This window comes from Mirounga angustirostris, unplaced genomic scaffold (assembly GCF_029215605.1).
Source record: "Mirounga angustirostris isolate CCGP_5_RB_7025 unplaced genomic scaffold, mMirAng1.0.hap1 SCAF_6, whole genome shotgun sequence".
Taxonomy (NCBI): Eukaryota; Metazoa; Chordata; class Mammalia; order Carnivora; family Phocidae; genus Mirounga; species Mirounga angustirostris.
The window spans coordinates 68,399,434-68,469,075 of NW_026991714.1; the positions used below are offsets into that span (position 1 = coordinate 68,399,434).

At 59.4% G+C, this 69,642-nt stretch overlaps 1 protein-coding gene across 1 annotated transcript; it reads left to right on the forward strand.

Annotated features, from left to right (window-relative positions):
• Window positions 1-259: 259 nt before the first annotated feature.
• Window positions 260-42,907, forward strand: LOC123845428 (calpain-8-like). Its single transcript, XM_045876188.2, is given in 24 exon segments — window positions 260-565; window positions 8,286-8,355; window positions 14,442-14,560; window positions 15,239-15,372; window positions 16,060-16,228; window positions 17,060-17,149; window positions 19,564-19,649; window positions 21,540-21,614; window positions 22,185-22,321; window positions 22,324-22,344; window positions 24,539-24,600; window positions 24,603-24,719; window positions 27,570-27,581; window positions 30,051-30,259; window positions 31,360-31,396; window positions 34,567-34,635; window positions 36,483-36,540; window positions 37,869-37,933; window positions 40,591-40,659; window positions 40,999-41,077; window positions 41,298-41,333; window positions 41,336-41,413; window positions 42,148-42,206; window positions 42,884-42,907. Coding segments are annotated over 24 exon segments (2,118 nt in total). The 5' UTR covers window positions 260-322.
• Window positions 42,908-69,642: the final 26,735 nt, after the last annotated feature.

A 69,642-nucleotide genomic window follows, 5' to 3' on the forward strand; every position in this document is an offset into this window, starting at 1 on the left:
GGCAGATACCCACCTCAAGTGGCAGGGCCGGTCTTCCCACCTCGGCCACCAACCACCGGGGCCAAAAGCAGGCCTTGCCTGGGGTGGGGATGGCTGCGATCCCAACAGATTTCTTAGGGAGAGGCCCGGCGAGGTTCCCAGCCTCCTAATTGTTTGCTGAAGGAGAAGGTGGGTGAGATTCATTAGCACCTTGGTACATACTTACAGCGGTGACTCACTTCCCTGATAAAGGTTTACAGCCGCCTGCCCTCCCGGTGGCAGGTGTCGCTCGGACAGTCCAGCGCGGCTCTGCCCTCCCGTCGCCATCTCCCCTGCGGAGCCCATGGCCATGTCAGCCCCGGCGGCCAGAGTAGCCCGGCAGCGGGCGGCAGCCGAAGGTCTTGGCTCCCACCAGAAAGCCGTGAAGTACTTGGGCCAGGACTTCGAGAGCCTGAGGCGGCAATGCTTGGACTCAGGGGTCCTCTTTAAGGACCCAGAGTTCCCCGCATGCCCGTCCGCCCTGGGCTACAAGGATCTGGGACCACACTCCCCCCAAACCCAAGGCATCGTCTGGAAACGGCCCAGGGTAAGTAGCCCGGCCCGTGGCTGAGTGTCACACAGGACGGAGGGCCTTCATGTCTGCTGAAGGAGACATGCTGAGGGAGAAATCATTCCTCCGGATCCTAAGTTCCTCGGTCCCATATTTCAGAACCCCCTCCCCCGCCCTCCTTTAAACCCTTTTCAGAGGCAGTGAGGGATAGAGGGAAGAGCACCCCTGGGCTTTGGAAGTGGACAACTTAGGTTCGAACCCCAGCTGGGCCTTCCTTGCATAGCTGATCTCTGTGAGCCTCAGCTTTCTCATCTGTGAAATGGTGCCCAAGGGCAGGGGGTGGGAACCGTCCTCCCCAAACCTCGGCCCATGGCCTCCTGCTCCATGCCCCTGTCACATGATCTGAGCTGCGGGATCCGAGCCCCTCTGCAGGGTGGGTGTGAGACCAAGAGAATCAAGGGCTCTGTCCTGTGTCCGGCGCACAAAACGGGTCACAAGGGACCACATTCAGTGGCCCCTGGCCAGGCCCCCTTCTGTCTTCTCAACCACGATGGGAAAACCAAGCCGTGGGACCTGTGTTCTCGCTGGTGGTGGCGGAGGGAGCGTGAGGAGAGAAGGGCTCTTCGGCTGTGGTCAGGACCACCGGCCAGCTCCGGTTACCTCTGCCCGGTCGCTGTTCTTCCTGTCCGGTCTGCACACAGTTCCCACGGCCGGAGGGACCCCCCCGCCCTGCTCCCTGCAGCCCGCCACGGCCCACCTTCCCATACCCCCGAAACCTGTGCGGCTTGTCCAGGGTGTAGGCAAAATCCGGGCCAGGAATCTGTTTCATATTCTCATTTCAAGAGGTGATTCCACGGACAGGTATGTTTCGTGCCGGGGGCTGGCTGCGCCCTGGTGGGGACGGTGGTCAGGGAGTCGCGAGGAGCAACTGTGGTCTCGGCACTGATGGAGACGGTGGGGAGACAGGCGCGTGAATCAAGCACGGACACCCCGGGAAGAAAGACAGAAGTGCTCCACGGGACCAGCCACGAGCTACGGGACCCCGGGGTGTCAGGAGGGTGGGCTCTAGTGGACCTGGAGGACCCCAAGGAGCCTGGGGTGGGGGAGACGGGGTTGAGGGGTCCCGCCTGGCCCTAATGAGTTCACTTGCTCCGTTGCGCCCTCCCTCCCCACTCTGTCTCTCTTCTCCTTCCTTCCTTTCCTCTTTCTAATTGTGGTAAAACACACGTAACGTTAAGACTTGCCATCGTAACTGGTGTTAAGTGGGCATCAAGAACATGGACACTGCTGTAGCCATCCCACCACCACCTCCAGAGCATTGCTCATCTTGCAAAATGGAGCCTCCGTCCTCACTCAACGCCGGCCCCTGCCCCTCGCTCCCTAGCTCCTGGGGCCACCGCTTGACTTTCCGTCTCCGTGAGTGTGGCCGCTCCAGGGAGTCCCACAGTATTTATCTCACTCATCACGATGCCCTCCAGGTTCATCCACGGGGTAGCGGGTGCCCGATGTCCTTCCTTTCTAAGGCTGAAGATGATTCTGTTGTATGCGTACCCCACGTGCTTCGTAATCCATTCGTTAATCGAGGGACATTTGGGTTGCTTCCACCTTTTGGTTCTTACAGATCATGCTTTTATGAATACGCTGTTCAAATATCTCTTTGAGACCATGCATTCAATTCTTTGGGATGTATACTCAGAAGTGGAGTCACTAGATCACTTGGTGATTCTGTTTTTGGTATTTTTTAAAGAAACAAAGTGTACTTTTTTTAGTTTCTTTTTAAAGAAAGTTTTTATTTAAGTTCCAGTTATCATACGGTGTTATACGGGTTTCAGGTGTACTGTGTAGTGATTCGCCACCCAGTGCTCGTCACAACAGGTGCACCCCTTCATCCCCATCACCTGTTTCCGCATCCCCCACCCCCTCCCCTCTGGTGACCAGCAGTGTGTTCTCTTGGTTGGCCTCTCTCTCTTTTTTCCCTTTGCTTGTTTGTTGCGTTTCTTAAATTCCACGTATGAGTGAAATCATAACGCTATTGGTCTTTCTCTGATCGACTTATGTCACTTACCATTATACTCTCTAGCCCCATCCGAGTCATTGCAATGGCAAGATTTCTTTCTTTTTCATAGCTGAGTAATATTCTGTTGTATGTGATACACATACCACATCTTTATCTATTCATCAATACATGGACCCTTGGCTGCTTCCATATCTTGGCTATTGTAGATAATGCTATGGATAAAACATCAGGGTGCATGTATTTCTTGAATTAGGATTTTTGTATTCTTTGGGTAAATACCCAGCAGTGCTTTTACTGGATTGTAGGGTAGCTCTATTTTTAACTTTTTGAGGAGCCTCCATACTGTTGTCCAGAGTGGCTGCACCAGTTTGCATTCCCACCAGCCGTGCACGAGGGTTCCTTTTTCTCGTCCACGTCCTCGCCAACACCTGTTGTTTCCCAATTTGCTAATTTTAGCCATTCTGACCTGTGTGAGGTAGTGTCTTATCGTGGTTTTGATTTGCGTTTCCCTGCTGATCAGTGATGTTGAGCATCTTTTCATGCGTCTGTTGGCCATCTGGATGTCTTCTTTGGGCAACTGTCTGTTTGAGTCATTTGCTTGTGTTTAAACTGGGTTCTTGGCTCTTCTGTTTCACTGGCTGAATTTCAGGGAGACACCTGACTATGTCGGTCTCAGGGGCTTCACACCAGTGGCTCTGATGACCCTGCTTCCCGCAAAGGCGTTGACTTTTACCTGCCTTTAGGGGAAAGCAGATGGGATTGGCTGAACATCCATGTATAGATGCATTCGCCCTCTTGATGATAGATGAAGCTTGCTACTTAGATCTGTTTTCCGAAATCATAAAATTTGGCATTTTGCCGCTTCCAGGTGTTTTTGCCTATTTTTGGCCTATTTTTTTTAAAGATTAAAAAAAACTTGTTTGAGAGAGAGGGAGTGCCAGCACAAGTAGGGGGAGTGGGGGAGAGAAGCAGGCCTCCCGTGGAGCAGGGAGCCCGATGCAAGGCTCCATCCCAGGACCCCGGGACCATGACCTGAGCTGAAGGCAGGTGCTTAACCGGCTGAGCCACCCAGGTGCCCCTATTTTTAAGCTGCTGAACGGAAGGTCTGCTTGGGCTCTTGTTCTAAAGGTTGAAGACAGGCTTGCCCAGATTGAAGATCTCAGGGTCAAGTTTGGGTTCTCATGACTCTACGGTGATTTTCCCCGTAGCATTGGGCAAGAGCGGCAGTGCTTCAGCAGACGCCATGGAGGCGTGCGAGACCAGGGAACCTCTCCGCAGAGCCCCCATGTGCTCTCCTTCCTCCCTTCCCCGACCCGCCGCGTCCCTGCCCAGCCTGGGCCTGTGGTGCGAGGGCTGCCCGGCGTGCGTGGGCCCGAGTGCGGCCCGGTGGATGAGACTCTTCTTTGTGCGTTTCTGTCAGTGAGCAGTTTGTTGATCTTCAGGAGAAATGCAGAGCCGTGAGCGAGGTGAGGTCAGCTGCACCGTAAGGACCCAGGAAGTGGCCAGTCCAGGTTAAGGGAGATGTGGAGGGTGTGACTGCTGGGAGATTAGGGTTCAGATAAGGGGACAGGCCCCCCTCCGGGGCTGCCACCCTTCCTCCAGCAGCTGCCTCTGGACTATGAATTGGGGGTTTTCAGTTCAGCCGTATTTGTGTGCAGGTCATGTGCAGACGTGGGTGCAGAGGCTCCGAGGAGCTCTCTCTAGTCGGAGGGAGACAGCAGGAGGGCTGTTGGGCAGCCCGTGGCTGTGAGTCCGGGTTCGGTCGTCAGGTGATTGGGATTCTGGTCCCTTCGGTGCCGTTCACTGGCCCTGTGGCGGGGGTGAGTTCCTGACCTCCCCAGGACTCCGTTCCCCCCCCCGTAAAAGGGCAATAATGACGTTACTTACCTCGCGGGGTTTAGCACGGTGCCTGGCACGTCACTGAGCTTAGGACTCTCTGTTATTCATGTCAGAGGGTGAAGCTCACACACGACGAAATGCAGGGGAGCTCAGGGGAGGAGGCACTTGAACCTGACCGTGGTATCGAGGACGGTTAACTACGCGGACATGCGGACATTCGAGCAGGGCCGGAAGGAGCAGGGCAGGAGGGCCCAGGCGGGCCGTGAGCGCGCGTCCAGGGCAAGCACGGCCTGAGGAAGGCGGTAGTCCCTGGTGATGAGAGAGCCAGCACCAGGGAGACCGAGCTGAGGCGGGAAGCTCCAACGGGGCCGGGCCCTGGAGGGGCAGGCTGCCGGGCTGTGACGTGGCTGTAACATCCTGGCGATGGTGACCACGGTGGCAGCAGCACGGGGCGTCCCGCAGCGCTGGGCCAGAGCTTCCGGATCGGCCCCGGGGAGTGCGGCCACTGCCTGCCGGACTCCCCGCGGTGCCCGGGGCTCCCCGTGCCCTGCGTCAGGGGCTGATTCCGGCCCGAGTAATTTGTGTCTGTGGCGTGGCAGTGAACGCGGTTACTGAGAAGACACGAGCTTGTTCCGAAGGACGAAGGGTGGGGCGTGGGAGGCCGCCTCCCCACACCGCTCTGCCTGCCACTTTACCCCGCCTCTGCCACCCGAGGGTCGTGGCGACGGGAGGACTCTGCGATGGCTTGCATGGCCTGTGAGCCGCCGCGCTTCCCCTCTGCCTGTAGACCACCCCACGCCCTTCTGCCATAAGCCGCGAAATCGCCGCGGGCCTGTGAGAACTGCTCCGTCTCCCACACTGGGTGCAAGATGTTAGCAGGACATGCGGACCCATTAGATCTGAGTCGCTGCGGCCGACACCCCGTGAGCTGTGTGGCCCGTGAGGTTGGCTTGTGCGGGTCGGGGGAGCCATCGGGGTCGTCATACTCCGTGGCTGGTGGTTGAAGCCGGGTTTGGGCAATGCCCCAGGAGGGCATCATGGTGTTGCCACAGGAAGGGGGATCGTTCAGAGCGTTGAGGACCCTGGCGGCGGAGGGCTCCCTGACTCAGATGGGCGAGCAGAGCAGAGCAAGGAGAAGATGACGGAGGAGGAGTATGTAGAAACGTGAGGACAAGGTCAAGGGCGAGGAGGGATTCAGAAGCTGAGGGAAGAGAGCTCCAGGAGGGGCGAGGGGGAGGGAGCAGTCAGCACCTGGGGCAACGGCGCCCCTTCTGTGGTTACTGGCCAAGGGGAAAGCCAGATTTCAGGATGAGCGGGTGGTGGGAGGGGACGATATTTTAAGAGGGTTTTTAAGGAGCAAGATTCTGTGAGACCCCGTTCGGTGCCTTCTCTTCCCTTCCTTCTCAACGAAGCAGCATCTTCTTTTTTATTTTATTTTATTTTATTTTATTTTATTTTATTTATTTATTTGACAGAGAGAGACACAGCGAGAGAGGGAACACAAGCAGGGGGAGTGGGAGAGGGAGAAGCAGGCTTCCTGCCGAGCAGGGAGCCCGATGCGGGGCTCAATCCCAGGACCCTGGGATCATGACCTGAGCCGAAGGCAGACGCTTAACGACTGAACCACCCAGGCGCCCCCAAAGCAGCATCTTCTTTTTCAAATGAAATTTAATGTGATTTTTTTGTCCCTCCTTTTTTTAAAAAAAGATTTTATTTGTTTATTTGACCCAGAGAGAGAGAGAGAGGGAGAGAGAGACTGAGCACAAGCAGGGGGAGGGGCAGAGGGAGAGGGAGAAGCAGACTCCCCACTGAGCAGAGAGCCTGATGCGGGACTCGATTCCAGGATCCCGGGATCATGACCTGAGCCGAAGGCAGACGCTTCACCAACCGAGCCACCCAGGCATCCTGTCCATCCCTTTTTAATTATTAATTTTCCAAATCTCTCCACCTTCCGAATTTGCAGCTTTGAGAACACCTAGCTTGGCTGATGCCAGGTCTCTGTCTAAATTTGGGAGATCGCAGAAGCAGGAAACAAATAAGATGGAAGGTCGGCCCCCCAGAGGGCTGGTGAAGAGCTAGCAGAATTTACGAGGAAATTCTAAGGCTCGCTCTGCTAGGAAAGAATGTACAAGACATTTGTGATAAAAACAGGTGTACGTGTCGTGTGCTTTTATGTGGACAGTTTCTGGAAGAATACATAGGAAATGTGAACAGCGAGGAATCTGAATGCAAGAGATTTCTGTTTTATGGCATTATTTACTTAGACTTTTTAAAAACTTATGCGCATATATTACTTTTTCAACAAAACACAAGTGAATGAATTTTTTTAATCTTTGGAAGAAAGGAAAGCCAGCCCAAAGGCACTGTTTCTGCCTACTTAGGCAGGAGCTGGTGACCTTGTGCAGGGAGGGCTGTGGGGCTGCCACCGCAGGACCCGGTTCCCGGCGCCAGCCCGGCCGTCTGCTTCCCTGTGTGTTCTGATGCACCTGCAGTCAGTCACGCCCAGGGGCCCCTTTGCCTCTGACCGTCTGCCTGGCTAGCCAGACCCCCTGTCCTTCTGCTCCTAGACCCTGCCTTTCTAACGGATGGGCGGGCGTTCTCTTCCATCCAGAGAGACTTCCAGACGCACCCTGTCCCGGGCATTTCTCACGTTCCCCCTTCGCGCACAAGCCCGCACCCGTTCTTATGCGCTCAGCTTTTCTCCGACTTTTCCGTGAAGCTCAGTCCGGGTTTCCCACGCAGGCTGGATGCACCTCAAGTGTGAGGACCGTCCCCTTCTTCCCTTCCCCACGTTGCCCTCGTGCCTGCCCGCCCTGTGCAGTGGTGTGTGCGTGCACGGGGTGGGCGCCCAGCAATCCTGCTGGCTAAACGGGGAAGACAGTGCCTCGCTGGGCCCCAGTGGCGCCCCAGGGCCGGTGCCACCCTGACGGGAGGGAGTGGAGGGAACATGGGTCAGCTGCGTGAACACACCCGACACCTCAGCGTCTCCGTCAGCTCCTGGGGCCATCTGCACGTCTTCGGGCAGTTAATGAGAGTGCACAGCATTTAGTTAGCGTGTGGAACATTGATCTAATCCTCTCTGTGCAAATAGGGGTGTTGTCTGAGAGTGAGGTCATATTGCAGCACATTAGCGCCTCGGCTTCTGCCCTTCTCCCACCACCGTTCACACCCACCTCCGCGCAGCACAGACGCTGGTGGATGGCGGGGAGGCAGGCTGCGGCTGCTGCCCTGCACCCCTGCCCTGCACCCCTGCCCTGCACCCCTGCCCTGCATCCCTGCCCTGCACCCCTGTCCTGCACCCCCGCTCTGCATCCCCGCCCTGCACTCCTGCCCTGCACCCCTGCCCTGCATCTCTGCCCTGCACCCTGTCCTGCACGCCCTGCACCCCTGCCCTGCATCCCCCCTGCACCCCCACCCTGCACCCCTGCCCTGCATCACCGCCCTGCATCCTTGCCCTGCATCTCTGCCCTGCACCCCTGCCCTGCACCCCTGTCCTGAACGCCCTGCACCCCTGTCCTGCACGCCCTGCACCCCTGTCCTGCACCCCTGCCTTGCATGCCCTGCACCCCTGCCCTGGATCCCCGCCCTGCATCCCTGCTCTGCACCCCTGCCCTGCACCCCCTGCACCCCCGCCCTGCACGCCTGCCCTGTAGCCCTGCCCTGCATGCCCTGCACCCCCGCCCTGCACCTCCGCCCTGCACCCCCGCCCTGCACCCCTGCCCTGCACACCCCGCCGCGTCCTCCTTCGCTGGGCTGCAGAGTCCTCAGCAGCAGTGCGAGGGGCGTGCAGTAGGTGGCCTGGCCTCCTCCCGGCTCCGCTCTGACCCTGGAGCTCCCTGACCCTGGCTACCACCAGTGCTGGCCATCTTGTGACTCATGCTTTGTCCTACTTGCTTTCAGGAATTGTGTCCCAGCCCCCAGTTTATCGTGGGCGGAGCCACACGCACAGACATCTGTCAGGGGAGTCTAGGTGAGTAACCGACTATTTGGGGCGAGGGCGGCTATGTGTGTAACGAGTAAAGGGACTTGACATCACATCTGCGATGTTTTGTGTGGGTCTGTGCTCCTCGCATGGGTCTGTGATGCTAGAACTGTGGCTCCTTTGGGGAGATCTCTGCAGGCCACCAAACCCCTTCCACACAGGAGTAACGGGCCAGGATTGTAGGCACACGTGGACAGCGGGCTGTGTGGTGCTTTGACAGTCGTTGCCTGTAAGTGGGCACAATTCGCCGGATGGAGTGGCCATGTCCACATGACTGTGGGCTGTCCCAGCAGATGCTTTAAAATGAGTGAGAAAACAAGAACCCCATCTTCCAGCCGAGCTCTCTTTCAGAGCCGGGCACCCCCTCCCGGGACAGCGGCAAAACCAGACTTGGAGACGCAGGTACCTGGGAAACAGTCTTACCTGTGAAGATCAGCAAAGCAAACAGAAGATCCGCATCCACACAGACCCGAAACCCCTTTCCTTTCAGGAAGGTGCCCTCCTTCCTTTTCCTTCTCTTCAGCCTGCTGGAACCCTTTATGAATCTGAAATTCACGGCATTTAATTTCAAATGCTTCCCATGTCCTGGCCTTAAGGAGTGTAGCTAGCCGACACGCCCTCAGCCAGAGCTCGTGGAGTGGGAGTGCAGAGCCGCAGGAATGGTCCAGGCGTCCCTCACGGGCGTGCACCCACTGCCCAGAGCCGCGGCCTCTGTGCCCCAAGCCCTTGTGCCATTCGAGCCGTTTGCGGTGGCTCAGGGTGGGGGGAGTGGGGGCAGTGTCCTGCCCCTTCTCCTTCTGCCTTTTTACTTGGAGCTCAGTGTTTAACCTAATTAGCACGTGTCTCTGGAAACAGAGCTCTGAATGTACGCCTTTAACAGCTTCTCGTTACAGATGTTTTAACTTCAGAAAAGCTATTTAGTAAGTGCCTTTTAATTGTTGGCTTGAGTAGAGGTTCCCTTGAATAGTTTTGAGCAAGTAGAGAAGTGGGCTTCCGGAGGAGGCCTGGGCGTTGCCGTGGCGAGTGCGTGCAGCCTGCTGGGCACAAATGGACCCAACCGCTCTCTGAATCCAGCTCGTGGGAAGGAAGTGGGGCCGCCAGCAGGTGCCCCGAGGTGTGCCCAGCGCGCGGTGGCTTTGCGTGAACGGAGCAGAAGGGGGCTGAGGGCCTGGAGCGAGGCTCAGCAGGTGGAAAGGTGGCTGCCCCTGGGTGCGGGGGTCCGAGCCAAAGCAGCCGAGAGCCAGCCGGGCCGCCCCACGCGGTGGGCGGAGGCTCCCCATCAGAGAGCGGTGCCAGGTGCCGCTCGGGGAGCGGGCGCACCGCCAACAACATGTGTTCAGAACTTTAGAGTCTGACACCACCCAGTGGGGTCTACTCTGGGTTTAAAACATTTTTATTACTCTTGCTTACAGTTATTTTATTACTATTTTGAATACACGGGTTAAAACCCTCGGAAGTTGTGCCGTGACGAGTCCGCTTCCCGCCTCTCTCCTCCCGTGCTCGCTGCCCTGTGACCGTTTTCTGCTCTTCCAGCAAATTCAAGCAAATCCAAATTCTTGTTTTTTTCGATGCTTTCTTGCATTGGAGGTAGCAGACCGTGGACGCTGCTGGGCACCTGTTTGTTCTTATTCCTCTTACAAAGACGTGTCTCTGTGTCTCGTGGGTGGGGCCTGGGCAGAGGGCAGAGGGGCGTCCGAGGGATGGAGGCTGGCCACCGGGGAGGCCGGGGCTGTGGTGCAGGGCCCTGGGAACCCAGGCCAGCTGCTGTCTCCAGGGTCAGAAATGTCTAGCTCTGCCTCTGCAGGGGTGCCGGCAGGGGTGAGGGCTGGCGCTGGCATGGTTTGGAGGGAAGGAAGAGTGGTATAACTATGGGGCTCGAGGGCCTGTAGGAGGTCAGGAGGTTACCCTGGCATGGAGCGGGCGGAGGCCGGGGGTGCTGCTGAACATCCCACAACGCTCGCAACAGCCCAGCATCATGCGGCTTGAGCATCAGCAGGTTTGAGAGATCCTGTTGTAGCTGGACCCACTCACGTCCCAGGGGCCCGAGGGCTAAGGCAGTAAGAAGCTCTAGGTCCAAATCTGGTTCTGGTCTTACCGGCTGTTTTCTCTCCTGCTTGGCGCAATTGACTGCACAACGGCTAAGCCCTGAGATCCTCTCACTAGTCGTCAAGATACGAGTTTCCCAATCCCTCCGACACTTTCATACGGACGAGGTTTCCTTCACTTGGCACTGTAGGCCGGGGTCCGTGAGACGTCTGTGGCCCAACAGCCGCCTCCTCAGCGTAGCCAGCTAGCTGGGGGTGTCGACAAAGCCAGAGGACCCACAAGTGAGTGTGTTTTAACCGCGGCCAGAGGCAGGATGAACCGGGAGGCTGGAAGGCGTGCTGTGGGGGTGGGGAGTAGCGGGGGAGGCCCCTGGGATGGCTTGGTGTGATGTCAGAGCTGAACGGCGCCTGCTTGTGAACTCTGAGCCGGCAGAGGAGGCCTCCTCCACCATCAAATGCCGAAGGTGGATTTTTACAAACAAGCCCATGTGAGCAGGCCAGCATCTGCGTCAGGGTCAGACGTGAGGTCAGTCGGCACAGCCTTGCTTGCTCCCCTGGTTTGTTCTCTGCCTGCCGCCGACTCCCGCTGACTGCGAGGGGGAGGGAAACGCAAGCCAGCCGATCACAGGTGTTTCCACCTGTCTCCGAAAGGTTCCCATCTCTTTTGGATAAACGTTCCGCATCCAATCGCCTTTTTTGGGTGGTTTCTTGCTTCTTTAAGGCCGGCCCATCTCCAGCTTCCCCACGACGGCGCCCAGATGTGAGGAAGGCCAGAAAACCCCTGGGTGACCCCAGAGGGTGTCCTGGATCCCACTCAGTTCTGACGCACTGTCTGCCCAGACAGGGTGAGAGCCCCACAGGCTAGGGGCTCAGCCCCACGAGATTGTCCCCTCACACCTCAGACCTCAGGCTCCTGTTCCCATTGTCACCTGGGCTTCTGACCCATCAGCTGTAGATGGAGGGCCCCCAGAGCTCAGAGCATGGGTTCCTATAAGAGATACAGCTCAGGAACTGCCAGATGGAGGAGAGGCATGGGGTGAGGTCTGGGGAAGGGGCTTCCCTTCGGGGTGCTGATCTCCCTAAATCTGCACACGTGCACCAGGCTGGAAGCCTCTGGGTATTTATGGAGGCTTCATGACAGAGGCCTGATAGACGAAATCACTGGTTCTGGTGATAGGCTCCCAGGTCAGGGGGTGGGGGTGGCTCTGAAAGCTCCAGCCCACTCATCCTGGGGTTGGTTCCCCTGGCAACCAGTTGGGTCACCTAGGGGCTTTCCAAAGCCACCTCGTTAACATAACAAAAGAACTGTGCTTTCTCCCACTGCGTAGAAAGCAACCTAGGGTTTCAGGAGCTCTGAGCCCAGAAACAGGTCTAAGACCCAGCCTGCATTTGTTATTATAAATCACAGCGTCCCGGGCTGGCTGGTGCTGGTGCCGGAGCTGTCCCCGGGGTCCTGGCTGGCCCCCAGGGGGGTGCGACTGTGCAGGGTCAGGCCCATTCTCCCCCCCGGGGGGCGCTCCCAGGTCCTACCCTGAAGCCACCACAGCTCCGGGTGGGATGGACCTGCCCGGTTCTCCCTGTCCCGGGTGGCTGCCATCTCCCCTCCTCTCTGCCTCCAGGCCCTGTGCCGCCACCCTCTTTGCTGCTGCCAGTCATCCTGCTCCCGGGGTCCCCGAGAATGCCCTCTGCTTTGGCTTCATCTTCACCCTATCTGCGGCTTTACTGTTCTTCCTGCTCCTGCCACTCATCAGCCTCACGAAGGGACTACTGCAGGAGTCCCAGCACCTGACCTCTTCTCTGTCCCTGCTCCCCTCCCCTGTCCTTCTGCCGGTGGCCCAGGGGCAACTCTACTTCTCCTTGCTGTTTGGGAAGTGCCCATAAGCTGGAGCCTGAGCTCTTGCTACCTATGGTTTATAATAACATTAGGTGTTCAGACCTAAAGGGAATTTCTGATTTAGCCCTTTCTATTCTAACAAAGCCTGACTCAGGATGACTGTCTCTTGGTGGACTTAAAACCAGAGTCCCTCATTGTTAGGGTTGGGGTCTGTTTACTGGAAGCCCCGAGGCTTATGGGTGGAGGGGGTGGAGGGCTCTAGGGGATCATTATTTAAGTGGAATTAAAAAATCACTTTTTTGTTTTAATAACTATTAAACCCATTGTATGTATAACCTGAGTAAGGAGTAGAAAAAACAAAGCTCAGGTGGTTCCCCGACTTCCCCTGAGGTCAGTGACCCAGGACCCCCCCATTCTAGCTCCGTGGTTAGCCCAAACTCTAACCCATGGCCAGATCTTGCTGGAAGGTGGCCGCAAGGAGGGACTTGTCCATCAAAATTTTTCCCAGGTTTTCCACCCACCTTATTCTTGGCTGCTTCTGGAAATTAAAACTATGGTCTAAGGTCAAAGCCGCGTCCCAACGGAGAAGAACCCAGCGAACGTGCCACAGGCTTCCAGGCAGGTCCCCAGACAAGTTCCTGAAATGTTCTGAGCAGAATAGATGTCCATCCTCCCAAGAGGACTCTTTGAAGGGGCACTGCTGACTTGGATGTATTCCTGTCCCGATAATCCTCACACACCTGACACAGCCCCTGGCAGGAATCCAAACCCCTGCGTAGCCGCTGCCCCTGCTCGGAGCCCTGCACTTGCCGCGGGTGCCAGGAGGACCTGCGAGATGTCACGAGTGAGGCAGATGAAAAGAAAATTAAGCTCCTCCAGCTGGGCAGCTCCGTTTGATGTCAGCAACTGGGGGTTGCGTAGTTTCCGTGCCTTGAATTGTAATGTGTGAGGAGTGCTCTAGGTGGGCTGATGGAGGCACTGAGCCAGGAGCACGAATGTCAGAGGGGCCACGAGGACGCGTGTGTCACGAGGGACTGTGGGGCGGTCACCCTGTCAGCTCCCCTGGGACCTGTGCTGGGAGCCTCCCTCATCATCTCCCCCATCCCCAGATGCTGGCGGGGGTGGGAACCGTCAGGCCTAGTGCATGTCTTCTTGGGCCCCCTGTCCCCACAGACCAGGGAGACTCAGGAGCAAACAGGCAGGGGTCACTGGGGGCTTGCCTAAGAACAAACTGTAATCCATCGAGTCATTCAGACACTTGCTGTTCATCAAGTGTTTATTGGGCCCCTACTGTGTGTCAGCCGCCTGCTGGGGATGCCAGGAATCCACAACCTGGCTGGCTGGAGGGCCCCAGGGAAGGTGCTGGGGGGCCCTGGGAGGGCACTGGAACCCTGGGAGGTCACTGGGGCCTCAGGAGGTTGCTGGGGTTCTGAGAGGGCTCTGGAACCCTGAGGAGGGCATTGGGGCCCAGGGAGGGCACTGGAACCCCAGGAGGTCACTGGAGTGCCCCAGGAAGTCACTGGGGCCCTGAGAGGGTGCTGGGGGCCCCTGGAGGGCGCTGGGGGGCTCCGGGAGGGCACTGGAACTGTGGGAGGTCACGGGGCCCCGGGAGGGAGGCGGGGTCGCCGCAGCTCCACCGAGTAGCTGACGTGCAAGCAGGTGCTGTGACCCGAGGTGGCTTGTGATCGGTGCGCAGAGCTTAGATTCGGTCTTCAGGAAACAGAAACAGAGTGACTCGTGGCCGGAGAGAAGGGGAGGGGAGAGGCCACAGGTGGCAGGGCCATGAGGACTTGTCAGGGGAGGGAACAAAGCAGCCCCCGGCGGGAAAGGCCAGGGCAGGCGCATCTGAGTTTTCCTGGAGGGCAGGTTCTTGGTGGGCGCAACGGAGGAAAGCTGGACACGTGGGTGGGATCTGTATCGTCCTCTGTCCTTGCATCCTCCACCCCAGCCATCGATGGTTAGAGGTGAAACGGTCAGTGTCCGGGGACGAAGGGGGGAGCAGGGAACTTCCTGTCCGGAGGACAAGACTTGGAGTGAAGCAGCGGGAGACGCCGTGACCTTCAGACACGGGAGGACATGGTGCATCTGATGCAGGAGGGCAGGGGTGACACAGGCTGGGCTGAGCGGGACGCTGAGGTCAGACAGGGCAGGGACGTGCGCCCGCCTGACCAGTGTGTCCCTGTGACCCGGTGCAGGTGACTGCTGGCTGCTGGCCGCCCTGGCCTCCCTGACCCTGAATGGAGAGCTGTTTCGCCGCGTGGTCCCGGGGGGCCAGGATTTCCAGCAGAACTATGCGGGGATCTTCCGTTTTCAGGTACTGTGCTCATGGCCCTGGACACCATGGGTGACCCTGCGGCTACATGGGGTTCAGGATGCAGTCAAAAATCTGTGTGTCATTTTGGATTCCCCCAAATCTTCACCCCTGATGGCCAGCAGTTGACCTGAAGCCTTCCCGAGAATACAGTCGACCCACACACGTTTCGTATGTCAAGTGTATTATATACTGTGTTCTTAGCATAGAGTAAGTCAGAGAAAAGAAAATGTCGGTAAGAAATCATAAGGAAGAGGACACACGTTTCAGGACTGTGCTCTACTTATCAACCAGCCCTTGCTGTTCAGAACGTGTCGTTCGGGGGTTCTTCCCATGCCCTTGGGTCCCACCCCACATCCCCAAACCAGAGACCCAGCAGCCCTCGTCCAGCGGTCCCCGCAGGGGAGCCGGATGCTCCCCTGGTCTGAGAACTGCTGCTCCCACGCACCCTGCCCTCCCCGGCCCTGCGGCCTTGACGAGGAAAGGGGTCCCGAGGCGTGGGACCCACGCGGGCGCGTCTGCTCCTCACTGACACGCCAGACGCCACGTGTCCTGTGTTCTCTGGCCTCTCCTGTGAGCGTGAACGGAAGATGCAGAGCCTGCTCTCGGGGGGCTCGGAGCTCATCCCTTGGCACAGGGTGCTGTCTGAGGGGCCTCTGCCCCGTGTCCCCTGCCCCGCAGTTCTGGCAGTACGGCGAGTGGGTGGAGGTGGTCGTGGACGACAGGCTGCCCACCAAGGATGGGGAGCTACTCTTCCTGCACTCGGAGACGGGCAGCGAGTTCTGGGGAGCGCTGCTGGAGAAGGCCTATGCCAAGTGAGTACGCAGTTCGGGGCTGGGAGACCCCTGTGTCTCCGGAGGACCGCACCCACCCCGCCCCGAACTCGGGGTGCTGTGCTGAGTCCTCCCCAGCACCTGGACGCTGGGGCCAGGAGCTCTCGGCTCAGCGCTGCCCCCATGAGGGTGTGGATTAGGGGGGGCAAGATCTGCAGAGTCTTGGTGCCTCCACCTTCTCCTTCAAACTCCAAGGTCAGTTCCTAGGTCAAGGTGAATTTATTAAAGAATGATGAAGAGGAAGGGACAGGTGCACTTTGATGCCAGTCCTCACCCCCCTTCCTGCTGGCGTTCCATGTGGGAACCTTCTTTGTGGGTTCTCCTGTTGCATGTCACTTACCCTGTCCTGCAACCCCATTCCTTTCCAGCCCTCTTCCCAGAGCAAGCCCCTGGGGCTCTCTCCCCCAACCCCTGCCCAGGCTCCCAACCCCCAGGAACCCAGGGTTGGTGCTGGGAAAGCTGCACTTTGCTTCTTAAAAGGCGGGGGGGCGGGGGGTGGTGGTGGTGTGGCTTGGTGGGAGGTGGCCCGAGATTCGTTCCTGCAAACTGCGGCCAGGGCTCCCTGCTGACCCAACACAAAATTGTCTTCCGGTCCACTCTGCATCCTAGCGCCAGCCCACGCGGGCCCCTCACTTGTGGATGATGCACCTTTTCTTTCTTTCCCCACAGGCTCAACGGTTCCTATGAGACTCTCACTGGAGGGTCCATGGTGGAGGGATTTGAGGATCTCACTGGTGGCATCTCTGAGTTTTATGATCTGAAGAATCCCCCAGCCCACCTGTTTCAGATCATCCGGAAGGCCCTCCGTGCGGGGTCCCTGCTGGCCTGCTCCATTGATGTGAGTCTCTCTGCTCCCCCCTGAGTGGGGGGGAAGGGGCCAGAGCAGCGTCCGGGGCTGAACGGGCAAGTCTGGGGATGTACTGGTCCCAGACCTTATTAGTGGCTAGGAACTGGGGTGCACCGTGGGAGCCCCGGTCTGTAGTACTAGGGAATGGCCCTGAGAACAGAGCCCTGATCCCTGGATCCCGCATCCTACCTTCGCTGCTTCCCCTTTCGTGGGGCTTTAGGAAACAGATACACGAGGGGCATACTTGATGGACTTTGAGATCCCTGAGGAGAAGGGGAGTGGGTCTGGAATGAGGGTGTGTGCGCTGCCTGGGGGGCTGGCTGTCTGGGCCCTGGGGCGCGTGGACCCTGGAGCTGGTCTGTTGTCCCTGCCCCTGTCTGTCCCTGACCTGGTGACCTCGGACACGTGAACCGCACGTCTCTGCCAAATCTCAGCCCAAGTGTGCGTTTGATGGGGAGACGATACGGGGCCCAGAGGGGGGCCTGTGGAAGAGGAAGGGGGGAGACACTGGAGCAGCAGATTGGCCCAGAGCCGGCATCCTGGATAACTGGTCTTCTTCAGGCGGCATGGGGTCACTCGGGGAGAGCAGGTGACCTCCCAATTTCTGGTGGCATTTAAAGCCTGTAAGCCGTGCTCCGGTCTCCGGAGCCACATGGCGCCGGCCTGGAGCTGCAGGCCTGCTCAGAGGTCACCGCCTGCTCCCCGAGGTCACCAGCGCAGCTGCATCCCAGTGCCGCCCGGCGCCGGCCCCGATTGGGTCAGGGTCAGGGTCAGGGTCAGGGTCAAGGTCGGCCACCATCCGCGGACTTCCTTCCCAATCAGGTCTCCAGTGCAGCTGAAGCAGGAGCAGAGGTGACCACCTGCCAGAAGCTGGTGAAGAGCCACGCCTACTCTGTCACTGGGGCCCAAGAGGTAAAAGCTGGCCGGGGAGGTGAGGGGAGCAGGTGGTGATGCTGCACGTGTCCAGGTCGCCAGGGAGAGCCTCCCCCCACCGAGGTCCCTCTCTGGCTGCCCGGACGCTACCCGTGCATGGGCCGCTCTTGCTCACGGGCCCTTTGGACTCTTCCCCACTCGGGGATGGATCACGTGGCTGGTGTGAGCGACAGCTCCATGGGCTCTAGCGACAGGCAGATGAGATGTGGCTGGAGGCGGGAGGACGGTTTTGGAGAAAGTTGCAGAGATGATCCGTTAGATTCCATAGGCGGTCTAAGAAGTGTGTGTGCACAGGCGCAGTGCTTGAGACCAGTGGGACCCCGAAGGGGGTGAAGGCAGTGGTGTCGGCTCCCTCAGGATGGGGCACAGCGGCGGGAAGGAGCGGCCCTTTTCCTTCCTCGCCAACCCAAGCAGAAAGCATGGGCTGCAGTTTTCACTGTGTTTATTTACTATATTCTGCCCACTTGGAAAAAGTGTTGGCAGTGGCTCACAGTGAAGAGCGCAGACACAACCAAACCACGAAGCTGAAATAACCAGACAATCCAGGCGAAAGGCATGGCTGCCCTTGAGAAATGAACTTTGCTCTGAGCTTCCCGATGGCCAAGGCAAAAGGGAAATGCGATGAGATCTCAAGTTTTTGTTGTGTATCAAAACTGCACGGGTGCTTGTGTTTTGAAAACACACTCTTTAGTAAAGTCGTTCCCAAGTAGAGATTGAGCATGCGTGTGTAAGCGTGGGCCAGGGCATGATGGAGGACACAAAGGGAAGTAGGACACAGAAGACATAATGTTCATTGTGTCTGTGTGTGTGTGCAAAACGCTAGCGTGGGGGCTCTGGTGAGTGTTCAGCAAGCGGCCAGGGAAGGCAGTAAGTATGGGTTTGGTTCTAAGTATGGGCTCTGCAGACACACTGCCTGGGGGCCCATCCTCCGTCCACCACGTTCTGACCTAGGGTGATGTAATGCCCTGAGTCTAGGATTTCTGAGCTGTAAGAAAGATGGTAACAGCACCCAGCTCCTAGGACCGCCCTGAGGTCTCGATGTGGTGACAGTGTGTTTGAAAGGCTTAGCGCCATGCCTCATCCAGAGCGCATCCTCGCTGAAAGCTGACCACTGTGCTCTGCGCATTTACTGTCCTTTGGTCTGGTGGATTAAGAGTCAGTCTTAGTCAACTACAAAATCGAAATGCAAGTTAAAGCCGACACAAACTTGTTTGTGAGCCAGATGCATGGTTTATTCAACCAAATTGTGGAAAATAGAGCAGTTGGCCATGTCTGGAAAACATGCATTAAAACAGGAGTGTGGTTGTTTGGGGACATTTGGAAAGTGCGAGTCCTCAGGGGGCAGATACGGGCGGGGGTGCAGATGTGGGTGGGGGGCAGGCGTGGGGCAGACACAGGGCAGATGCAGGTGAGGGCAGACGCGGGTGGGGGCAGGCGTGGGCAGACGAGGGGTGGATGTGGGTCGGGGGCCGGCAGGGGGCACACATGGGCGTGGGGCAGGCGTGGGGCAGGCATGGGGCAGATGCGGGGGGAGGCAGACACAGGGCAGACGGGGGGCGGATGCGGGTGGGGGCAGATGTGGGGGGGGCACGCGGGGAGCAGATACGGGCGGGGGGCAGCCGGGAGGGCAGACTTGGGCGCCGGGTGGACTCTGGGCTGATGCGGGGCAGACGTGGGTGGGGGGGCGGGCGTGGGGCAGACGCGGGGTGGATGTGGGGCGGGCGCGGGGGCAGACGCGGGCGTTGGGTGGACGCGGGGCAGACGCAGGTGGGGGCAGACGCGGGCGGGGGGCAGGCGTGGGCAGACGCGGGGTGGATGCGGGTGGGGGGCAGGTAGGGGGCAGATGTGGGCGGGGGACAGGCGTGGGGCAGGCGTGGGGCGGATGCGGGTGGGGGGCAGACACAGGGCAGACGCAGGGCAGATGCGGGGCGGATGCGGGTGGGGGCAGATGTGGGCGGGGGGCACGTGGGGAGCAGATGCGGGTGCGGGGTGCACCCGGAGTGGGCGCGGGGCAGACGTGGGGCAGATGCGGGCGGGGGGCAGCCGGGAGGGCAGACTTGGGCGCGGGGTGGACGCCGGGCTGATGTGGGGCAGACGTGGGTGGGGGGGCGGGCGTGGGGCAGATGCAGGGCAGACGTGGCCGGGGGCGGGCACGGGGTGGACGTGGGGCGGATGCGGGGCGGGCGCGGGGCAGATGCGGGTGGGGGCAGTTGCGGGTGGGGGGCAGGCGGGGGGGCAGACGTGGGCGTGGGGCGGACACGGGGCAGATGCGGGTGGGGGCAGACGCGGGCGGGAGGCAGGCGCGAGGTGGACGCGGGGTGGACGCGGGGCAGTCACAAGCTCGGGGCAGCGGAGCCCAGTGGCTCAGGGGCTTCCGCGTGTGGACCTTGCAGGTGGATTTCCGGGGCCGTTCTGAGAAGCTGATCAGACTCCGGAACCCGTGGGGCGAAGTGGAGTGGACGGGGGCCTGGAGTGACGAGTAGGTTCTTTCTCCCTGTCCCCGTGTCCCCCTGCGGAAAGGCGTCACGCAAAACACGGTCCTGCGGAGACCCGTGGCGCGTGAGCGTGGCTGCGCTTTCCGAGGAAGTCGGCTGTCGAGGAAGGGGAACCGTGTGGGTCCCGCTGAGAAAGGCAGAGCTCGCGCTCTGGATTCTTGGCCTCCGGGCGTATGCTTGGCGTTGGCAGGTTTGGCCACTCCGTCTCTGGAAGGTTTGCCTGTTTCCCACCTGCCACACCGGGGTGATCGGACGCCTCCCACCGCACAGACCCTGGTCTCTGACAAACACCAAGCCCCCCAGCGCCCAGCTTAGGATCCGACTCCAGGGGCCGGCTGGCGGTAGACAGCGGTGGGTGGACGGGCGTGGCGCCCTGGCTCAGGACCCGACGCTTGCTCTCCCAACAAGGTCATGAAGGGCCAGCCAGGGTCTCGTCCCACAGGCCTCCCGCCTGGGAAATGGGAATATAACCGTCTCAATAGGTCCCTAACCTCGCGGGAGCCGCCCCGCACTGCCCATGCTCCTCGATGGCGCAAGGGCCCTGGGAGGGGGCTTCATCACGTGCAGCCATGTTGCCCACCACTGCCCACCACCGCGCACTTCCCTTCAGGTGTGCGCCACGGAGAGACGTGGTTCCCTAGGGCCACAGAGGCTGATTCCGTTGTCCAAGTTGGAGCAAAACCTAAAACCTGCGTTCTGGCAACTGCCCAGAAAGGGGGTCCCGGCCGAACAAAATTGACACTCTAAGTTTTGGCCGTTTCAGCTGACAGCTGGTTAGCAAGCTGCCCAGAGGGCTTCTGTGACCCCATCTCCTTCCCTGACAAGCTCCTCCCACCCCCCACGTCTCTGGGAGGCTGGGGCAGGTGTGAGGGGGGCAGTGGTGGGGGCGGGAGAGGACCGGGGCCATTTCTGTAGCAGCTGGTCAGGCAGGAGGACCCTGCGTCTCTGAGCCACACCCCAAAGTCAGCCCAACATCCAGTTAAATTAAATGATTTAGATTTTTTTTTAGGTTCAAAAACCAATTGGGAGATTTAGGTCAGATCCAGAATTCTCCAGCTTGTCCCTATGCTTTGTTTATAACAAGCACGTTCTGAGATTTGGGTTTGATGGATGAATGTTTCCATGAGTTGAAGGGGTCCTGGGTGCCCTCCTGTGTGACCCCTTGGTCCTGCGCGGCCGGGGTTTCACACGGGGAGGGGAGGGCTTGCGGGTTGCTGAAGGCATCCAGAGAAGGGACTTCTTGCTCCTGCTCAGTTCCTAGATGCTGCACACGTATTTCAGGAGACCTAGCTTGGTAAAGGTCAGGCGGCTGGAGATGACATTTGAATGAAGTATTTGGGCATGGCCACGGAAAGGCCACAGCACGAGGCCTCTTGGGTGACACGACTTCAGGGAAATTGCTGCCCCACTGGGCCTGATGGCCTTTGCTGGTGGCTTGGGAAGTGGACGGTGTGCGTGTGCCCAGAGAGGGTCCGACTCCCCCAAGATCCTCACCTGACCAATGAGCCAGAACGACGACCTGCCCATGGACGTGGGGGTGCACGCCCGGCAGGCACTGTCATGCCTCCTCTCTTGGACCCACCATCCTGTCCTTGGGGCCCGGGAGTCTCAGCTAGAAATGGAAGCCTCCCTGGGAGTGAAATTAGGGCCACGTCCCAGCAGCACAACTGGGGTTCATGTCATCGGTCCACGTCCCTCCCGGGCGTGTGTCCCACCCATCTGTCCCTCCCCGCCCACTGGGGTCTGGCTCGTGTCCATCTCGTTCCTCAGGGGGACGTCTAGCTGCGGGAAACAGCGTGTGTTGCAGCAAGCCTTTCACGAATGACTACCTTTGCTTCGCTTTTTAAAGATTCTAATTTTGCGATTTCCCCCAGTGCCCCAGAGTGGAATGACATAGATTCCAGGCAGAAGGCGGAGCTGGACAAGAAAGCGGAGGACGGCGAGTTCTGGTGAGCCCTGTCGGCGGGAGCCATCCTTTGAGGTGGCCAGGGGCAGCGTGTCCCCAGGGGTTCAGGAACTCGATGTGGCTCCCTCTGGGGGCGTCCTTCTTCTCCCCCGTTACCCTCGTGTGGTCCGACCTCGGGGCCTGCATGTGTTCACGTCCCCGCCTCCATCCACTGAGGCAGAGCACCACTCCTATCTCGCCAAGCTGGGCTTAGCCCCGAGACAGGGTGACTTCCTTTGCAGGGGGGCTAGGACTGATGACAGGGACGCCCCTTGAGCGTGACATGGACTAGGGCCATCTCTGCTGGGCAGAGTTCAATTGGAGGACACCTCTGCAGGCTCCAAGGTGCCCGACCCCGGAGGCAGTGCCTGTTTACTGTTCCGTCCCTCCGCCGTGCAGGGGGGCTCTCTTATAAAATGGAGATGCCAACAGTAGCCAGGGACTGGGACAGTGACCCCGCGGATGTGGACAGGGTCAGAGCTGGCCCCTTGCTCCGTGCTGGGCCCAGTAGGCACACCCTCCTTTCTCCTGGAGCCTGCCCTGTGGACCCAGAACCCTGGTCTTCTGCCCCCAGGATGTCATTTTTGGATTTCTTGGGGCAGTTCTCTCGGCTGGAGATCTGCAATTTGTTCCTGGACTCCCTGAGCAGCGAGGAGCTGCACAAATGGGACCTGGTCCTGTTCAACGGCCGCTGGACTCAGGGCTCCACCGCCGGGGCTGCTCCAACTTCCCAGGTGAGGCAGAGGGAGGGCTGCGGGGCCCCAAGTCCCTCTGGCCCGTCCTCCCTGAGCTGGGCAATGCCTCGGCCTGTTCGCTGGCTCCTGGCGTCCCTCGGGGGCCACACTTCTCCCTGGGCTTGGAGGCCAGGGCGGCAGGGTGGACAGTGGCTCAGGGAACATCGTTCTGTAGCTTCTGTGTGTCCAGTGCATTCACGCTTCCCCCATCTGCCTTGCCCTTCAAGGACGCGCTTCCTTGTACTCACTGTGCTCCTTTCTTGGGCTTCTCCCAGCCCCTGGTGGACACGTGTCCCCCCCAGCCCCGGACGCTCTGCTGCTTCGGTAGCCGGCACTGTGCTAAGCCTGTGCGCCCAAGCCGTGGGGGTGGGGGTGGGGGGCCTGAGCCAGGGCTCCGGGATGGCCACTCCCCGCTGCCACGGGAGCCACACCCTGGTGAGGATGGTCTGTGCAACCCCAGCCTCTGCACTGACCCGGGGCCCTCGTCTCCCTGGGTGGGGAACCCTCCCCAGTTCACCGGACGGACGTCACTGATGCATTGGCACAGCCTCCTCTTAGGTCGAATCAGCAGCAGGAGGAAGACCCTGAAAAACCGACCCCACTTCCCTAAGGAGAAATGAAGGAGAGCAGAGCCCGCTCCCTCCACCCCCAGCTCCCCAGCCACCTGCCCAGACGCAGCTCATTGCAGGGCTGCGCTCAGCATCATCATAAAATCCCACGTGCACGCAGGCTGGGTCTCGACCACTGTGTCTTCCTTCGTCCCGTCCAGCCCGAGCCCCATGCCTCCACCGAGCTCTGCTGCTTGACCCTCAGGACGTAGCGTTGATGCCCCCGTGCGAGGCACCGCGTGAACCAGGGCTGCCCTGTAAATGGGGGGCTTTATTTTTATGGCTCATTCTCTTCTCCAGCTCTGTTAAGGAGTAAACAAAAAATGAAGAGATTGCCGTAATGTTGCATTTGGGAGACATTAAAATATGCTCGCCATTAGCGAGTGCTTGGAAGGCGGGTAGGAAATTGGCATGGATCCCTTTGAGAGCGCGGAGCGGTCGGGGCGCCGGAGGTATCTGCACAGAATCTCCGTGGTGACCCCATCGGCGTGGCCAACTGGCTGTCGGGAGCGGCCTGACTGTGCGGTTGTGCCTGCCCTTTGGGAACGGTGTCCGTATGCAGGGGTGCGGTTGCAGAGCTGCCTGTCTCCCGGGAAGCTGTAGAGATTTGGCCTTAAAAGCCTCGCACTCGTGCCCCAAATAAACAATGTGGATGTGGAGATTCTGGGGAGGTGGGATTGAATAAGTAACATTCTCGTTAACAGCCGGTGGTTCTTGGTCACTGTGCACGCCTTGTTATCTCACTGCGCTTTACCTCATTTAGGGGATGTGAGGACACCCCGGCCTGTCCTCCCCCCGGGCCCTGCTGAGGCCCTAGCGTGTGGATGCCCGATGGGCCCGGCGTCTTCAGTGACGCTCGGCCGCCCGAGTGTCCTAGAGCCCTGTTGGGCCCTCCGACGACCCTTTGAGCTCTCTGTGCTTCGGCTTGTAGAGTTGCTGTTTCAGAGTTTTCAAAGTCCTCTTTGGAGGGAAGCAGTCTTTCGGAATGCCCGCAGGTGTATGCTTTTTGGCTGCCCATTGTTCTCCCTCATGCACGGCCCACGACGTCCTCCTGGGGGCCGGTGTCTCAGCACTGCAGCCATCTGGCTGAGGGGCACAGGGTCAGCCCCCAGGGCAGGGGACAGACGCTTGCCTGATGGGCTGTGTCTCTGGCTGTGACTCCCTCACAGCCTGAGATTGCCCTCCCCGAGGGGGGCTCGTCTTACGGGCCAGGAGCTGAGAACTGGGGACGTGAACCGTTTCCCCTGGAAGACTTGGGGGTCACTTGTGAGCGTCCCAGGGCAGCCCTGGGGCCATCAGACCTCGAGTATTCCCAGTCGAGTGTGTCTGGGCCCCTGGTTGATCAGATGGACCCGTGCAAAGTTTCCAGATGGCGCGGGATGCCGCGGGATGAGTCTGTGGGTGCGTGGAAGGGGTGGGGGGGAGGAGGGGATGCCCACCACCCTGCAAGGGAGACTTGCCGAGGCCCGCTTATCACCAGCTGCGCATTCTCTGGGGTGACCAAGGCTCTTCCCCTGTATTATTCCCACCTCGTCACCCCCCTCGGGGAAACCACGGTCTCCCAGCAACCTCCCGGCGACCTCCAGCCACTTACTGGACCAATCCCCAGTTCAAAATCCATCTGGAGGAGAGGGATGACAGCCAGGAGGGGGGGGGGGCGTCGGTGAACCCTGCTGCATGGTGCTGCTGGGTCTGATGCAGAAGAACCGTTGGCGCAGAAAGAGAATAGGACAGGGCATGCTCAGCATTGGCTACGCTGCCTACAAGGTACCTGGAGCTGGGTCACCCATTCCCACACTGGATGTCTTTGGTTGGACTGTGTTGGCCGGGAATCGGCGTGCATCTTTGCTATCACTTGAATGGTCCTCATCAAGCACTCTTCTTGCACCCGTGAATGCCTCTCCCAGTGGCTTTCCCGGGACTTGAATTCCACCATTAGAGATTCATTTCTACCATTTATATCTCTGCTGTTAACAACATTCAGATGCGAAATCCCTTAAACTTTGCTTGTCCTCAAGGGCTCAGGGTTACTGTACTCTTTAGACTTTCCAAGTATAGGCTCCTCAGGGGACAGGAGTCAAGAACGGGGGCCCGAGGAATTTGAAAAGGGGAAGGGAGGCCGGATATGGGAGTCAGAGATTCATTCTCCTTTCCTCCCATGCTGGGCGATCTTGAGACTCTTCTTGGGACACACAGGCAGGTATGGCTGGGGTGAGGAGCCACACGGCCACCTTCAGTCCGGGTGCCCCTGGCTTGGGGACCGCAGCTCCGTCCCAGGCTGTGGTGCGTGCAGGTAACGCTCTGTGGCCTCACGAATGTGGTAAAGCAAGCCCTTTGGGGCCTGACAAGCCCAGCCAGGAACAAATCACAATTCACTTTTTATACGGACAAAGGCTCCTTATAACAAATTCCAGAGGGATTCGTGGCAGTTGTTTTTATGTAATTTTGTGAAGAATTAATTTCTTGAGAAAAATACAATTTTAATTGGGAAGAACAAGAGCGGATGGAGACCCAACATCTCGGTATAAATTAATGCATGAAAAAGAAGTGTTGTGATAAGAAACCAGTTGCCAAGCCCATACCATGTCCGGGCCCTTCCCTTCGCCTCTCTTGGAACTTACAGCTTTAGAGTTCAGGCTGTGGTACGTGCGTCTCTCATCATGGAAGAATGCATGCTGAAACATAATCCCGGCTTGATGGCGGGAGAAAGGGATTTCAAATAACCTCAGTTCTCCCCGAGCTTGGCCCTTCCACCCCACCTAGAGCGTGGTAGCATCAGACCAGACCCTGCTCGCGGGGACCAAGCCCAGGAAGGCGCTCTGCATGCTTTTGTGAGCATCCACCTAGGGTAATAGGGGGCACCTGGAGTCATAGGGGGCACCTGGGGTCGTAGGGGGGCACCTGGGGTCATGGGGGGCACCTGGGTCATAGGTGGGCACCAGGGGTCATAGGGGGCACCTGAGTCATAGGGAGGCACCTGGGGTCATAAGGGCCACCTGGGGTGATAGGGGGATCTGGGGTCGTAGGGAGAACCTGGGGTCATAGGGGAGCACCAGGTCATAGGGGGCACCTGGGGTCATAGGGGGCACCTGGGGTGATAGGGGGGCACCTGGGTCATAGGGGGGCACCTGGGGTGATAGGGGGCATCTGGGGTCATATGGAGAACCTGGGGTCATAGGGGAGCACCAGGTCATAGGGGGGCACCTGGGGTCATAGCCTGGGATCATAGGGGTCACCTGGGGTCATAGGGAGAACCTGGGGCATAGGGGGCACCTGGGGTCATAGGGGGCACCTTGAGTCATAGGGGGCACCTGGGTTTATAGGAAGCACCTGGTTGTAGGGGGGCACCTGGGGTCATAGGGAGCACCTGGGGTTGTGGGGGGCACCTGGAGTCATAGGGGGCACCTGGGGTTGTGGGGGCACCTAGGGTCAGGGGGGCACCTGGGGTTTGTAGGAAGCACCTGGTTGTAGGGGGGCACCTGGGGTTGTAGGGGGCATTTGGGGTCATAGGAGCACCTGGGGTCATAGGGGGGCACCTTGAGTCATAGGGGGCACCTGGGTTCGTAGGGGGGCACCTGGGGTCATAGGAAGCATCTGGGGTTGTAGGGGGGCACCTGGGGTCATGGGGGGCACCTGGGTTTGTAGGAAGCACCTGGTTGTAGGGGGGCACCTGGGGTCATAGGAAGCACCTGGGGTCGTAGGGGGGCACCTGGGGTTGTGGGGGCACCTGGGGTCATGGGGGGGCACTTGGGTTTGTAGGAAGCACCTGGTTGTAGGGGGCACCTGGGGTTGTAGGGGGGCACCTGGGGTTGTGGGGGCGCTTGGGGTCATGGGGGGCACCTGGGTTTGTAGGAAGCACCTGGTTGTAGGGGGGCACCTGGGGTCGTAGGGGGACACCTGGGGTCATGGAGGGCACCTGGGTTTGTAGGAAGCACCTGGTTGTAGGGGGGCACCTGGGGTCATAGGGAGCACCTGGGGTCGTAGGGGGCACCTGGAGTCATAGGGGGCACCTGGGGTCGTGGGGAGCACCTGGGTTTATAGAAAGCACCTGGTTGTAGGGGGGCACCTGAGGTTGCGGGGGGCACCTGGGGTCGTAGGCAGCACCTAGGGTTGTAGGGGGCACAGTTCCATGACCCCCTAACTGACTTCTAAGGCTCTGGATGTCCGCAGTCTGGAGAGCTGGGTCGGTTGAAAGCCTGTCACCAACTGGGGAGCAGCCTTGATGCCCCGGAGGCTGAGGAGGCCCACGTGTCTGTCCCACTCCCTGGCCCCCATCATCTTCCTGCTGTGACGACCGGCTCAGGCCTGTTCCCCAGGCTCAGGGTCCTGCATTTCTTTCCACGGGCCTCGCCACTCTGGGTTTGGGTGCAGGCATGCAGGTCTGTGAGATATTAGCTCTCATCAAGCCCCCCAGGAATGTGGGGTCCTCGCCGATCACACAACTGGAAAATAAAGTAAAAAACCAGCCCCTTTCCCCCTTTAGACTTCTAGGGTGCACTGGTCTCAGACGGCCTCAGAGTTCACCCAGGACTGTCTGCATGATGTGGGGAGGGTTGCAGGGCACAGAGCGCAGGCCTCGCTGTCACTTGTGACCTGCTCTTTCCTTCTGCTCCGCAGGTCCCCAGAGAGGTACGTGAGTGCTGGCCGAGGCCTCGTTCTCCTTCGTGAGGATGTGGCTTGGCGGCCTTCGGGGGCAGGCACACCACAGGGGCTGCTTCCTCGGAAGGAAGCTGGTTCTCCCACACAATCCGGTGAGCCAGGGACCCTGGCAGGTGGCACAGACGATGCTGGGTCCCACCCCGAGGCCCCCCAGGAGGGGACAGTGGTGACCTTCGCGCCCGTGTGCCTGGTGGTTTGCTCGGAACCAGGCGGTTACAGTGTGCCCAGGCTCCTCTATCTGGAGACAGGAATGAATGCCCTGCTCTCTGACAAAAGGAAGGGCCGCTTGATCTGATTGGCTCCGGCCCCTTCCGTGTCTCCTCGGTGACACACCGTCCTGTCCCACTTAACATCTGGGGTTTCCTGCTGATGCCCCCTAGCTGCCCCTGTACCTGGCTGGTTGAAGGGAGAGCCCCTGACAGACAGTGCTTTCGGGGGGAGGGGGGCCCAGCCCGGCTTGCACTAAGTCAGGCCGCGTGCGAGCCAGCCTCTCCAGAAAGCCCCTCCGTGGTTGCAGGGTGGACATGCCGGGTGTGCAGGCTGCATCCCAGACGTGTTGCTGCACAATCTCGGGGGTGATTCTGGCGTGCAGTCAAGGTTGGGAACCCCTGGTCCATGGTGGGGGCCCTCTGGGGTCGACTGTGTTAATGACGTGGAGATGCGTCTTCCCCGCGGCATCGCTGGGTCCTCACGCTTTCCCAGATTTGCCCGCTGTGTGGCACATGCCGACGGGGGCCCACGTTCTCGGTGCTGTGGGCCGCCTGCTGGCTGGCTCCCAAACACACATCATTGGTTATAGAGCTCACGTGGAAGCAATACGGATGATGGGGAGCGCACACTTCTTCGCTATGAGAAAATAATCCAAATCTGTGTCACGTCTGGGGTGGTGGTTCCCATCAGAAATGTCCCCTGTGTGTGAGACAGCGATCACACGCACACACGGTGTGCTTCCCGGGGCCCCACACGCGTCACTGTGGGTCCTGTGCACCGTCAGCAGCTCCCCAGCTGCTGCGCCAGGGACCCCGGGCTTCTGAAAGCTGGTGGCCAGCCCCAGAGTTCCCGGTGCCATGGGGCTGGGGTGGGACCTGAGACCCTGCACTCCTAACACGTCCCCCAGGACGCTCGGGCCGGACCTGGGCCCACACCTTGGGGGCCACCTGCCTCTGACCCTGCCCGATCCTGCATTGTCGCTTCCGGCTGGGCCTTGCCGAGACAGGTTGTGGGTCGGGGGCCTGGTGGGGCCCCTGGAAGGATGGAGGGACCCCTTCTTGCCTCCAGTTCCATGCGGGCCCCCAAACAGGGCTCTCTAATCTGCCGCACCGGGGACCTTGCTGGAAATGTGAGCCTCTTTCCCGTGGAGAGAGTGAGCTTCCTGCTTCACCTCTACTGAGTGCCTGTTCCTGGGGTCCCCTGCCCCCCCCCAGCTGAGTCAGGGATGGCAAGAATGGTAGTAGCTCCCTAACACCTCGCCCTTGGCGGGGCCCCTGCTGGCCGCCCCTCTAGCAGTCTCCTGCCCGGAATATGGAAGTCTGCGGGGGGCCTAAGTGCACTGGCTGCCCTTGGACCTCGGTCAGCAGGAACTGGCTGGAGATCCCCGTGCAGTCCCGACCGGCAGGGGTGCTGGGGGCAGGTGGCCCCACTTTCCTCCTCCGCTTAGCAGACCTGCGATCCAAAGCAGGTCTGGTGACCGTGGATGGATGCCGTCCCCTCTGGGGTGGGCGTTCCAGGTCACACAGAAGCCACGGCCCTGAGGCTTTTCAGCACCCGCCCTCTGACGCAGGTAGCTTGAGGAAGATTGGTCATAAAGACGCAGCACCACGGGAGGCTTAGTCACTGAAATGACAGCCCGGGCACCCTGCACTCACTAATTAGCCTGCGTCACACACCAGCCCCTCCCACCACCAAGCAGAGGGGCCGCGGGGCGCCTGGGGGGCCTCCCAGACGACTGGCCCTCCGCTTGCAAACGGTTTCCCAGAAGCAGAGGCAAACGGGCCCTTCTGGCTGCTTTGGCTTGAGGAGCAGGATTTCAGCTCACCCCCCAGCCTCAGGCCCGAGCTGGGGGCTCAGGGCCGCCCAGTTACAGCCTCAGAGAAGGGTCTGCGGGATCAGTAGTGGGGTTCGTGAGGGAGATCCCCAGCGAGGAGCGCAGTGTGCGCCCGAGACCCTGCTCTGCGGCCCTTCGCTTAACCGGGGAGGGGGCAAGGGGCTGGTCACCGTGGCATCAACAGGGTTGGTGTCTCACACACGGGGCCTGGTGCCAGAAGTGCCCAAATACACCCGCTGGGGGACACGGGTGCATCCTCAGCAGAACCCAAGGCCTCCCAATTCGTAGCCCGGCATTAAAAATCGGCCATCCCCAAATCGGAGCATAGGACCACACTCTGGAGCCGCCGTCTTCCACGATTCCAAGGGACACTCACCCTGCCCTGCTTTGTGCAGCTTCAGGGCCACACAGACACGCCCCTGGGCTGGAACTTCTTCCTGGGCCGCCAGCCCTGCGTGCGCTCCAGCACCCACGCCAACCTGCGGGAGGTGTCCGGCTGGCTGCAGCTGACGCCGGGGGAGTACCTGATCGTGCCATCCACCTTCAAGCCCTTCCAGGACGGAGAATTCTGCCTGAGGCTCTTCTCATGGAAGGCCAAGGCCCTGTGTGTATCCTGTCCTCCTGCGGTGCTGGGGGCCGGGGCACGTGTGGCCTGGCAGGTGCAGGGCCTGGGTCACAGCCGCCGTGGCCCAGACAGAATCTGTAAAATTCCCTGTTCCCACGGGTCCTTCGCTCAGTGTCCCCTTCCCTCCCCTGTGGATCTATGGGACACCAGGCTGTTGGCTCCCAACAGGTCGAGGCTGGGCAGAGGGCTTTCCTCCAGCAGGGATGATCCCTGAGCCCAGGGAGTGGGATCCAGAGGGGTCACCGCCTCCTCCGCACATACCCATGCACATGCACCACACTCATGCACTCACATGCACACGCACCACACACCTGCACATACCCATGCACTCACATGCACACGCTGCACACATACCCATGCACACACACCACACCCACGAACACACATGTGTGCACATGCACAAGCTGCAACACACCCATGCACACGCACCACACACAGGCATGCACATGCCACACACACACCCATGCACTCACATGCCACACACATGCACATATCACACATATTATACACCACACATACTGCACACAGGCACACAATGCACATATCACACACATGCATGCACACCACACAATACACACACATGCCATACACACATACACATGAGTGCACACACCACACACATGCACAACCATGCACACCCCCCACACACTGCACACATACATGCATACAACATACACCGCACACACACTTACACCACACACCACGTACGGGTTTGCATGCACACACGGCCTGTGGGCTTGCTGGCTCATTGTCCAGAGGCAGTGTCTATAGGGATTCACGGAGCTGGGTCTCCCGGGGAGGAGTGACCAGGTGGTGAGAGAATTCCCCGAGTAGGGCCACCAGGGCAAACATTTCAGGTTTCATGAAGGGTCTGGTGACAAACCCTGGGGGGGTGGGGACTGCGGGGAGAAGGGAGGGATGTGGGTCAAGATTCAGTCCATGCAGTTTGGTGCTAGTAGGGACTGAGGGTCTTGGGTGGGAAGCCAATGCTTCAGAAAAGTAAAATGCTTCCTGAAAGAACCTGGTCAGCTGTCCTGTTTACTTACCATATTTGTTTTTCTCCTTTCTTTGTGCTCCAGGGAGATGGGGGCTGTGGTGGCTGGAAACCCACATGAGGTATGAAATCTTTCAGAACAGAAGCTCTGGCACTGTGGCATACCAGGCATTCGAGGTTTCTTGTTGATTTGTAGAAGTTCTTTACATATTAAGGATGATGACCTTTTATTCGTCAGGGCCACAACATTTCCTAGGCTCTGGTCCTTCCTGACAAAGATGGGATAGCAGCAGGGTGACCCAGGCTGGGCGGCTCATTCCTAACCCCAGGGGCCGGGCATCTGTCCCCCGCATCCGTCGGTGGGACCCTCAGACAGAACGGGCCTGTGCTCTTGAGCAGTTCTGGGCGGGACAGAGAAGGCAGTGGGAGGGAGAGTTCAGCCCCTGCTCTCAGACCTGCAGGCTCTTGGGGACAGATGGTGGAGGCGCATGAAACTGATGAAGGAAAGCTCATCCGGACATGCTGGAGACGGGTCTCAGGCTGTGTGCGAGGGGTCTGGGGTGCTGGAGTGAGCACTCAGTCTGGGGGCCCCATGGAGGGGCGAGGTCAGGGCAGAGGCCGGAGGAGGAAAGTGCGCCCGCTCCGGTCCTCAGCCCGCTGTCTTTTTCCTCCGGTGGCCCTTGTGGAGGCTGCTCCATGAGGGGTCATGTCGCGGGCCGCCCTGCCCTGTCTGCACCAGCACACGCTGGGGGTGGGCGGCTCTGTCTTCACGGGGCCACCGCCGCCCGTCAGCCCTGTGGCTGCGGGTTCGGGTCTGGCTGAGCTGGGCTGGCAGAGGCACCTGGCGGGTTTGCACGCTCCTGTTCCTGCAGGCGCGAGAAGCCCTGGGGTCCGTTCACTCACTCATGCATTCGGTGTTACTTTATGTTTTTAAAATAAATTCCAGTAGAGTTCACACAGTGTTCTCTTAGCTTCAGGTTAGCTCTGGGGCTTACGTCACGAGCTCATGAGACAGAATCGCCCGCCCCCACTGTCCGCGTGGAGCATTCCAGTCAGATCCTGGACGGCCGGTGCCCAGCAGCGCCCCTGCGCGGGTCAGCAGGATGCCTGCACCGTCAGTGCTTTCCAGGCTGGCGGCTCCTGGTGACGGAGCTGCCCTGCCCCCACCCTGCCGTGGGGAGAGGCCCAGCCTCCTCGTGGACTCCTCTCTCACAGCGGCCTCTCTTGCTGCTGTCCCAGGGGTCAGAAAGGCCCGTGTGCCCGAGTGGAGGGCGTGGGTCTGAGCCTGCAATTCGGGTGGTAGGAGCTAGCCTTCCGCTCCTTTTTGGTTTCTGTTAACTTGACGGAAGGCTGGCCCCAGGCTCCCATAGCACCAGGTTGCCAGGAGTTCAAGCCCAGGCATTGCGGGGGCTCCTGTCTCCCCTTCCCGTGGTCTCGGGGTTTCCTGAAACACCTGCTGTTTCACGGGAAGACTTTTCCTGTTACAGGTGCTCACCGCTCTTCCTTGGGACGCCCCAGTCTCAGCTCATGGTTGCTGCTCCTGAGTCACCCGGGGGCTTCTGCACGAGCTTGGGGCTCTGACCCTTTGTGAGCCAGGAGCCCCCAGCCTAGCGCCCAGCCTTCCCTCATGAGGTCCTGCAGAGATGCACGAGGTTCACAGAGATGTATGAGATTCCCAGGATTCCAGGGCCCCACACACGCACACAGATGCACACGGGGGTCACGTCTGTGGGGGACTCAGGACTTACAGATTGCAGGGACGGCCCCTGCCATGTGCCAGGCGTCCAGGAAATCTCTTTAAAGGAACAAGCAAACTGCAAGTTTCCACATACGCCATCATGCAAATGCTTCTTGTTCCCGTGATCTGTGTGCGGTGCTCCCACCTGGTGGCAGTGTGCCTGCCGCCCACCTGCGTGTGCCCGCTTCCGTATCCTGGCTTTGTGGCTTTTGTTGTTTGGTTTGTGATTTCACAACCCCCTCCCCCCAAGGATGATAGAATCTACCCCCACGTCCGCAGTCGGTGGACATCCCACTAGACTTCGGCGTGCAGTGTATTGTGTGATGGGAACAATGTAACCCGTTTATTCTACAAAACCTCTTGAAAGTCACATACGTGTGATGACAAGCATTTATCATTTTTCTTCTGGAAAGTTCAGACGTGTTCTCAGATTTGCACATTGCATGTGTAAGCGGTAGGGAGGCATGGCTGTCCCCCAACTGCGGACAAGGAGGCAGCCCCGGGGCTGCAGGCGTGTTTGGCCCCCAGAGCATGTGCTCTGGTTTTCTGACTAAAGGCGGAGAAGCGCATGAGCTGCCGCTGGGACCTCGGACCGCGGCTCCGAAGCCGACCAGAGGTGCAGTCCTGGTGTTAACTGCACGTATGCCGTGTGGTCCGCAGTGGGACCCTCACCACAGAACAGTCATGAGCAGTAAGGGAATTAATCCGTGAGGTGCCTGGCGGGTAGTGAGCCCCCATCAACGGTGAGCATGGCCACCGTCCTTGTTACTCCCGTCCGTACGGTGTCGCTGGGCCACGTCCGGCCTTTTCTGCTTCTCCGGGCGATGGTTTTAGAACGTGGACTCGGCTTTCTGGGAACTCCTGAAGCCTCCCGGAAAGTGTGTGACTTCCCGTCTGTCGGGGGGGGACGTTGGGAGTGGGGCCCCCGTCAGGCCGGAAGTCCCTGGACAGACCCAATCACGTAATGTTTGTAACTTTGATGGGACTTTGACTCCATCAGCTGGTGTTTGCTTTTGGAAGGAGCGCCGGAGCCTCGTCATTTAACCACAGACTGAGGGAGTAGGGAGGGTGCTAGGAGCCCGGGGCAAACTGCCGCGCAGCCCCTCCCGTGTCCGAACCCTGTCTTCTGGCTCCGACTTCTGCTACGTCCACTAGGCTGTGACCCCAACTACTTTCGAATCCTGTGGCAATTTGAGAGTCTGAGGAATGCTAGGAAAACACACATGGACACTACCCAACACGTTCACGTGGTTTCTGGGGTTCACAGACTCCTGGGAGGTCTCTGGGGGGCCTCTGGGGGCCCCCAGGCCAGATGGAGATTCTCTGAGGTCAGTCCTTCTGTCCTTCTCCGAAGCGATTATGGGTTGAAACTGGAAATTCAGGTCTGGCGGGATCACCTCCCCACATCTGGGAGGCAAGGCCGCCCCGCGCCCCACGGAGCCAACACCGGCACGTGGTGGGTATGCAGTAGGAACAGGGAGTGACGGATGTGAAATCTTCGTTCTCCCAGCGACCCCCCACCCCCTGCTAACTCTGTGCTGTGCTTCCCGTCAGCCGCACCCTGGCGATGTGGACCAAGAGGACGGCCAGTTCGGGAGCCTGCTGGGGAAGCTTGCGGGGAAGGTGAGTGGGGCCAACACACCCTCCCCACGGGCAGGAGGGTGGCCAAGACCTCAGGCCGCTTCAGCCTCTGTCCCCTGGCGTCTCCATGAGCTGAAGGGTGAGGGGCCCAGCTTCTCTCCGCGGCCTCCTCCCGTCTCAGTTCTGGGCTCCTCCCTGTGTTGCAGGGACAGTGATGGTCCCAAAGCCATGTCTCCCTGCATCGACGGACCCTTCAGGAAAGAGAAAATCCACAAGTAGGGCAGCAAGACGTCCCTAAATTGGTATGCTTCACCTACCCCGGCTGCCGCCCTCGCTGCTCATCTGCGGCATTCACACCAGGTCTGGTGCCAGTGGTGCCCCTGCCCCTTTCTGCCCTGTGCTGTGTGCAGACTTGGGTTTCTCACGTTCCAGGCCTGTGGGGCCATGTGGCCCCATAAGTAGAGTGGATGCGCTGCTCTCTGGGGGGTACTGGAATGTACCCCAGGGCCTTGGATGGTGTCTCGGCTCCAGCTGCTGCACCAAGCACCGCGGACAGCCCTTAAACAACAGACCCTGATTGCTCCCAGATCCGGGGGCCGGCTGTCCGAGGTCCGGTGCAGGGGCCCGTCCGTCCGAGGTCCGGTGCAGGGGCCGGCCGGCCGAGGTCCGGTGCAGGGGGCCGGCCGTCTGAGGTCCGGTGCAGGGGGCCTGACGTCCGAGGTCCGGTGCAGGGGACCGGCCGGCCGAGGTCTGGTGCAGGGGGCCTGACGTCCGAGGTCGGGTGCAGGGCACTGGCCGTCCGCGGTCCGGTGCAGGGGGCCGGGGTCTGGGCTGAGCCCCCTTCCTGGCTGCAGACAGCCTCCCCACATGCTCTCCTGGTGGAGAGAGGGGCCAGGGGGCTCTGGGGCCCCTTTGCAAGGGCTCTGATCCCACCGCAGGGGCTCCACCCTCGCTTGGGGCCTGGTCACCTCCCGCACACGCCCCTTCCTGAGACCATCACACTGGCCTCAGCCTCCCACACAGGGGTTTGGGGGACACACACGTTCAGTCCTTAACAGAAGGGGAGAAACAGTACTGTCCACCCCGGGGGACGTTCAGGACAGAGAATGGAATAGAAAAAAATATGTCAGAACCCTTTGCAGGAAATGAAACTGCACACACAGTTCCTTCACTGTTGAAGAAGTCTCACAAAAATGAGTCTATTTCTGCTTTATTTGGATGCTCAGACCAGGATCCCGGGAGCTGCACCAGGCCTGGGCGGTGAGGCCGCCAGTACAAAGGATGAAACCACAGGCACAGGGGAGGAGACGCGGCTGAGGTCACAGGGTCACTTGGAACCAGACCCCAGCCCCGCGCCCTTCTCTATACCTCCTGTGTCCTGCCCAAGGCCTGTCCCATCTGAGATTAAAGGGCAAACCTTCCCTCTGGCGCACTCCGGAAATCTTCCCTGACACCTCCACACCCAGTTTGGGGGGCTCCTGAGTGAGATGCCGCCTTAGGAGGGGGTGCTTTGGCTGAGACCGTGTTAGGTTTCGAGTCGCAGCTCTGTCACCTGGCGGCTGTGAACCTGCGGAAATAACATCTCATGAATGACACATTCCATCGAGTGTGTATATGGTGTTCACAAGTTTACAAAACCACAGGTCCTTACTCCATTACGGAGGCCACATCGTTCTGAGGTCACAAGGACGCTCGGCAGCGAGCACGTGGCTCCTGGTCCTGCCTTCGCCACACTCCCGCCAGGCTGTGGGGGACCCCAGAGGAGCTGAGAACTAGAGTTTCTAAAGATGCCCTGGGGCCTTTGGATGTGCTGTCTGGTCTACATCAGCCTCAGACCCTGGAAACTTGCCAGGACCTGGTGTGACTCACATTTGGGTTCCTCTTTCCAGGATTCTGAGATCGATGTCCATGAACTCAGGACACTTCTGAATGAGGCCTTTTCCAAAGGTAAGTTCTTCCTTGGAACTTTCCAGAAAGTTCGTGGGAGCCTAAGAGAGGTGAAGTGTGGGGGGTGGGGGCGAGGGACGGGTGTGTGTGGGGGTCAGGCTTGGGGTCATGAGCTCTGCAAATGCAGATGCAGAAGGAGACCCTGGGGGCATGAGGGTGTCCAGCAGGGGGGCGTGGGTGATGCTGCAGGAAGGATTGGGGGGGTCCTGGGAGGAAAAGCTGGGCTGAGGGTGACCTGACCTGTGACGTCTCCCCAGACATACCAGGTTGATGCTGTGGGACAGTGCAGATTGAGGGCCTATTCCATGGAGCTGTGGTTCCGATTCCCAGGTCCTGGCCTCTTGTCTGGCCCAGGATGGGGATGGACAGGGGGACGGGTTAGGGACAGGGACTGGGACGAGGTTGGGGATGGGGACAGGGATGGGGACAGAGATGGGGACGGGGATGGGGATGGGGTCGGGAACAAGGATGGAGATGGGGACAAGGTTGGGGATGGGGGTGGGGACGGGGGTGGGGACAGAGATGGGGACAGGGATGGTGATGGGGATGGGGATGGGGATGGGGACGAGGATAGGGATGGGGTCGGGAACAGGGACGAGGATGGGGACAGGGATGGGGACGGGCTGTTTGAGGCTTCCCGCTGGTGGAGCGAGGGCCAGGACTGGGCTGAGATGTAGGATGCAGGGGAAGAGGAGAAGGCCCAGCGAGAGCCCTCGGGCCCTCGAGAGACAGGCTGGGGCTGCGCGGGGCGCAGGCCCTGGCCGGACGGTCTCCGCTCTCTGCTCCACCCTGGAGTCTGCTGAGAAGGGGTGAGAGAAGAGGGGACGGCTGCAGGGTCTTTGGCTTCCAGGTGCGGCCAGGTAAGGTGGGGGCCAGGGAGGCAGTTCCAAGCAGGCGCCAGCCAGTGAGCACGGTGTCAGGGCTGTCCTCCAGGGCCTGCCTTTAGACCCTGCCCGCCCCTGCTGGTGGCAAATTATTCAAGCTCTCTGGGTCTTCGTGTCCTTGTGTACAAAACGGGGATGCTGATAGTTCCGACCACGGGGGGGGGGTGATTCTGGGGACGAGGTGTGGGGGCTCGCCCCTACAGAGTTAGCTGTCCTGCTAGGAGCGAACCATGTCCAAGCGCTGTGCTAGGAACTCGCATTGTCCGCTTCATCCGCAGCTGGCCTCTGGGGCAAGTATCATTATTGCTGTTACTCCCCCTGGCGGAGGAGGGGACCGGAGCTCAGGGTTAGCTTGAGGGGCTGCTGAGCAGCGCACCTCCTCTGGGAGGTTCTCTCCCGCCTTCAAAGACCCGGATCCCCACCCTTTTCCATTTGAATGTTCAGAAGCAGACGTAAAATTCCTTGGATTCGACCCCAACACTCGCAGGGAGATGATCAGCTTGATGGACGCATCCTTTGCCTGTTGCTGTATTTTCCCTTTTCCCTGATTTTCGGGACTCCTGGACCTTTCCTGTGAGAGGGAGGGAGGGCGCGAGCAGGGGCAGCCGCAGTGGTGGAGTGCCTGGAGCCCGTGACTGTGCCGCCCGCGTGGTAGGGAAAACCGTGCTGCCTCGTTTTGCTCCTCAGGAAGCTCACGCTTGTCCCTGTTTCCCGGTGAGGCTGGTGAGGGGCTCCGGGTTTCAGCCCGTGAATCCAGAAACGGAAAGTGCTGGGCATTGTGCCTTCCTCCCCTTAGTCCCGCCAGGCTCCCCTCCCCCTTCCCCCTCCCCCACCCACTCTCTCCCCTCCTCCTTCTCCTCTCTCCCCTTCCCTCTCCCCTCCTCCCCCCTTCCCTCCCCCTCTCACTCTCTCCCCTCCCCCTCCAGTCTGGTCTGTCTCCTGTAGTAACACAGCCCTCCCACAGCCACCACCACTAGTTTAGAATTATCACATGAGGTAAAATCTATTTGTTCTCTCTGTCCTGATTTAACCCTCACTTTACACTGAAGAATGTGTAAGAGTGTTTGGAAGGAATGGAGGAGGCTAGAACATTCTAGGTGGAAGGAACAGCTTAAGTGAAGGCTCAGAGGGAGAATGGTCCTTGCGGGGGGTGGGACCAGGTCACCATCCTCCATCGTGTGGATGGTGAAGGCAATTTCTTTGAAACATAGATGCTTGGAGGGTTCTCCTCAGTGTTAGGATGAGGCTTGATGACCTCGAGGTGGGAGGCATGACTGGTTTGTATGGCAGTCATGCAGAGGGGTTCTGCAAACGTCGTGTGTGCTGATCCCCCAGGGTTATCAGCGATGGAGAGAGGGCGCTGTCCCTGTGGTCCAGAGCCACAGACACTGGGGCTCTTCAGCCTTGTGTCCTTCTGTGAGGCCAGTGTGCTTAACAACTTATTCGTGGGCCACAAAGAATGGTTAAGTGTTGATTCACTTTGCTGCAAAGAGTCCCTTGGTCTCTGAATCATCTTCTTGAACTCACCACTGACTTGGTTGTCGATTTGGGAGCTGCTAGCCCCCCGTGTTCCCCACGGTGTTTGCTTCTCTCATGGCTCCATCACCTTCGGGGGTGTGTGTCCCACAGTGCAGGTGGTGTGGGTGGTGGTTCTGAGCCAGGACATGCTGCGGACCTGCCCATGGAGACTTTGGTGACAACGACAGCTTTATCAAGATACAACTCACACACCTTACCATGAACCCACTTACAGGGTACCATCTGATGGGTTTTAGTAAATTCACAGTTGTGCAAACATCACCACCCAGGTTAGAGCATTTTCGTCACCCCAGAGAGAGACCCTGTACCCATATTAGCAGTCACTCCCCATTCCCCCTCAACTGTCCCGACCTCTTTCCTGCAAACACCAGTCCACTTTCTGTCTCCACAGACCTGCCTATTCCAGCGAGCTCATTTATGTGGAAGAATACATCATATAGCCCGTTATGCTGGAATTTCCACTTGGCCCCATATTTCAAGTACCATAGCATTAGCACTTTGTTGTCCGTGGGATTTTAAAAAATACGGTTGCCTGAGTCCTGGTGCTGGAGATGCTGACTCAGCAGGTCTGGGACAGGGCCTGGGTCACCGTAGCCATTCCATCAGGCACTGAGGGTCCCTGTGTCATGGGACAAGGTTTGGAGCAGACAGGAATCTCTGTTCCTGCTCCAGTACTTTCCGGGTATGGAAATTTGGAGAAGTTCCTCTATGCTTTGAACCTCAGTTTCTTGTGTTGGGAAGTGGGTTAAAACTGGAGCCCCTGTGGTTGCTGGGAGGGGGGTGTGGGGCGTGGGGTGCAGAGACCCGCGTACCAGCTCCCTCTGCGGTTGCGTTCCTGGCGAGGGATTGAGGCTGTGGTGTCTCCGACCCTCGGTGTGGATCATGGACACGAGAACCACACTTACTTAAAGAGGGTGGTGTACGCTCTTGGGTGTTTGGCTCGTTGGACAATGTGGGGCTGGCAGTCTGCCACACACCCTTGTGTATCGATACACACCAGTGTATCGATTAGCTGTGATTCCGGAGAAAGGGTGCTTTCAGAGCCTTAACTCCATGAGGGTCCCCATCGTCTAGCCCAGGGTTCCGTTAATGCTGGTCGAGTGTGAGCTGGACAGAGGGAGTCCCCAAACCCCCGGGGCTGAGTGGTGGCCCGTGAGCCAGCCACGTCCCGGTGGGAGCTCCGAGCCCCTTCGCGGCACGCTGACAAATGCGTGCAAACCATGCGGCTGAGCATCCCAGTCCCGTGCTCCTGACTTCTCTGTTAACATATGACATTCTTGCCAACGAGTTATTTCAATGACCACTCACGGAGTTTAAATCTGGAGGTGTCTTTCCAGCTCTCCTCGGCCAGCCCACTGCAAGCCAGGATGACGAGGGTGTTGGATCTAATGAATGACCCTGCTCCAAGGTCCTTGGGCTCGTGACCTCAAAGGGCGGCCGTGGGGGTGCCTGACCCTTTCATCTTAATTTGAGTTGGCTTCCTGCCACCCTTCCCACGGTGACCCCTGGGGCCCTGCTTACTGAGCACACGGGTGGTTCACTGAGGCCGTAGGGCACGTGCTGTGGTCACAAGAGAACATGGCGCACAGGCCTCTGGTTTGGGCGTGTTGGCCTTGACCATGCCTAGAGCAGAGGCATGGGCACCTTGGGGCCGGCGGAACTCGGGACGCTCGGGCTGAAGATTTGGAAGTACCTGGTAACTCTTCTCTCCTCTGGGCTCTGTCCCCCGTCGGTCGGTTCTGTGTCTAGCCCCTCGCCCCTCCCTGCCCCGCACCTCCCCCCAGTCTGACCAGAGTCTAAGTGTTCGAACCCAGCACAAAACCCGGACACGATGTTCAGGGGGTACTAGGGGGCGCTTGTGCTGAGCCCTTCACGGAGAGCCCTGCCCTTTGGCCCTGCTCTTCCCTTTGTTCCGGAAACTTCGTGGGAGGAGTCAGGGAGGTCTCTTCCTCCCGAGGGAGCAGTGGGCAAAGGGAGTCGCTCTGGTGGGGCCTCTGAAAGCTGTTTTCTACCTGGAATCTCTCTGCTGCTCTAGGACATCTACCGGGAAACTGATCACAACCACTCAGGGACCATCGACGCCCAAGAGATGAGGATGGCCCTCGGGAAGGCAGGTGAGACTCGATTCGGGACACGATGTGCTCATTTGAAACACTCTGAACGGGATGGCGGCAAAGCTGGTGCTGGAGCCACCGGCCTCATCTAGCACCGGGGCACAGGCTAATCCCCGAGGATTGCAATGGGGGTGGCCAGAGGGTCCGCATCCCATGGAGGAGCCTGGCCGTGTCAGCCCTGAGCCCTGCGTGCCACCGTGACCCAGGTCCCCCGCCACAGGTTTCACGCTCAGCACCCAGGTGCAGCAGACCCTAGCCCTCGGTACGCGGACGGCAGACTCCGCATCAACTTCGATGGCTTTGTGGCCTGTGTGACCTGCCTGGAGACCCTCTTCAGTGAGTTGTCCTGTCCCTCAGCCCCACCCGTTCCGCTGCAGGGCTGGGCGGCGGAGCCAGGCAGGCCTCCTGGGGGAGGCGGCACGAGCTGGCCACGCCCAAGGTCAGGGGCTGCCCTTTCGTGGAGACCCAGAACGCTGCCACATTGGTTGTTGTTGGCGCTGGTGCGGGTTGTCTGACTGCCGCGAGCCATCAGGCAGCGCAAGTCCTGGGCCTTAAGTGTCTTAGTGTCTTTTTCGGGGTCATGTGCAGAGCCCGTATCAGCTCCCAGGAGGGGATGAGCGTGCTCCCGCCGCCTAGGGCTGTGGGCGCCCACGAAGCTGTCCTGTTCAGGGAGGGGTCTCCTCACTGGGGGTGGGGGTGGTCCCAATGGGAAAAGGCCGGGCCCCTAGAGAGGAAGCTGAGGGAGTGGCTGGCCCACCAAGGGGCGACTGTGGTCTGTCCACAGCCCCCTCCTCCCCCCGCACGCTCCCATGGAAAGAATGAAGTTCTAGAGTCTCAGAGGGTGGAGATGGTGATCGACCACCTCTGCTCATAGCTGCAAATGTCCCCTGGGGCAGAGGGACGCCTGCCCCCAAACCCACGTGGGACACCAAACCTCCATGGAGCTTTCCAGAGTCCCTGCAGCCGGGTGGACGCTGGGGGGTCAGGGAAGGGGACTCACGGGGGGCGGTGGACAGGGGCAGCTCTCTGCGGTTCCGAAGTCTCATATCATTCCTTATTTGGCATTCTAGAACTGTTCAGGCTGCTGGACAAGGACCAGAGCGGCATGGTCCGGTTCTCCCTGGCTGAGGTAGGCGGCTGGGGTTCTGGTGAATGGCTTGCTGATGGGACTTGGATTCTGGGTCATTATGGGTGCCGAGGGGGGCTCGTTCACAGTGGCCTGTCTTATTTCCACGCGGCTACAATGCATCTTCTGGGGGCCGCACTGCGGGAAGAAATGGGACTGCCCTGTGGTCTTCCCAACACGCATCTGTTATTATCTTGAAGATAAGGCTACGGCTACATTTCAAATCATGTTGGGATACCAGCCCTTGCTAATTTGGATGGAAATGTGGGCGGTGGGTGTGATTTAATGGCTGACTTCCAGGAGCAGATGTTTTAGATTAACAGAGAGAAGGTGACCAGAAACCAGTGGGAATGTCGGTGACCTGTTTCCAGTGATGTGGGAAGGTCTTCCTGGAGGCACCTGGACATCAGCGTTGACCCTGACATTGAGTGTATACATACGTACACACACGCACACACGCACACACACCTGTTTGTGGAAGGCCCTCTTGGGTCTGGGCCTTTCCTAAGCCACCTGTCTAGAGGGCTCGTGGGGTTGGGACTGAGTTAAGGACTCCCAGGCGCCCCCTGGAGCATGGACGCGTCACAGGTCGCGCCACGCGGGGCAGGAGAGCGTCTCGGGCGCCGTCGCGCCAGCTCCCAGGGGAGCGCTGAGCTCACCCTGTGGTCCTTCTTTTGCAGTGGTTGTGTTGTGTGTTGGTCTGACCCGGGCGTGTGGACCCCTGTGACACTCCGCACCAGCCTGCCTGCTGCCTTTCTTCCCTTCTTCACGATTCTGCGAGCAAGGATCTGAATGGCATTCACTGGTTGTCCCTTCTTCCCTGCCCATCAGCGTCCCTGGAGGTCCCGGCCTGTCCCACCCGCGCCGTCTGGGGGCAAGGCCTCTCTTTCAGCAGCGTGTAGACAGACCCTGGAGCCCCCCGGAGGGACCACAGTCAAATCAAGTCTGGTCCAAATGGTTCTTGCTTTTCTCTGGCGATGTGCAATGTGCAGAGAGCCCTGCTTCTCATGCTTTGGGAGAGAGGTTTTGGGAAAAGACAGGCCCAGAGCTCCTGGGGTGGAGACGCGGGCGGATCTCTTGGGAGGCCTCTGGGGCAGCGCAGGAAGGAGCATCTCCAGCCCTCCGAGGAGGGGTGTAGGTGGGCTGCTTTCTGCCCTTTTGAGGAAGGAGGAGTGGGCCTCCCTTCTGCACTCGAGGCCCAAGAAGTCAGCGTCTGCCGTGTGGGAGGCAGATCCTTGCTGAGGGATTCCTGACCCACAAAGAGGGAAACGCAGTTCCGGCTGGTTTCTCTCCCTGCTGGACACGAGGATCTTTGTGGCTGGTGAGAAAGTGGATGCCAAGCCATGTGTCCTAAGGGGCAGATGGGGCAGAGCTGGCTGGGATGGGAGGGTGAGGTGCTCGGCCTGCTGGGGCCTTGTTCACACAGACCTGGAGGCCGGGCAGCTGAGATCCATGTGCGGGCAGCCGGGCTCTGTGGACAGGCCCCTGGGTCGTGCTCCTTGCCCTGCGTGCGTGCGCCTGGCAGGGAGCGGTGGGGAGCAGGCAAGCTCTCTGGGGTTCCCACAAGGACACAGACCCCATCATGGGGCCCCCTCTGCTGGCACGGGTCCTCGTGGGGCAGAAGGTCAGGCCGAGAGCGGAGGGAGCGGCTCGTGCTGCCGCAGGAGGGGGAGAACAGGCTTCGTGTGGGGCGGGTAGGCATTCGACACCCGTCCAGTAAACACTTACTGAGCATCAGCTGCATCCTGGGTGTTGTGCGGGCTCCGGCTAACGAGAGGGAAAGATGCCTCGGATGCAGGGAATGGCATGAGAGAAGGCGAGAGCCCAGGAGAAAGAGGCCCGTCCTCTTCCGGAAGGTTCTGTCACTGCAGCCCCGACGGACACCTCCTCTGCTTTTTCCCATCTTCCTTGCCATGATCCCGCGGCACCTCCTTCTCCTTTCTGTGTCCGATGGAGAGCTTTCAGACTCCTCTTCCGATGGGGCACCATCTTGGGCCTCCTGAGGTTCGGGTTGTTGGGTAGCGTCTTCTCCCTCTGTTCCTGGGCTGGAAGGACCCGTGGAGCCCGTTGGGCAGCCGTGAGCACCCTGATGTGCATCCAGCTGTGTCCTCACTACCCAGAGAGAAGAAGGGGCCCCGGGGAGGGTCCTTGATGGGGATCGTCCCCGGGTGAGGCCAGAAGTGCCACCCTGGAGCGGAAAAGCACCACGGAGACTCGTCTGAAGAAGCTCACGAGAGCTTCCCACTTCCACCTGCATCCGTGAAACACCCACCACCAGTTAACTCCTGAATCCCACAACAACGCCGTCCTGGTTACACAGGGAAGTGCTAGCAGCATGAGGCTGCTATCTACGGCATACGGCATACGTGATTCCGATCGATGCTCCCCCAGAAATGGGGGGAGGGATGGGGGGAGGAGGGAGAGGGAGACTGAGAAGGGACTCCTGGCGGGCGGGCGCTGCTGGTCTCGGGGCTGCCTGCTGTCCGGGGGGCTCGGCAGGCTCTCCGCTGAGCCCAGGCAGGAACAGCGTCCTTGGGACCCCTCCCACCTGTGCCATCACCAACGGAAATGTAAATAATAACACACAGACATAGTCACGGCCCGACTCCATGGTGGGGGCACTCACGGGCACCCACTGTGTGTCACGTCTCCAGGTCCCCGTTTGCACCGTGGGGATTAAAGCAGGGACCCTAGCTTCTTCCTCCCTGTCTGTTTTGTTGTGTTTTTATGGACACATGGACTTTTTACCTTTTTGTGTCTTTGGTATTTATATGAGGTGGGATAGCACATGGAAACGGTGGCTTTCATACCATGTTGGAATATCTGGGTCACCAAACGTCTGTGAGGCTCGTCGAGCATAACTGAGCACCTACTATGTGTAGGGAAGCATGCTACGCTGTCGTTGGGCTACAGACACGCGTGAGATATGACCTCTGCCCTTGGGGGCGTCCCTACCGTCTTTGGAGAGACTGCGGCAGAGACAGGCGGCTTCGCCATGAGCAAAAGGCAAAGACAGAGACAGGGACAGGGAGCCGCGAGGGCGCCGGGCTTGCCGGTGGAAGGCTGTGGGTGGTTATCCTGAGCGCTGGGTCGGATCTCAGTCCAGCCGAGACAGGAACCACAGCAGTGGTTAACAGTTAACAAACTGTTAACCTGCGTAAGGTCATAACCAGGAATTAAATGCATGACCAGAGCTCTCAAATGTGTCAGGTGCAGCGGCTGCTACGTGTAGGTTCGGCCGCGTGAGCAACGGGACGAGAAGATCGGAGGCGCTAAAGCTTGGAGACCTGGAGGAGAGAGCCCGTGGGACTGAAACTCAGCCTTGGGAGGGGGGCCGTGCCCCAGCGACGCCCACAAGTTCAGGAATAGCTGCCAAGGGGGGTCCGCTGTTGCCAGCGCCTTGTCGGCAGAGCCCGATGTGGACCCCAGAGTGGCTCGCACAGCGGACGTGGGCTCACAAGGGGTTCACCCGCTGGGCTGGAGACTCGCTCAGTCAACACCGACTTCTGAGCGGTCGCAAAGTGTCAGGCACGGTCTAGCTCTGGAGGCGCGGCGGCGGACAATATGGACGGAAATTCGTCTTTGTGGGTTTGCAGCCTGGTTGAGGGAAGCAGACAGGAAGCAGAAGCAAACGGGTGAGTGAGACGGTATCCCCAGCGAATCGGCAAAGAGAAATAAAGCAAGGGGGAGGGGAGAACGTGTGTGCGAGCGCACGAGCGCCGGGGGCGGGGGCTCTGTTCGGATGGAAAGGTCCTCCCCCAGTCTCGGACTCATGCAGGCCTGTCTCCTTGTCGGCAGTAGGAGGGAGCGGGCGTGGGGCCACTTCCTTTCCAGCTCCCGGACCCCAGCGGTCTGTGTTTGGGGAATGAAAGTGTCTGGAAGCCGCTCCTGGATTGGCGGTGGTCACCCTGGGCCCAGGGTGGCAGGCAGGTCTCGGGACCCCGCATGCCAGGGTCCCTTCCAGAGCAGGGGAGAGTTTCCACGTCCTCACCCCTGTTTGGCCTTCCCTCTCCAGCCCACGAAGGCATGAAATTAACAGCAATAACAGCTCATGGCTCTGAGTTTTTCTCAACACCAGGATTTCTGTGAAACACATCACGTGTCACTTCATTCAATCCTTCCTGCTCTGCGGCTCGCAGCTGTGTGGCCTTGGGCCACCCAGTTATTGCTCTCCTTTCTGTCCCTAAATGTTCTCACTTGAAAATGGGGATAATCATCGGACTGACCTCACAGGGTTGTGATCGGCATGAAATGAGCTGGCCCGTGTGTTCAGACCAGCACGTGGCAAATGCTCCGTTGCTGTCTGGCCAGTCACGCTGCACATGACTGCGCCAAGGGGTCCTGCGAGCGGGCACCTCGCTCCCCCCCGCTGCTGAGGACAGTGAGGCTCAGAGAGGGGAGGGCGGTCTCGGCTCCAGCTGCACCAAGCACCGCAGATAGCCTGTAAACAACAGACCCTGAGGGGTGCAGGGGGCAGGCTGTCCGAAGTCCAGTGCCGGGGGCCCGACATCCGAGGTCTGGTGCAGGGGGCTGGGTTCTGGGCTGAGCCCCCTTCCTGCCTGCAGACAGCCTCCCTATGTGCTCTCCTGGGCTCTGATCCCACCTTAGGGGCTCCACCCTTGCTCGGGGCTTGGTCACCTCCCACACGTGCCCCCTCCTGAGACCATCACACTGGACTCAGGGCTCAGGCTCCCACACAGGGGTTTGGAGGACACACACGTCCAGCCCATCATGGTGGCGACGGCAGAACGCAAGCCTGTGGCTGTCTGCTCATGTCCACGGCTCACGCCCCATGCTCCTGGGATGGTTCTTGCTAGCCTGGTTCCTCACGCAGGGTCCTGGCCCCAGAGGTCCCTTCCCCTGTCCCCTCCCCTGAGGGCATGGTTTCCGGAGCTTCTTTGAGACTCTCTTGAATTGAGAGGAAAGCAGTTGACGTGTTAATGAACAGATTTCCCAGGGAACCAAAGAGCAGAGGACAAAGCTGACCAGGGAGGAGGCCCTTCTCAGCCGCGTCTTGCGAGACGTCATGGGGATGGAGGCCGAGCTGCCCAACTACGGCCTCTGTCCCCCCGCCTGCCATGGCCAGGGAAGGTGAGCGTGTCTGCACCCAGTGCACCCGCATCACTTGATCTGCTGGACTAATGATCTCTGCCAACGCGATAATCAGCAGGAACGGAAGAGTCAACCAGAGCTAATGCTTTCCAGAGTGCAATGTAATTAATTTAAAATGACTTATTTAGTAAAATGGTAATGATGAGGCTAGTGTCATCTCCCCAGACAACAAGCCTGTTCGTTGTTTGCTGCCTTGGCGTTGCCGATTGGTCTTATGTGTCTCCTACGGCTGTGAACCCATCTCCGGAATGGAGCGGGGGATGGAACTTATTTTTATAGAAGTGGTCACGGTGAGGTGACCATTGCAGAGTATTGAGCACTTTCGGGTGGCCCTCCCTCTCTCCCTGACGGGACCCCATTGTCTGCGTCCCACTCTTGGGGGGGAGGGCCACACCGGGGGCTGCCTAGCTTCGGGGGGCCTCCAGGAAGGGGGCTGAGGGAGCAGTGAGCAGAGTCTGGGGGGCCGAGGTCTGAGCTGCATTGATGGTCCAAGAGCCAGGTCGTCAGGTAGTGGGGGATAGGGCAGAGCCGGGGAGTGGCGGGCGGGCGAAGCTGGTGGCCGGGGATCAGGAGGTCAGAGTGGGCATGCGGGCTCTAGAGCAGACTTGCTCACAGGGGACGGAGGAGTCGAAGGAGGGGGCCAGTCGGGACCCCACTTGGTAACTATGGGCCAGGACAGATGGGGGGTGTCTGGGCCCCGGGACCCCGGCTGAGCCCAGAGACGCCGTCAGTGCTCTAGGCACAGCTGTGGTTTGGCAAGTGCCCTCAACATTGCCCGTGGCCAAACACAAATGATAAGAGCGGGGGGCGCCCAGCTGGCTCAGTCGGTGGGGCGTGTGACTTGATATCAGGGTCATGAGTTCGAGCCCCACGTTGGGTGCAGAGATGACTTGAATAGGTAGATCAATAATTCTAAAAAATGACGAGTTCTCTGGGAAGCACAATGGTTGGGACATGTCCCCGCGAGCACGCAGCATCTTCCAGCCATCGGGCTCCGGCACACGTGGTAGAGAAGCTGAGAGACTTTCCACCAAGACATGAACGAGCATCTGAATGGAGAGACTGTTCTCTCTTTGGGCAGAAGTTTAGTTTTCTCAAACCTGATAAAAATGAAGTATTCGAAGGAGCAGAGATTGAGAAAGTTTGGACAAGATTCCAGAAAAAGTCAGATGTTTGTTGAGTAAAAACCCAGGGTCGGAGTTGGATGGACGTGGAATCCCCACAGGGCCTTGGTGTCCTCAATGTGTGAAATGTGTGCTCGTGGCTCCCGCTGGGCTGTGTAGGGACACCTGAGGTGTGGCCGTGTCGGACTCTGGGTTCGGGGACAGGCACCAAACACACGCCCTCCGTGTTAGCTCTTCTCCTACTTCAGGCAAAAGTCCCGTTCAGAAAATCAGGGAAGTGTGCATTCTTTATAAGCGCGTGTTCTTCCTGCACCTTCCTGACCCTGGAGGGCACATAGCGGCTCCCGTAGCCGCATAAATGCCTCATGTCCGCTCCTTTCCTGAAGCCCGAGACGCCAAGAGAGGCAGGATCGCTCAAGAACCCATCGGATCGCTGAAAGCGCCATTGGAAGCAAATGTGAAGTGTTTCAAAGTAAAGTTGATTATGTTTAAAAATATTTTGTGACTAGGGACTCATTTACACCAAATTCACCAAATAGGATCATTTTAAATGCAGATGAGTTAGACAAAAATCTAATTTTCTAGAGCACCTGGGTGGTTAAGCATCCGACTCTTGATGTTGGCTCAGGTCATGAACTCAGGGTGGTGAGATCAAGCCCCGCATCAGGCTCCACGCTCAGCGCAGAGTCTGCTTGAGATTCTCTCTCCCTCTCTCTGCCCCTCTCCCTTGCTCTCTCTAAAAAGAGATAAATCTTTTTAAAAAAATCTGTTTCTCTATTTCCTCACACCTATAGGAGATTTACAAAATGCAGGGGCCCACGTCCTGCCATGGCATTAAGTGCTGCATTGGAGGGTCTGGGCTGTGGTGTGGGTTGTTGGGGTTGCGGCGGGAAGGTGACCTCATCCAGGCCCACAGCCTTTCCAGAAAAGCCGCCTCTCTGAGGCCAGGGACTGGGACACCAGCGCCCGGCCCAGGGGGAGCAGAAGAGAACGTGGGGTCCTTCAGCCGCGGGAGCCCCAGAGAGCGCAGGCGACAGCCCAGTTCTGTCATCGAGACACCAGGCACGGCGGAGTGTCCCAGGAGGAGCCGCCCTCAGCTGCCGTCTCGGGACGCCATGTCAAGACGGTTTGGTCGCTCACCAGAGGTCCATCTGATTTCCAGCTTCCAGATTTTAAGTTTTCTTCCTAAAAAAAATCCCTCTGAGGGCAGGGGTATATGAGAAATCTCTGTACGTTCCCCTTATTTTGTTGTGCACTTAAAGCTGCTCTAAAAAAATTAAATCTCAATTAAAAAATAGAGCTTAGTGGAAAGGAATAGCGGCCCATACAACAGGGCAGAAAAGGGAAAAATCCCCTGCTGTACTTTCAGTGGGTTTAGGGAGGAAGGAGGCCGTAGCGCCACACGAATACGACGGAAACACGTGCAGACCTGTTCATGCGGCACTTCTCAAAGTACTTTAAAAATACAATTGCTCTTCAGTTATTCCTCACAACCCCCTCCTGAGGGAGATGCTGTCTACACCCCAAGCTTTAGAGGATCAGAGTTGTGGCGCTTCTCGCGTGGGTCCCCCAGAAGCCCCAGGCAGGAACGCTGGCTGCCACGCCAGGCCTGCCCACCGGCTCGGGGTATCTCTATTTGTTCGGAAGCTTCTTCTGCAGGCGCTGTTTCCAATTCAAATGGGAGATTCGCAGGCTCAGAAGGACCATGGAAGCGAGGGACACTCACGTGCCGGGACCCCTGGAGCTCGTGTCTGTCAACAGTGACCCCCCCAAGGACACTCCTGGGATGTCCCCGGGGCCACCGTTCTCGTTGGACAGTCACTGATGTTGGGCAGGTAGCGGCGGGTCCAGCACTCCCGGGGCTGAAGGCGGGGAGCAGGGACCACAGCCCCGTGACTGCAGGCCCCAGGGTGGGTGCCTGCAAGGAGGAGGCAGCCGTCATCCTCCTCAGACTCGAGGCTCGGCCTCCCTGTGGGGACAAACAAGAGAGGGCTCAGGCGAGCGGGGCGGGTGGTCCAGGCCCAGGGACTCGTGGCGGGTCCCCCAGCGGGTTCAGAGTCGTTCCCGCTGTCCTGGGAACCCCCTGGAGGAGTGGGGCGAGGGCGGTGGTCCAGACACTGTCCAGGCTCATCCAGAGAACCGATCGTGGAGATTGGGCTCATTAGTGTCTTGGATGAGCCAGGGAACCCATGTCTCTCCGGGGCGTCAGCCTCCCTACGGATAAAATGGACACTTTTCATTCCCTCTGCCTCGTATGGTCTGGGTGGCCCACGTGTTCACGCGTCCGCTGTGGCAGACCCGCCTCCCATCTCCTGACCCCACAGGATCTCTGGTGAAGTCTCATTCTCTCTGGTTTCCGGGAAGAAGCCGAGTGTGCACAGGGGGCCCCGGGGTCCTGAGGCCCTGAGATTTCGTGACAACTGCAGGTCAGAGAAGGTGTGACATTTCAGAGTCCCCGCCTGCATCTTGAGGGGAACGGGGGCGTCCTGCCCACAGGTCCCACGGGATGGCAGCCTCTGCGGTCAGCACGGTCCCCCGACTGCGTTCTCTGCCTGAAAGCCTCCAGGCTATGCATTTTAGGTCCAGCTCTCTCCTCGGGGCCCAGGAACGTGGACAAGACCCCTCTGTTCCCAGATCTGAAGGCAGATCCTGGAGCCACGCCCGGGACAGGCTCTCTTGTGTCTGCAGGGACAGGTGTTTGCCCATCGGCCCCTCTTCTCCTGCAGAGTCACCGGGCTTCCTTTGCCTGGGCAAGTGCCCTGCACAAAACTCAAGAGCAAGACAATGACAGACACAGGAGTGCCGGCCGCAGCCAGGACCAGGAGGGAGGGGGCCAGCCACGGCCAGGACGGGAGGGACGGAAGCGGGGTGGTTCTGGGCGCCTGTGAGGGGGGTCAGGGCACCAAAGTTGGAAACTGAGCCCTGGTCCCCACTGTTTTATTCTCTGCTTGTGTTTACTGAGCACCTACTATGTGCTGGGCATTAGGCTGTGGCTTCTGGAAGGAGCAGTGTTGGTTATTGGGTTTCGGTTGCTGACCTGATAACCTTGCCCAGCGTCTGTCTTCCTTGGGGGTCGAGCTCACCACACGAGACAGAGGCCGAAAGGCCCCTTGCTCACTCTCCAGGCTTGTGCGCGTGCGCATGGGACCCTGCCGCGAGGAAGGGGCCGGCACGGGAAGTCTCCCAGGGAACTTCTGGGAAAGCTTTTCTCCCTGACAGGAGAGAAGTGTGGAGAGGCCATCCCTCCGCCGTGCGTGATGTGGCTACTCGGAGCCGGTGGTTGGCAGCATCTCGCCGTGCGGGGGGGGGGGGGGGGGGGGACCAGCATCTCGCTGCGCGGGGGGGTGCCGACCCCGAGGATGGCAGGGCTGGGGGAGCCGTGGAAGGCAGCAAGTCGCTGAGGACCCCATCACATGGAATTAACCAACCCAAACACTTCCTCTTGATGCGTGAGATGACGAATGTCCTTACAGAGCCTTGCACTGAGAGCATCTGACTGGTACGTGCAGAAAACAGAATGCTTCCCCTTAGCAGGTTAGCATCCAAAGGGGGCTGGAAACGCCCCCATCCTGGGCCTGGAGTGTGCTCGGCAGCTCGCGCCTACCCACAGCACACAGCTGCGTTATAAAGACGCACACATGGAAATTGTTACACAAATGTAATTCTCCGATGGCCTCCTGTTTCTGAGGTATTCTACCTGCATTAATAATTAGTATCCAGCTCACAATAGCTCCTAGCACCACAGTTTCTTTCTTCTGTTTTGACAAGCGGGAAAATCTGGAAGTCCCGACCATTAAGGCCAAGTGTTTTTGAAGTGGCGTGAAGTAAACACAGTATGTTGTTACCAGATGAGCACTCAGCTCCTCTTCCTTAATTTAAGATTTTGGAAGTAGGGTTCCTAACGAGGAGCCCACCTCCGGCCCCATCTGAACATCAGGCTGTATGGCCGCATTTCTTACTCCTGACGAGCAGACCGGGACGACGCACGAGCCTTCATCCCTGCGCGCGTTGGTCGCATCCGAGCTGTTACGGGTGTGGTGAGACGTCAGGACCGTGCCTGTGCCTGAGCTTCGTGGACAGGGGCTCGTGGACCACAGGTGCATACAACCTTCACAGGAGGAGGGAGATTCTGGAGCTCTCCAAACGCAGTCTCGGGAGTCTCAAACCCCTCCTCCCCAGGGAGCACACCACAGATTGGGGATGGGCAATTAGGAAGTGTGTTTCCAGAGATCTCCGGGGGGAGGGGCCGGGGGGCCGCCATTCACCCTGCTCTGCCTCTCTCCTCGTCAGGAGGTCCAGAAGCCCATTTGCAGACTTGCCTGTTTGCAGAGTGCTGGGTATGGTTTAATTCTGCGTCCTTCTCCTCTGGCATGGGGGCAGGGGGGCATGCTCTGGCCAGCGTGAGTTCTTCCAGCAGGTTCTGTCTCCTGGCCACTCGCCTGCCCCAGGGCTGCTGGGCAGCTGGGAACACCAGCTGTGGTTTCTGGAATTTTCAGACTCTGGGCAGCATGACAGTGCCCTGATCTTCGTGGGGACAGACCTGAGATCCAGTGGGCGAGCATGGGCCTCCTGAACCTCTCTCTTCCAGTCCTTCCAAGCATTTGACCAGTGCCTGATTCCTGCGGAAGGTAGCCAACCGGGAATTTAGAAGAGAGCCTACAGAGCCCCTACTTCCGATGCCAGTTCCCAGCTTGGAGGTTCCCAAAACTGCTCTGGGTTTGATGATTCACTGGAAGGTCTCACTGAACCCACTAAAGCTGTTATATTCACAACTATGGTCTATTACAGACAGGATTTAGATGAAAAGCAGCCAAGGGAGGAGGCGCGGGTGTAGAGCCCAGAGGCCCCAAGAGGGGAGTCTCGTTCTCCACCCGGTGGAGTCAGGAGGCACAGGGCCCAGAGCAGGGTCCTCTGCCCTGGGGCCAGATACCCACCAGGCCTGGTGCTGCGCACATGCCCAGGGCAGCTCTCTGTGGCCATGAGGCCCCGAGACTAAGCCAGCCCCCCTGGGTCGCAGACGCATCCCCCCAGCCTCAGGCTGGAGGCCCCGTCTCTGGGCTCCTCCATCCCCGAGGAAGTGCCACTGGCCACGTGGGAGGGTCTGCCTCTTGGCCCGGGGAAAGGCGGGTAGCGCTTTCTCCTCTGTATCTGTATCTTCTCTCCTTTGTGTCCAGACTGTGGCACAGTCAATTAAATGAAGAAGTCCATCCACAGAGTACACGGGTCGTGGCCTTGGACGTGGCCCTACGTGTCACTCCCTGGGCCCCGGTGTGGGCTGACCCACTGTTCTGTTCCTCTTCTCTCTCTAAGGCTAAATGTCCTTCCTGGCGGGTGCCTGGGACGCACCTTCAGGACTGTTTCTTGGGTGGTCCTGCCTTCATGCATGGTTTTCGCCCCTGCAGGGGTGGATGTGGGTGGGGTGAGGGCAGGGGAGCAGCCCGCGGAGGGCCCTGAGATCATGCAGGGGCTTGGGCTGTCCCCTGAGGGCGTGGGGACCACTGCAAGGTGAGTCGGGAAGATGGGCAGCTGGCTCCATGCTTTGAGCCGGGTGGAGGAGGGGAGGAGGAGGGGAGGATGGTGCGGTATCATCCGCATGGGAAATGGACTCTGGGCTTCAGCAGTGGCCGCAGGGCCAGAGCTGGGGGCCCAACCGCAGAGGGATTTCGGGCAGAATGGTAAGAGGAGTCGGGCGTCAGGTGTCTAGTGTTGGAGGCTGGAGACTGAAACTGGTCACCGAGAGAGGCCGAGACTGTCAATCCCGGTGGTCCCCCAGGCAGAGGCATGCGGTGTGGTGGAAAACCACCTAGGCTCTGGCTTCTCATTCTGGGATGTGCCTTAGCTGCTGGGCCGCCGCCGACCTGGGGCTTCAACAAGGAGCCTGAGGTCCGTTCCCGTGCGAGCTCTCCCCTCGGGTGGCACGCCGCAGTCATCTTTCTCTCGTGGTCTCTGGGCCGGCTCAAGCCTGTGCATGAGAGCACGCAGGGTCTCTGGTGTCTTCTTGTGCAGACGCTAATGCCATCGTGTGCCCCCACGTCATGACCTCAACCTGCCCCCAAACACCCACACCTGGGAGGAGGGAAGAGCTGTCCTCTGTTGGCCTCCGAGGCCCTCCTGGGCCTCCAGCGGCTCGACCATTAGGAGGTTCTCCCTCCGCAACGGGCCACTGCCCTCCGGCTGCCCGGAGAAGCTTCTAGGACTCAGGCAGGCGCTCTGGGACCACAGAGCTCTGGACTTAGCAAATCTTCGGTATATTCTTCCCTTGCCTTTGGGAAGGAGTTGTTTGCAGAGCTTTCTCCTATGCTTTGCAAAAAATGTTAAGCAAACATTTAAGGAATAAGGGCCTTATAATGAAGAGAGCGAAGAGGAGGGATGCCGGCTATTACGGAACGTAAGTGTTTGAGGAAGAGAGGAAAGGAAAGCTATCTGGAGGGTGCCTTTCTCACACTTCAAACTGGGGGCTGACGCCTCCAGACCCCAGCCTATGGGCGGCTCCGAAGAGCCTCGGTGCCCAGGTGTTTTCGGGTAAACTGAGGGCCTCCTCGTTCGCCCCATAGAAAGGCAGAAGAGTCGGCATGCCAAGAGTGAGAGGACCAGCTCCGCTGGGCCCCAAACTGTGCGCAGGTCAGGCCACGCCTGAGAGAGAGATGGGGGTGGAGGAGAAGGAGGCGGGGGACCCCGGGAACGGCTTCAGAGACTTGCCGCACCTGGCAGGTCCAGCCGGAGTGTGGGGCGGCCCGCCGGGTAAGGCACTGTCAGGGCTCCCCGGCTTGCACACACACCCTGGCCCCGTGCACCCTACCCCTAAAGTTCGACAGCTTGTCCTGACGCTTGCTGGTGCTTGGCCTCTGCCACCCTCTCTGGCCTCGGCCCCCTCGTCCCTGACGGGTTAGTAGAGAGCGCCCGTCCCCAGGCTGCTGTGAGCTTGCGTGAAGTGGGCTTGCAGAGCGCCTGGCCTGGGCAGCATGCGTGCCCAGCAACCCCCGGGGTCCCTCTGGGCCCCAGCTGAGGTGCTCACCCCACAACCATCCCCTGGGCTCTCCGTGGGCCCCGGCCTCCTCCCAAACTGCTTGCCTATCACCTCATCAGATGCAGGAAGGTTAATGGCTTCCGGGGGTCCGGAGGGGGGTGTCTCTAGCTCCCAGTGGAAGCCACTTTGACTTTGTTCAGTGACTCCAGAAAAGACATGTTTCATCCCGTTCTGGAGTTCGGAAGCCGTTTGCTGTGGCACAGGCCTGGCCGTGGCGTCTTCGGATGGGCCTGGCCGCCTGGGGACAGGAGTGCGTGGGCGGTGGTCGCGGAGATTCGTCCGCCGAGGAGAGGGGGTGCTGAGCCTAATGACACGTAGGGCTCAGGAAAGCCGGGTGAACAGTGGCTGGTGCAGACTCTGGACGAGCCGAAGGCCGCAGGCATTTCTGGGCCCTTTGTTCTCAGCGGGTCCTTGGAGGAGCAGAGCCTGGGGGCTTCACTGGGGAGGTGGGGGCTCACGGCCGCACTGTTCGGGGAGATTTTCCATACCACTGCACGTCCCCCCAGCCTTATGCCCCCAGGTGTCTGAGGCTCTTGATGGCGGTGATTGTCACACAGCCTGGCTCAGGACCACAGTGAGAAGTGCCAGGGAGGGGGCAACATGTGGGCAGGGCCACCGCATGGCGGCGAGGTCTGGGTGTTGGGGACAGCAGGGTGTGCACATTCCAGATGTGGCCGAGGCCGGCCTGGCCCCTCCGGAGTGCCCGTGACCCAGGTAGACAGAGGCTGTCTCCCAGAGAGCCGTCCCCGGGCACCTTCCCGCCGGCCGCTGGTGGGCGACGGGCCAGGCAGCTGGGGCGCCTGGGCCCTGGGCGTGAGGAGGCGTGGCTGGAGCCCCCGGGCAGCTGAGTGGGAGCTTGGGGGACAGGAGACAGGGGAGGCGGCTTGACCATAAGTGAGACCTTCTCCCCCGCCCCCCTTGCCAGGGGCTCCCCAGGAAATGAGCAGAGTCGCCCAGAATACCCCGAACAGTGAGACGTGACGCTGACCGACACCCAGGTCTCCCCTGGCCTCCGCGCGGCAGACGTGACAGGCCCCACGTGGTGTCTGTCTGCTTCACATTCATCCTGAGCAGGAGTGGCCGCCCACTTGGGCTGTGTCCGTGGAAGGGACCCCGCCAGGCAGCGTGGGTGGGTCGGCAGAGCCCAGAGGAGGTGCAGCTGCAGAGCGGGGAAGGGCTCCCCGTCTGGGAGTGACCGTCCTGAGTGCGGGATCCGCCCTCCAGAGGCCTCTCTGCCCTCCAGTGTGCCTAGCCCAGCTGGCTCACGGCTGAGTCCTCCCTGGGAACTGCCCTCGGCCAAGGGCATGTCCTCTTCCCAGGCGGCCTCTGCACAGAGAGGTGGCTGTCACTGGGGTGGGAGGGCCTGACTGCTTGCTCTGGCCAGGCTCCTCAGTAGGATGGCCGGACGCCTCTGCTGGGGCTGCTCTGGGGCTCAACGGTGCCCTCCGCCCAGGCCCGCTTCCCTCGCTCACCTGGCAAAGATGTTGGGCCCAATAAACCCCCCGCCTGCTAAACTCTGCCTCAGCGTCTGCCCCACATGAGGACAGCCCCAGCCCCGCGGTCTTTCCGTCACTGTACCACCTGCTGAGTGGGGGAAGGACGGTGACTGGGGCTGGGGGCCTGCCTGCCGCCTTGGGGCCCTTTCGTGTGTGCTCTGCCCCGAGCACCTTTCCAAAGCCTTGGAGATGCGCACAAAAGTGTGAGGAGCCCCAGGAGAGAGCGTTGCAGTTGCCAGGGGCCTGTGTCCTGCGTCCTCGCCCCGTGGCCAGTCTTGGAAAAACAGGGAGCAGACACTTGCAGACATCTGGGACTCCTTGTTGACCCAGACCCACAGGCACCACAGGAAGAGTCCGCATTAGACCTTACTTCTGGCCGGAGAGCAGGGTTTACAAGGGTCTGGGTACAGGCCAGGCCCCTTGGAGTCGGGGTTCTCCGGGAAACATGCACACACTCGTGTTGGGGGGGGGTTAGAGGTGTTTATTCTAAGGCACTGAGTCACCAGGGCAGAGGCTGGGGGCTCTAACATCTGCAGATGCCGGCAGGCTGGGGACCCGGGGACATGGGCCGTCGGCTGGCAGCATGCCCCTTTCCTCGGGGCGTCAGGCTTTTATCTCTTAGGGCCTTCGACTGGGACACTAGATGCACCCAGTGCATGGAGGGCAAGTCCACTGATTCCAACGTTAGTCTCATTTAAAATACACCGTCCCAGAATCACCCTGATGTGCTTGACCAGGTATCTTGGCACCGTGGCCCAGCCAAGCAGACGTAAATCTGGCCATCACAGCCCGCCAGCCTGCCATGGGCACCATTTCTGTCCATTTCAGGCGAGGGGATGTCACTCTCACTGTCTTCCTGGACCACGTCCACAGACCACGCCCACAGGCCAGGACGGGCCACAGACAAGCACCTGTGTCTTTATCTTTTTTTCTGTGAAGGTGGGTATTTTATGGTCTGCAGGGCTTGGTTTACCAGGGCCTGGCAAGCTGACTCTGTGAAAGGCCACACAGTAAATCCTTTAGTCTGAGGGGCCACGTTTGTGTCTGCAGCATATTCCTCTTTGTGTTACAACTCTTTAAATGTAAAAATCACCCTTAGCTTGCTGGCCACGTGGAGACAGGCTGAGGGCCGGACTGGCCTGTGGCCTGTTCTTCGCCAACCTTGACTCAAACCTCTAACATGCCCGGTGCACCGGGATGCTGGACATTCCTGGACTCCTTCCCGGCCCCGAGGGCGCTCCGCCGCATCTTCCAAACCGAGCTGCTCCACGGAGCCCTTGGGGACGGGAAGAGGCAAGGCCAGCAGGATGGAAGGTGTGCCAGCCACTAGCCTCCCTCCACCCAGTGGCTCCCCCAGCACAACCCGCCATCCTGCTTGAAGCTCCGGGCCCCCCACACCTGGTCTGGGAGGGGCTGCTGCACACTGACCTGTGCGCAGCCTGGAGCCCGCCCCTGGGCCAAAGCCACATTCGGGCAGGCGTTCTGAGCGGCCCTACCGGTGTCGTGGAGGAGCGGGTCACTGCCTGCAGTCCTGCGGGAGCCCACCCCGAGCCCTGGCTGCAGGCCAGCTGGGTCGCACCTGTCAGGCCCCTCCGGGACCACCGAGGTGGGCGCTCTCTGCTTCCCGATGGAAGAGTAAGGCTCTCCCCAGACAAGGAGTGAAGACAGTTACCCACAGGACCGGCGGCACACCGGGCTCACCGGCAGGACCGGGTTTTCGAGGGGAAAGCCTGCAGGAGGACGTGAGCCCCTCCGTGTGCGTGACGTGACACCTGCCACGTAACCATCACCAGCTGTGCACCTGAGCAACATTACGCACTGTGAGCAGGGTCGCCTCCACCGTCTCCAGAAGGTTCTCAGCCTCCCAGGCGTGAACTCTGTCCGCACCAGCTCCCCATCTACGTCCACCTCCCCAGCGCCTGGTGTCCCCACCCCACTTTCTGTCTCTACGACTCTGACGACTCCGAGTACCCGCTCTGTGGGCAATCACACGGTGTCTGTCCTTCCAGGCCCTTCTATGTCGCACTCTGCTGGGCCCACAGAGCTCCTCGCAGACCCCGCCAGGTCCAGCGCGCGGCCAAGGCTGGGAGCCCCCATGGGGGCAAACTGCCCAGGGCACGGGCCGCCAGGCCCGCTGCTCCCTCCAGGGCGAAATCAAGTTATTGATGCCTTTGAAGAGGTTACCAGAGGGAAAAGTGAACTGGCAAAATGTGCCCCCAGATGCGGGCTGGGGAAGGAGGTGGCACCGGGGACGGAGCCCGACCGTTCCTGTTGCCTTCCCCTTGAGCAGCCGCCACTTCCAAGCCAGCCCGGCTTCTTCCCGCAGAGCCAGTGGGGCGGCCATGTCCCTCTTGCAGCCATAAACCCCCGGCGACCAGATAGCCCTGGGCAGGGGGTCGGACCCGCAGTGCAGGCTCAGCGGCCTCTCCTTCCTCGGCGGCCTCTCCTTCCTCAGCGGCCCCAAGAGGAAGCCATTGTGCCCTTGGAGTCCACTTTCCTAATCTGCCAAGGGAAAGGGCCATTTCGGCGGTCCTGATGCTTCCCTGGAGCAGAGGGACCCTTTCCGGCAGTAAAATCTTGTGTGCAGTTTGGAGTGGACACAGAGAGCCGAGCTGCTGAGCAGCATGGGGGGTGGAGCCCTGCCCATGGCCTCCCCCACCCTGAGGCCACGGAGGACACCCCCCCACTGCAGCATCCGGTTCCGTGACTCACCGTCCGTTCGTACTGACTGAGGTTCCTGCTCCCACGAAGGCCACGCTGCCGGGGAGGGGCCAAGGACACGCCTGGGAGCACCGCTCCCTGCACAGAGGGGTTGATCTTGCATCTCCAGAAGGCAGCTCCGGCCTGCCACGGGCACAGCCCACAGAGGGTCCCTTGGTCCCCCCGCCTCCATGGTTCTGTGGGTCCTCGCCGTCTGCCTGGACGCCCCCTCCCGCAGGCTGCCTCCTCCTCTGAGATATGCCCCTACGTGGGCATCGCAGCCCCACACCTCCTCCTGCTCTCGATCTCCGCTCTCTCCACCCTCCGCGCTCCCCTGTCCTCCGGGCCATCGCTGCTGGAGGCTCCGGACCCTCAGCTCCCTTCCCACCGTAGATGGGACCCCGTGCCCTCATCAGTGGGACGGACAGAATGCCCGCCGCACGACGGTGCTTGGGGATGGCGTGGGGTGACACAGGGGAGAGTCTGGTCACCTTAACCTCAGAAGCCCCACCTCCATGCAGGGTGACATGGGAGAGACGTAGGGGAAAGACCACGGGACGTGGGTCGGACCAGGTTCGGGAAGGCCTTGGGGCCCAGGCAGGACTCGGACTCTGTTCTGCAGAGAGCTGGTTACGGGCTGAGTGTGTCCCCACCAGGTTCACAGGATCATGAGTCAGTCCTGACCCCCAGTAGCTCCAAATGCCACCGTACTGGGAAGTAGGGGTGCTGCAGATGGAATCTGGTGGCCGTGGAGCGGGACAGGCGCAGGGCCTGGGCTCTCTCTCCACGAGGGGGACTCTGGACGCAGATGCTCCGCGGGGAGAACTGCGTGCACAGGTTCTAGCGGCGGTCAGGGCACGGCGTCTATGCCCCGGAGCGCCCGAGACGCCGCAAATCGCCAGAAGCCGGGGACGGCGCGACGCAAGGTGTCCCCGGCCTGAGAGGGAACCCCCTGAGAGGGAATCCAGTCTCTGTCCTGACACCGCGTCTCTGCTGGGTCCGTACTTGGCTAAGGCAGCCCGCACGCTACCACAGCTGGGAGCCTCGGCAAGACAGGGACCCGGGGGGACAAGTGACCGCGCAGGGCGAGCTGAGCCCGAGGGCAGGGAGCAGCCACAGACCGGAGGGGGCGTCGCAGCCGTGGGCTGACCACGCGGCTCAGAGAAGGACAGAGGGCCTCTGTGCCGTGTCAGCCATGGGCACGGTGGCTCCTGGGGCCCAGACCGTGTGCGTTCTGCTCCTCCTGAGGACACGGGCCCTCCGAGGTGGCCTCGCCAAGCCGCCACGCCCTGTGGGGCTGAGAGATGCTTCTGTGCCCTTTGCGGCCAGTAAAGATAGGCTCACGCCGCGGGTGAAGGGAGGTGGGTCTGGGGAGGCCGCAAAAGCAGCATCCGTGTTGTTTGGATATGCTTGCAAAGAGCCCGGCCCTTCCTGCTGCGACCGGGGGCGGGGGGGCGCTGGCGGTGCCCGGGCAGGAGGCACGGGACCCTCCCACCCCATGGCCTCTGGAGGCCCGATGCCGTCATGTCAGGCTGGAGAAGCACCCTTGGAAGAGGCCCTCCATCTGTTGTTGAAACATGTTCTTCCATCATTCCTCAGCTCATTTGCTCGCTCGTGTGTTCACGGCACGTACGTGGTCAGACATCCTTCTGTGTCAGGCACCAAATCCGAGCCTGGAGTTGACGCAGGAGAGCTCCTGTCCTCCCCGGGCTTGCACTCCAGAGGCGGGTGAAGAGCTAGCCTGCCGTGGGGCTTTGGGATGAGGAAGCATGAAGACCAACAAAGCAGGGGGGCTGTTGGAGATGCAGTGGTCAGGGGGCCCTGGGCACAGTGCAGGGGGGAGTGAGCCATGTGGAGGTCTGCGGCAAGCTGCCCGGGCATGTGCCCTGCTAGGGAGGTGGGTGGGGGCTCCTGGGCCAGCCGGGACTTTGCATTTTGTTCCAGGGGTCCGGGGAAGCAGCGGACCCATGGTTCCAACACACTTCTTGCAAGAAGACATGTCAGGCTCCTGAGGTTCCCAAGGGCGGCTCCAGGGCCCATTGAGGCGAAGGCGGAAGGTGACCCTGTGAACCTCTATCCTGCTTCCTCGAGCCGCATCCCAACCACGTCCAAGCTCTGAGGGCCCAAGCCACCTGCAAACCCGCAAGACAGAAGTCCTACAAGGTGACTTATCTGTCCCGTTGATCCCCTTTTCCCTGCAGCGTCTGACCCACCAACCTGCCCGTAGTTACAGACGGCCGTGTGTCATGGAGCTGGCGTGGCCTCCCTGTGTGACCACCATATGCCTCCCCCATCCCCACCGTACTGCCCCGCACACACACACAACACGTGCACGTGTGTACACACGCCACGCACATGCCATGCACACGGATGTTTTGCATGATGACCAGGGAGTCGGGTGTGAAGCCTTGAGCTCTCAGGGCCCCCATGGGCTCGGAAACGGAGGAGGTGGCTGGGGTGTCCCTCGCTGCAGGGACCCTGCCTCCACCCCTGTCACTCTGCCCTTGGGGGAGAAGGCTGACCTGCTCGGCCAGGGTGGGGGGCTCTGGCAGAGGCTGGAGGTGAGTGCTGGGGGGCTGCAGCCCCTGCCCCCGTCTCTGGCTGCCCAAAGGACAGGGACACGGGGGCCCAGGTTGCTGCCCCTCGTTCCTGCAGCTGTGGGGTGTCCTGTCCTCACAGGAGCATGGACGGGGTCAGCTGGAAGCAGGCGGGTAGCTCTCCTTTTGCTCCTATGTCTCAGGACTCCCGTGTCCTAGAAGGTCCGCCTCGTGGCCTGAGGGCAAAGGTCGACTGTTAATGCACCGTGATGCTGCCTGATTGCGTCCTTCTTGCATCGGGACCCCACTGGGGGGGAACCGGGCTCAGGAAGCTGATTTTCTCCCTTGACCCCCGACCTCCTCGCCTCCCACAAGAGCTTCAGGGCTGGGACCTCTGGGCCAGGGTGGGGGGCAAGCAGGCAGCACAGACCTTACAGGGAGATACATCAGTTCTCTGAGCCGCCCCGGGGGGGTCACAGTCCAGGCAGGAAGCCAGACTGTCAGCAACAGGTGGATTTCAGGAGCCGAGCGTGCGTGCGTGTGGGGTGCCGGCTGAAGCAGACCCCGGGCTCCTGCTAGCGGATGGGACTTGCGTAGAACCGTGCTGTCCAAGCCCAGGGATGCCAGGCGGCCGTGGACCCGTTCCGCCAAGGCCTCTGCCGGAGCTTGTGGGTGCAGGGCCCGGCCGGAGAGCCGGTCCTCCCTCCCCGGTTTCTCCTGCATGCAGATTGATTTCCCCCATTTCCTTACACATTCACAATTTTATCTCCATAAATTCTCCAAGCTGGAACATCACAGTGCCTTAGAGCTGTACCTTCAATACCTCATGGCCCTAATTCAACACACTGCCCTAAATGATGGCGGCCTGAGCCCAGTAAATCTCCCACAATTCCCAGCTCTCGGCTCATGAGAACGGAGCTTGGGAAGAGACTGAGTGGGTTCCATATTTCTCCTTCCCTCGGCGTTCTCTTCCTCAGGAAGGCTCACTTCCACCAAACTTGGGGGGCGGGATGGGCGGGGGGACAGGACTAGGGAGGGGCAGAATGAGGCACCAGGTTTCCTCCCTCCCTCCTTCCTTTTTAACAATTATTTATGGACTACATACTCCGCAGCACCGTAAGCACACCTTGAATTTCAGGCCTCAGATAAAGGGCTTGCTTATTCCATCTGTATATATCTGCCATCCGAGTCATTAGTCGATGCTGTGTCAGTGGGAGGGTGCGTCAGCCCCCATTAGCCGGGAAGACCGGCTGATACCATAAACCCTGGTGTGCAGTGGGGGCTGGCGGCAGAGGGGATCCTGGTTGACCCTGGGGACGGTGGGTTTGGGAGAGTAGGCATAGTGCGTGGCTCTGATCAGGAAGAAATGACGGTTTTTGGTTTCCGGTAGACCAGAAACGGGCTCTGAAAACACACATCGCACCCTTTCCAGGACAGCTAAGAACCACCTGGTGAATGACCCTACACGCCCACGGCTCTGTGGGTAAACACTTTACTTCTTAGGGCCCCAGTTCTCCTAGGAAATCCTTAATTATTCTAAGGATTTATCGTAGGAGAATAAAGGCTGTACACAAAGACTTGGCTACAAGGATACATCACAGCATTGCTTATAAATAGCAAAATATTGAAAATAATCTTAGTGTCCAACCATGAGTTTGCGTGTGTCTGTCATCTATCGAGGGAGGGAGTCATGGAAACACGATAGAATCAGCTTCGAGGGGTATAAACAGGATGTATAGCGTATTCCATCTGGTTTGCAAATATAAGTCCAGCCACGCGGGTGTCTAGGAGAAGGTGCCCACGGGCACAACACAGAGAACGTTTGGGAAAGTGAATAGTGAATGTTTGCAGGGCCATCTCTCAGGGTGGAGGTCAAGGATTATGTGGATTTGCATTTTCATTTATCTGCATTTTCTGACTTTTCTACAACGGGCACAGGTTACCTATGTAACAAAACATTAAAATTAAAAACTGTATAATGCAAACCAATGTTCACAGCAACACTATTCACCACCCAAACATCTACCGTTAGATGGATGGAAAGTAGTGTGGTGTCTGCGAACCCCGGAGTGCAGTTCCGCCTGAAGACGGAAGGTCTGGCCCCTGCTGCCATGTGGACAGAGCTCAAAGACACCTGCTCAGCCATGGAGCCAGACACAGAGGACAGAGCCGTCTACACGGACCTGCAGGGGGGCGGGGGAGGGGTCGTTTGTTGGGAACAGGGCGGCTGTTCAGAAATATGAGGTTCTGGAGAGCGTGACTGAACTGTGCACTTGCAGATGGTGAAAATGGCAGAGTTCACGTTCACGTGTATTTTACCACGAAGCAAACAGAGTGAGAGGATAAAACGAGGGGGTCTTCCCAGCGGCCGTCTCTGCAGCGCCCCCGGCTCGGATGGGTGACTCTGGGGAGGATGAGAGGAGCGGCCGGCTCTCGTCTCCTGCCCGTCCATCCGCGGGGCCGCGGGCACAGACACAGGGCCTGCTCCCGGCATGAGGCCGCAGCTCGGGCGCTGTGGGGGGAGACCCGGAAGCTGCCGGCCTCCTCCCTGCACGGAGCGTGTTTTCACAAGGCCGAAGGTAAGTGCAGATGAGGCCAGAAAATCAGACTCAGTCGGAGAGGGGGAGCTGGGAGATGTGGGCCTGCTGTGGCCACCAGCGACCAGGAGGCAGGTGCCCAGCTGCAGGGGGCGAGGAGCGGCGGGCTGGGGAGGGACCGTGCACGGGCTCAGCCAGACGGAGGAGCCCAGCTCGTTCAGGGGAAGCAAAGTCCCACGGAGCAGAAAGCACACGTCGATGGCTATCAAACCACTTCACTGGCCTCTCATGCCCAGAGCAAATTTCTGTTGAGAAGGTCAGCGGCTTGGAGCTGGTATCCTTGGAGCAACGGGTGAGGAGTCTTTGAGTTGAAGTGGCAACTAGAGGAGCGATTTTGGGAGCGGCCCCTGTATTCTCAGGATCATGCCCCGCCCCCCAGCCCTGAGCAACCCCCTGCTGCACACAGAAGTGTAGCTGATGTTCTGCTAAATCGTGTAGCAGGACCCCTCAGACCTGGACACGGAAAGGGCGTTGCTTACTCTCCGCCAGTCCTCGACGAGAAACCGTGTTTCCAGAAGCAAAATTAGATTCCAGGATCTGTGTGCGGTCCAGCAACCTGACCTGAATCACAGGCCAGGGATCTCGGTGGGGTGGGGGGCGGGGGGGCCTCCAGTAAGAGAACTTTCTCCTGCACTCAACTTCTCAATGACTGGGAAATAAGACAAACATAAGGCAGAATATGGCGATTAGTACTGGTTAGTCGAATGGTGTAGTTTGGAGGAAGGGCAAACGGGCTTGTGAACTGAACCTTCAAATTAGGCAAAGTGACCAGGTCCCAGGGGTGCTGGACGCCCCCAGGACGCCCCCTCCCACTCCCCATGGGGCCGAGCCTCCCGGCTTCCAAGGCGACAAGGATGCAGTGAGTCAGGCCCACTTGATTGCATCCCAAACCTGTAACCAGATACAGTCGCCTCTCCTGCTTGGGGTCCAGCAAGTGAGGGGCAGGGGCATCACACCTCCACCTGGGAGAGGCCATCCGAAGTGGGTGAAGTTGTCCCCCACATTCCAGAAACAGTAACATTGAAAACGGTCAGCATCCCTCAGCCTACACACACTGAGCATCAATCCAGGCTCCTCTGGGCCTATTATGTAATTTAGTCTCATGGGGTGATGCTTTTGTTTTACTGATGAGGAAAGGAGGTGGCAAGTCACATGGCCTGTAGGGATGGAGCTGAGAGCTCACTCGGGGCCTCTCTTGGCCTCGAGAACCTGAGCACCCGGGGCATGGTTCCTGCCCCCTACACAGCTCTGGGGAGAGAGACTTTTGTGCATAATCGTTAGACAAAATTGTGCGGTGGGATACGGCATCCTTCCTCACTCCACTTTGAACTTTCAGGGACTAATCAAAAAGGGAGTCTTTCCCCCAAAATGCTTGAGGGCTTTATCACTCTCCTGAAGGCCTCCCCTAATTGTTAGGAGTCTAGTCCTGTGTTCTAACCCCCTTTGACCCTGTCATCCTCCTTGACGCTCTGTGTCAGTGACGGCAGGAGACCGGACATTCTGTCACTTTTGTTGACTTCGAGATGCACACCTGCTCCCCAGGGTCCTCATGTAACTCTGGGACCCACCGGACACGTGTGTGCGAGGGTGTGGATGTCCACAGCAGCTCCCGTCCGCGGGGTACGGAGGGCAGGCGGGGGTGGGTGACAATCAACCTCAGGTCCTCGGTCACCTTCCCTGAGAGGAGACAGCGCGTATTGCCCCGTGTAACAGGTGCCAGTGGGACACAGATATGGACACACGGACATGATGGGTCCCCTGCACATGGGGAGGCCTTTAAGGGGAGACGGCAGGCGTGGCTTCGGGCAGGTGGGGGATTGCGCACAGCGGAGGCAGGGTTGGTTCAACTCAGGGGTGCGTGGAGAGCATCATGCAGACCCGAAGGTGAATGCAGGAGGACGGTGAAGATGGTGTCAGGATAGCTGGGTTTGGACCCACGGCAGGGAGGACCTAGAAGAACAGACCCTTTTATTCTTAGGCAATGGGGAGCCACTGATGGCTTTGGATCCTGAGCTCAGAATGAAGAGTGGCACCTGCTAGAAGTTCAAAAACGGGGTCGAGAAAGGCTGAGATGAGGGGGGGATGGCTGTCCGTCCGTCATGGCACACCCCAGTACAAAAAACCCTAGCTCACGACTTGCTTACTTCCATGTTGATGGAAACAGGAGACAGTCCCTGGGGTTCCTCGTGCCAGGTTTGCGCTTCGTGTCGGAAGGGGCTCCGTTTGGAGTGACACGGCTTGTGTGCTGCAGACAGAGAAGAAATCTTTCAAACAAAGACTCGAATTCAGCCACGGTCACCCCCACGTGCGTTTGAAGCCTTTATCTAAGGCACGAGGTCTGCCCTCTCCGGCCATGAGACTCGCTTCCAGGTCTAACTGAAACCCTCTGCAATCCAGATTTTAGTTCCCACTGAACCCTCAGTGTCGGCACCAGGTAGAAGCTCTGGGTTTGGAGCCAGAATCGGGCACAGCCGAGGTCCTGGGGGGCGGGCGGAGCGGAGAGGGGCCCCTGAGCGCCCTGAGGCCGAGGCAGCTGCTCAAACACAGGGACCTTTCAGAGGGAGTAACTCACTCTCTCACCGTGATGAAAGGCCTGCAGATGCCCTCTCTCTCCTGATAACGAGCCCGAGGAGCCAGAACAAGAGAGGGCTTGCCACACGCAAGAGGCACCGCTAGCCTCCTCCACCGTGATGTTTCAGGTGGGGAAGAGGAAGCAAGAAACAATGAATGCTGATTAGTTTACATTAATCAAAATCATATCTGGCTTCTTTTTTTTCCTTCTTCCCAGAGCTTTTAAGTGTGCGGGAGCAGGTTATTCAAATTTCACCCCTATTTTTCAAAAATTAATAAGGGCCATACATTAGTGTAACATTCTGCCTGCTTCACAGAATATATTAGTAAAGGTTTTAACTACTGAAATTATACAGTCCTAAAGAGATGATTTAATGAAAGCAATCATATCATTTGCCTTCTGGGCCTGCCCGCCCCCAGCCGTGGCCGGGAGCCGTGATTATACCGAGGTGCGGCAAGGAATTATACCATCGTGATTCTGCCCGAGGCCCTGGGGCTGAGTGCCTCCAAATCCCCAGGAAATGCTGTTGGAGGGACAAGAAAACCAGGCTTGTTGGAGGAGGGGGTTTAGGGACGACAACGGAGTCCTGAAATCCCCTTTCTCTCCCTGGCCCGGGGCTTGTCTTTCCTGGAGGAATCCATTCTGGCCTCCAATAAGGGAAAGTTAATTGGCATGCTCTTTTGTTGAAGTGGTTTTGTGGCCGCCAGAGTCATGCCCGCTCAGCCGGGACGTGAACACAGGACAGCGGCTGGGCACGCGTACCACGGGGCCCAGAGAAGGGCTTGCCACTGTCAGGCTGGCAAGCCAGGCTCTGGGCGGGGCAGGTGCGGCTAGACTGCAGGAGGGGGCAGTGAGGGATGGTGCGGGAACCACACACGAGTGCTCTCCCGGGCCGCCGAGGCCCATCTGCAATTCTCGAAGGTGTGGAGGCTGGTGGGAGGGTGGGGGCCCGAACTGGTTTATTCCCCTTAGATTATCCCAACGCTCCCGTGTAAATTCTGATTTCTGCCAAGTCTCCCTCCTATACTTCATGACAAATGTCCCCCACCCTTTGTAGCCCAGGGTCTCCTCCAACGTGTCCACAATGGCAAAACTTCAGAAACGAGGGGCACACCTCACCTTTGTTTCTTTTCTGATCCAGTGACTGATGTTCTCTGGGGCGCTTACTTAGCTCGTGTTCCAGAGACCACAGGAAGGAAGGGACTTGGCTGCAGCCGCTGGGGACAGAACCAGGGCTGATTTTGGCACGAGATCGGGTTGAGGCCGGTCCACAGCGGTCGGATTGTGCGTAGGAGGGACTTCGAGTCCCGGCAGGTCCCTGATGGTCAGGACCGTGGGCTCCAGAGGGAGGAGGCGCCTGGCTTTCCTCCCAGGGGATGCACTGTGCGGCCTAGGCAGCGACCGGAACCGAAGAGGGTGTGATGTCCTGGACTGCAGCCTTGGGAGAGAGAACCAGGCACGACTCGCCAGGGGCTTGGGCTGCCTTCCCATCTGTCTGGGGGGCCAGCTGAGCTGGGGGGGCTCCCATGGGGCTGGATCCACGGGGCTGAGACTGGCTAGAGACCCAGCAGCTGGAGGATCCTGCCACTGGAACAAGTTAACTAAGGCCCTTCCTAAGTGCCAGGAGGTGCAGGGCCCCAGCTGGGTGTAGACACAGGACAATCAGAAATCCGCTCAACTGAATGAGGATTTCGTGGAGAGAAATCCTATGGGAAGAGAGTTCCGCGAGCCCAGTTTGGAGGGAGGCAATCCCCAAAGTAAGGAGTATGGAATGCTTGCTCCGTACCACACACTGTTGTAAGCAGGTTACATGTATTAGTTTTAAAAATTCTGCCACCAACACTCCATTGATCAAATCTCAGGCCAGAAGACAAGACAGAGAGTTTCAGTGATTTCTGCCAGAACCATGGTGAGCTTCAGCCCCTGGCCCAGTGCTGCTAATGAGCAGGACGCATAGCATCCCACCGTGGCTGTCCCTGGGACACGTCTCCCGGCCAGGTCCCCGAACACTCAATTCTGAGTGCAAAGATGGGGCCAGGAGAGCTGCAGATAAAGACTGGAGCTTGTTTTGTTAAGCATTTCATGGACTCTGGGGGCAGGGGTGGGTGCTGCTCCACTCTGCAAAGGTGGGGGAAGATGCCCTGGCTTCGTGCAGTGGGGGCGGGGGCTCTAGGGTCTGCAGGGGCTGCCGCTGGGCCGGTCAATACAGCATCCCCCCAGGAAAGAGTTGGAGCCGACTCCCATCACAGGTGAGACAACACTAGGGCCCCTGGA